Raw genomic sequence first — 72,089 nt, forward strand, 5'->3', positions numbered from 1 at the left:
TGTGAATGTGTGGTGTGACAAAGACAACCAGCATCTATTTCTTTAAATATATCTTATTTAATTGTTTTAAAAATAATATATTCAGGTTATTATAGGGAGATAGGTAAAGACGTTTGGAGATTTTATATGTTAAAGAAAAAATATACCTCAAAAATGAATATTTTATGGTTAGATTATTCCAATGCTGCCCACTGATAGAAGACTTTTTCTCCAAGGTATATAATGTAAATAGTATCATAGTCAGCCTCATGATAGCATAACTCTTATTATTAAACACTAATTTGCCAGCCTTAAAGGTCAGAGCCTTAGAAAAAGTAGTCATTGATCTCTCAGTGAGACTCAAACATTTCTGTTTGTCCTATTTGTGCTTTTTCTCAGAAACAAAGTTAGACAAGAGTGATATAAGTATAGTTTGCTTGTGGGTCAATATTTTTCCATTGTTTAGAGTAAATATTATGAAGTCTGTTGCTTGGCTTGTAGTCTTTATCATGTGAACAACATGTGGATTACTGTTAAGGCATGGCATGAGTTTGTTTCCATCATACACTCCCACTATTTCCAATGATTTCTCCTAAAAGACACAATGGGAGTAATCTACTCACAGAAGCATCAGTGGAATTCCATTCTTTCTAGTTAGAAACAGGATTTGAACCTCTGCTGCAGCATCAGCATCTGTGTAGCCAAGGTTTAGAATTAGAGATACATACATCCACGGATGGTTTCAAGCACCACAATGGTAATTTTCAAACTTCCTTTGGCCTTAATATTTTAAAGCTAGAAATTTTTATTCTAAAATTTTATTATATCTAGATAACTACCAAAAAGTATTGGTCTTTGACTTCAGTGAACTTAAATTGCCAACTATATTATTTTAGATACTTTATATCCTCCTCAAGAATATGATAAAAATTGTTCATATGTCAACTTGAGATGTCTCTGAATTTCTCTTAATTAGTTACTAGAATTCTGTTGATGAAGGTCTTTCATTAAGCACCATATCTTATGGTGAGTTATAAAATGAGACCAAGTGTACTCTGAGAATAAGGGCAAATAAAATCAGGAGCATATAAGTAAAACTATCCTAAGAACTGCAGAGTCATATATGATTCTCCATATATGTTACATACTCTTTTCCCAGCACTGTAAAGATAAAGAGTAAACACTTGGTAGGAATGGAAGGAAGAACCAAGCAGCAGTACTAGATGCTTACCAAGTATGAATGGATCTGTTTTCCTGGAACATCACATGCCCCATCCAAGGGGAAGATTCACACACTAGGGAGGACAGGACCTAAGTAAACTATGGTAGATAAACAAAATGTTGGCATATTGTTAGCTTTTAGGTTCTTTTGGCTTTTTGCTTTCTATTTTGGATATCTTTCACTTCAGTGACATAAAAGACATCTCTCCTTCCACCTCTATATTCATTATTCCTTCAGAGAAGGTCTAAGTTATTTATTTGGGGATTCTAGAAAAATTTCAAGGCATGGTTGGCTGAGTTGTTAATACATGAGATAGTGCACCCCAGATTATCTCATTTGTACCTCAAATCTCAAACTATGACCTTAGCTGGAAATTATGTTGCTAAAACCATAGTTACCAAGATCTAAGCCCAGCAAATGATGTCTAAATTGCCTCTACCATGCCATGCAGTTATCACCCTGGGCCTGTGATAGTAAAACTAAAGACAATAATATTAGAAAGGACTTTCAATGTCAAATCTAATCTAATCTTCATCTGCATAATGCGCATTTATCTCTCAGGTAATTCCAAATTTCAGAAGGATGATGAAGTGAAGAGAATACTGTTTGTTGCTCCACCACCACCATCACAACATTCATCTACGTACAGTAAGTATACCTGATACACACAATAATCTACACTCTTCATTCCTCTATTCATTAAGGCACCTAACCTACCTGGGCTGCCAAAACTAGACACTTCAAGCAGAGTGGCCTTCACAATAGAGAACTGTCTTTTTAAAGAGCTGGAGGCTAGAATTATAGAGATGGGTTTTCTTTTTAAAAAATACTAGTTATTCCATTCTTTAATTTTCCTTCAGCTACCCTACCTGGGGTGAGTAGGGATTTTTTCACATCTTGCTAGGAAAATCCAGTCAAGATCTGTCTTCTGCCTGCATCTTCAAGGCTGTTCTTCTACATGATGAATAAAGAAAAGACAATCTTGCAGCAGTATCTGAGAGGGTTGGAATCTTTCATGTCCCAATTTGCTTGACACAAAGGTTTAGGATGTCAGATACTTGTGGCCACTAAAGACTGACTTTGGGCAGTGTCCCTTGGGTTCCTTGTCTAATACTTTTCAAGACTAAAGTTGTGAATATTTGGATGAGTGAGGCAAAAGCACATTTTAAAATCATAACTAAAGAAAAGTAATAAGTTAAGAAAAGATGAGGATTGCCAACATACAACAAATTAATATAGAGGGAAAGTAAAGGCTTCAGTACCAGTGACAGGTGGCCTATGTGGGTTGAGAAGGCATATATTATTTTTATGGAGTTATATGTGAAGAAAGAGTTAATGTTATTACTTGGGCAATTTAGAAGACCCCTTCAATGTAAGTTCTCCTGGTTCAACCAGAAAAAGGAATGTGCACTGTGTGTTGCCTATCAGGTTGGGAATGTTGGACCATTTCTGATTTCAGCTTGGTTAGTTATTGACTTTTTATATCTAATAGACATCAGTCTCTAGCCAGTGCTACTATATCTAAGCATCAACCCTATACATGCCTCAAATGCTGTTTCAACTGAACTCTTTGTACTCACAACTATTAAAAATAACTATAGTTATTTGTAATTTTAGTTAACTCTGCCTTCAAGATGGTCTGGGGCTTCTTTTCTGAAGTAAATGGAGGCTTCATAAAGGAACTACAAAGCTAGAAACAAGGCTTTGTAAAAGAGCAATAGTGTCTGGCTTGTTTCCCCAATTGCAGGGAGTTCTAATTGGAGGATGCTAAGAAGGCAGCTGGCAGTGGCCTTGCTTCTCAGAGCCTGCCTGTCTCTAATAAGGGGCACCTGGGTGCCGTGTACCCAGGTGGCTGCAAGCTTCTTCTCTTCTTGGCCCTTGTCTTACTACTTGAACTCTAACTTTCTTATAAGCCTGAACATCCATTCTCACTGTAGGACAGAGGAGCCACAGTATGACATTTGTCATAATCCTTTCTCCTTACTGCCTACAGTAAGCTAGCTCCCAGATCAGCCTGATGCTGCTTCCTCTTTGGAAAAGATACGAGATTTATTAGATAAGTTCTAATCTTGTGATGACACTTATCTCTGCTCCATTCTCAACACAGTCGTGTTTGGGGAAAGAACATCAAGGTAACAATGGGGGTCAGGCAAGGCAATGAAGTTCATGAAAACTCACTTGAGTTCTACTTTCTAAAATGCCCAAGTGTAGTAACCTCAAAGATACATTTTTTTTTTCAGTTTTCTTGACTCTCTCTCAAACCTCATAATGACTTTCTCTTCAGGCCTCCATGGACCTGGCTATTAGTAAATAACTCTATTCTCTCTCTCTCTCTCTCTCTCTCTCTCTCTCTCTCTCTCTCTCTCTCTCTCTCTCTCTCTCTTCCTCCCCTCTCTTGGTTTGGCACGACAGGGTTTCTTTGGGTAGCCTTGGATGTCCAGGCCTCACTTGGTAGACCAGGCTGGCCTCAAACTCACAGAAACACACCTGCATCTGCCTCCCCCAAATGCTGGGATTAATGGCATACATCACCACACCTGGCTCTGTTCTTTCTTTAAACGAATTAAAATCATTATTTCTGTTTCAACAATCTGGCATGACATTATAATTTTCCTCAATGATGTGTGAGTTTACCTGCCTGAGCAATACATTATGAAACATAAGACTTGTTCAAGAGACCATGTTTTGTTGTTTTTCTCTTGCATCTAGTCAGCTTCTCCGGTGCCCCTCCTCTCTCAAGTTACTTATTTACTTATTTTACATCCTGATTGCAGCTTTCCCTCCCTCTTCTTCTACCTATACCTCACTCTCAACTGCCAGTCTCTCCCTCTTACCTCCTCCATCCACCCTACTTCCCCTTCTCCTCAGAAAAGAGGAGGCCTCTCGTGATTATCAGCCAGTCTTAGCATATCAAGCTGCACTAAGATTGGGAGCATCTTCTTCTATTGAGGCTAGACAAAGTTAGGAGAAAGAGATGCAAAATCAGACAATGTAATCAGTATGTGCAGAGGGATTATGTAAGTCTCATTCGTGGTCTCTGCTTGGCAATTCAGCATCTTTCAGCCCCTGTGGGTCCAGGTTAATTGATTCTGCAGCTGTTCTTCTGGTGTCCTTGGCCCCTCTGGCTCCTTCATCCCCCTCATCTTCCACAGGACTCCTCAAACTCCACTGAACGTTTGGCTGTGAGTCTCTGCATCAGTTCCTGGGTGAAGGTTTCTGATGACAGTTATGCTAGGCTTCTGTCTGCAAGTACAGTAGGATATCATTAATAGTGTCATGGGTGGGCATTCTCTCATGGCACGTGTCTAAATCTGGACCAGTCATTGGTTGGCCCTTCTCTCAAATTCTGATCCATCTTTTACCCCTGCACATCTTGTAGCCAGGACAATTTGAGGGTCTAAGGTTTTGTGGCTGGGTTGGTGTCCCAGTCTCTCTGTTGGAAGTCTTGCCTGGTTACAGGAGATGTCCAGTTCAGACTCCATACCCCCCATTGCTAGGAGTCTTAGCTATGTTCACCCTCCTAGATTAATATGAGTTTCCTTTGTCCTACGTTTTCAGCTAGTCCCAGAGATGCACATGCAATCCAGTTGTCTTTCCCAGTGCTCCCCTCTTCTGACCTATCCCCACTCCATCCCTCCTGTTCCCATCCCCACACCTCCTCCACCCAGTTTACTCCTTCCATCCACCTCACAATGTCTAATATATTTCCCCTTCTCAATGAGATTCAAGGACTCTCCCCTTGGACTCTCCTTGTTATTTAGTTTCTTAGGGTCTGTGGATGTTATCCTGTACCTTATTATGACTAATATCTACTTATAAGTGAGTACAGCTTCTCTATCTCTCTCTCTTTTTTTTTTAGTTTAATATCCTTCCTTTCATTCCCCCATTTTGCTTTTCTCTGGCTGTGCATCACATCATCCACTTCAATTCACATTTAAGAAGAAAGTTTTATAGCTTAGTCCCCTTGCAAGACTTCATTAGCATTCACCCTAATTGCTTTAATTTACTGTAATAGGGATTTGATAATTTCCCAAAATATAATTAATGATGATTAGCATTTACTACATGAAAATACTTAAGAAGCAATATCAAGGGTTACAATACACACAAACCACATTCTAACTGCAATGGGCATGTTTTCACTGAAACTGAGCAGACAGGTCTTTCTGAAAAGCAAGGTTTGCTTGCTCTTTTCTTTCAATTCCTTTTTACAAGTGATGGGACTGGATAATAGTGCTCATGATGAATTGTAAAGGAATCCTGCATTTAAAAAAAAGAAAGAAAGAAAGAAAGAAGAGGGAGGGAGGGAGGGAGGGAGGGAGGACAGGAAGAAGGGAAGAACACCATAATGGGGAGGAATAAAGAGGCAGATGTGAGACAGGGCAAGGAAGAAAAGGTGTTGAAAACTTGAAGAATGTACAACTGCAGTTCTCAGGCCTCTCTGCAGAAATTCCTGTGTGCTGCCTTCTCCTCTCATAGTAAAAAGCATGGCAACAGCGGAACAAAGGAGCCATCAGCATGCCATAAGCTACAAACTGCTAGTATCTCAAGCTGACATTCTGAATACCATATGTCCTGTGTTCTTTCTTCTCTTCTTTTCTCTAGTTTTGTTAATGACAAAGACCATGTATTAATGCTAGAGCAAAAAGAAAAGGAGAGACAATCTTAAAGCATATATGATAGAATTACATAAGCCATAACATATACAAATATATATTTAATATGAGGTGTTTGGAAATGTACCACAAATATATTAGATAATAAACTCATGTTTTCAATATTCATTGTTAGATGAACCAAATGTCATTTTTCTTCTTCTTTTAAACATATCGGTGACAAGGAAAATTCCACTATTCTGCTGTGTGCAATTATGACTAAAAGGTGTATGATTTGAAACAGCCCAGAAATCATTTTGCCTCCAGCCTAGGACCTAGTGCCTTAAAATTATTTTTGCATCTGATTAGTCCTTCCAAAGATTAAAGAAAACATAATGTCTTGCCTTAAAACTTTACTCTTACTAGTATGTATTAAAGTAAATATTTTGTAAATCATATGGGGAAAAGAATAAATGTATGATATCAGTAATTCTATTTTTAAAGATGTTTATTGCTTCCAGACCTGCTGACATTAGATGGCTTTAAAGTTTTGGAATGGAATCCAATATCTCCCTCTACTAAATCTCCACAACTTAAACACCAGCTAGAGATAGATAAGGCATGGATTGCCTCAGCAATGCTGAGATGGAATAGCCATTTAAACAGCTTATAAACCTCACATGATTTCCACTGAGTGCATTGTAAAGCAAGTCATTCAATCCTACCTGACTATAGAGCAATGGAATTATAGAGGATTCCATCCCAGTTACACTATTTCTGTCCATTTGGTTTAACCTAAAACATACTTATTTATGAAGGACAAATGGGGAGGCTAAAATGAAAACAATTCTTAGACACACATTCTTTTTTCGAACCAAAGAAGTTGCTCTACAGACGCAGCCAAGGGAAAATAGTCTTAGAAAAATAAATCTATTTCCAGAAGGGATGGATATTTAAATAGGTGCATTTCCCACTAAAGGGAGTGCCACTATGAACCCACACAAGCTACTCTTACAATTGTTTCTAAAAAGTAGAGATTGACCATAGTCATCTGGTAGAATTTTAACAGAGATGGACTTCTGCCTCCTCAGTGCCAGTCCAGGTGTGTACTGAGACAGTGGCAGGCATCGTGGGATGGGAAAATTGTTTCGGGGTATGAAAGCAGGACACTCTTTTGGAGGCTGGGGTAGTTACACCAGATATCAACATGAAGAATAGAAACTTACCAGGAACAAATAGGATAGGGAAAACATGGAAACTGAGAATATCAAAATTCCTGATAAAAAGCCAGACAGGGCAAGGTTAGGAATATTTCTGTAAGACATCAATTGGAATAGTACACCATATTTGCTAATTGCTAAGTACTCAAAGTTTGCAGTCAAGCCTCAAAGCTATGGGACATTACTTGAGAGATTTAGGATTTGAAGCAAATCAAATACAAGTCAGTATTTTTACCTCTACACTTAAGGAGACAGTCATGGCTGGTCTCCTTGCCAGTTTGACTGGATTCAAAATCAAAATGAAAAAAACATGCGTCTGGCTGCATCTGACAGGGTGAATCCTGAAAGGGTTAACTGATGAGCAGAGATGCATTCTGAATGAGCAGGGAGTCATTCTATGTTCTGGGTTTTCAGATTGCATAAAAGAGCAGAAAGGGAAAGCCTTGTCTGTCTGCACAGCTCTCTACTTCTTCACTGTGGATTCAAAGTGACTAGTCCCAAGCTTCCATAGCCATCTCTTCCTTCCTTACCAATGTAGACGGTACATTCTCAAGCCCTGAGGAAAATAAACCATTCCTTCCATGACATGTTTTTGTCACTTATTTTGTCACAATGAAAGAAGCAAAAGATATAGGCAAGTAGTTATTTTTTTTCCAATATTGTATAAAATAGAATAATATATGTAAAGCATTACTACTGTATTTGGTACATGTGTATTGGTACATGTGTATGACTACTGTACTTGGTACATGTGTACTTGGTCCATGTGTACTTGGTACATTGAGTTTATAAGGCAATCTTCTATTTAACATTATGATTATTATTAGCATAAAGCTTTAAATCCAGTTGTTATTACTTTCATAGTAGTTTAATATATACAAATATGTGGATTGAAATAAAATATTTTCTATGATTTAGAGAGATATACAGTGTGATTCTCTGTAAAATCAAAAAAAAAAAGAAGCCCAAGAAATTAACAATCAGCAAATTCCAGGACAACTGTAAATTCCTTCCAATTACAATGAAATCTCTGTTCTTCACTTCTGTAGGACTCAGCCTTCTCCCTAGTGATTTCATCATGGCACATTGTGTGTCACTATATGACAGATAACATGTTAGGCATGGGGATGCAGAGGCACAATCCACATGCACTTTGGAATAAATCATGCAGAGATTCTCACAGATGTCATACCCATGTTATACAGTGCCAAAAAAAAGTGTGGCAACCACCAGGTTTTACCTCATTCTGTGACAAGTGAACCCCACAGGCAAGCCCTACAGAAAATGGCTCTTGGTTCTTTGCCATGGATCAGTTTTTACCCAAGGCCCTTGCAGTATCCTGGGTCTCTTTGAACTTTGAAATCTCTTCCTGACACTTGTGATGTGTGATCTGGTGACTCACCCTCCCTTTGAAGCAATTCGTTGTTCTCAGCTCTAATTTAAGCATCTTTGCTAATGGTACCCAACCTTGGACCTTACAACACCTCGACATGCCTTGAAGACAGATACACAAAATATGAAAGGAACTAGATCACACTAAAACTTTGTGTAGAGAAATTCTGGGTAGAACTTCCTGTTATAAACTCAATTCCTACATTTTTGTACAGATTAGACTATTGCAAAGACTCCTTTCTAATGTACTTCCTAAAAGATACCTGTTAAGAGTCTTACACTTCAGTTTCCCCAGAAAGCTCAAGGCCCTGAATCTTATCAGTATCAATAATGCCACAATCTATAGTTATAATCCATATCTGTAATCATTATAGTCCTTGCCTTGAACTTATGGAAAAGATGTTAATAAGTAAGTAAGCATGTAATGGGCTGGTTGTTTCTTTCTATATTGTAGGATAGAGTGCTATTTTACTATATAGTAATCTTTCTTACCAATTTGATTGTATTATTTTTCTTGTGGATGGAAGCTTCTTGACAAAAACAACTTAAGGAAGGATTTATTGTCTGAGGGACAATGACCATTCCTGGTGGAGGAAGCATAACATCTAGAGTACCTCTAGCTGAGGGGCAGGAGCATGTGGCAGATGATCAAATGGTACCCACAGCTGAAAAGCTCAAAGAGGCCAATGCTTGATTATACTTGTTTGCTCCTCTTCATTCATTCTGGGACCCTGTCCAATAAAAGGTGATGCTTGAATTCAGAGTGGATCTCCCCACCTCTTCCTGTTTTGAAATACCTTCACAGAGTGACAATAATATTTGAGTTCTAAGATTATAATCAATTCTAATAAGGTGAGAAGTGTCATTGATTTGGTATTAGATTAACACATGGAAACAAACTTACAGGACACATCTCCACGCACAAAAGTTTTGGATGCGGGTAATATCATAGAGTATATTCACTGTAATAATGCTTATAGATTATTATGTTTGAGTAGTTCGGGTATTTCAGTAGGTATAGCTGCATCTATTTATTTACTTATTAATTTTTATTTCAATAATTTATTCAGATTACAACTAAATTGTTATTCTATCATTTCTATCCTCCCATTCCTCCCCCTCCCACTTTCACTCTATTTCCCACACATAGGTCTATGACTGAGGGGGACCTCCTCCTCCACTATATCGTTATAGGCTATCAAGTCTCATCTTAGTAGCCTGTTTATTCTTTATTTGAGTGTCACCAGGCCTCCCCACCCACAGGAGGTAGTCAAATATGGGGCACCAGTGTTCATGTCAGAGTCAGTGCCCACTCTCCACATAACTGTGGATAATGTCCTGTTCATTGGCTAGGTCAGAGTAGGGGTTCTGTGTTTACTACCTGTATTGTCCTTGGTTAGCACAATAGTTTGAGCAGACACCCCTGAGCCCTGATCCATCCATCCTACAAGAAACCTTCTTGTAGGTTTCTAGGACCCTCTGGGTCCTTCTATTTCCCCATCTCCTATATTTCTCTTACCTAGAGTCCAAGTAGGATGTCCTCACATCTATCCCAATCTCCTGGTGAGTGAAGACTTTCATGGGACATGCTTTTTGGACTAGTGCCCAATTATAAGTGAGTATATACCATGTGAGTCTTTCTGCTTCTGAGTTAACTCACTCAGGATGATCATTTCTAGTTCCACCCATTTGTCCACAAAGTTTGGGATTTCCTTGTTGTGGAGAGCCACAGATAGCAGTGCCCCCTGCTGCTTCCCCGGTGCAATGCGCCCCTTTTTGCACATGCGCAGTGAGTAAACCTTATGCGCATGCGCAGTGAGCAAGCCCCTTATGCGCATGCCTGAAGGCATGGCGTGAGGTGGCGTGATTCGAACAAGGCATAGCGTGAGGTGGCGTGATCTGAACAAGGCATAGCGTGAGGTGGCATGATCCGAACGCACCAACCAGGAGCTACGATGTGGCAGTCTCTGATAGGACCAGGCACACTATAAAGGTTCTGTGGGAGCTTTTCCCGGGGTCACTCCGGTAGTCCAGGATCCTGAATAAAACTGCGGCAAGAAGAGTTCCCGGTGTTGGTGTCTTTCCTGCTGGTCGGGGGTGGCATCGACACCTTGTTTTTAATAGCTGAGTAGTATTCCACAGTGTAAATGCACCACAGCTTCTTTATCTATTCTTTCACTGAGGGGGCATTTAGGCTGTTTCCTAGGTTCTAGCTATTATGAATAAGGCTGCTATTAACATGATTGAGCATATGCTCTCGTGGTGTGGTGGAGCATTTTCTGGGTATATTCCAAGGAGTGGAATAGCTGGGTCTTGAGGAAGCCCTATTCCTAGTTTTCTGAGAAAGCACCAGATAGATTTCCAAAGTGGTTGTACAAGTTTGCATTCCCACCAGCAATGAAGGAGTGTTCCTCTTTCTCCACATCCTCACTAGCATATGGTGTCACTTGAATTTTTGATCTTAGCCATTCTGATGAATGTAAGATGGAATCTCAGAGTTGTTTTGATTTGCATTTCCCTGATCACTAAGGATGTTGAACACTTTTTTAAGTGTTTCTCAGCCATCCAATATTCTTCTGTTGAGAATTCAGTTTAGTTCTGAGCCCAATTTCTCAGTTGGGTTATTTCATTTGGTGGTGTTTAATTTCTTGAGTTCTTTATATATTTTGGATATTAGTCCTTTGTCAGATGCAGGGTTTGTGAAGATCTTTTCCCAGTCTGTAGGCTGTTGCTTTGTTCTGTTGACAGTGTCTCCTGCCTTACAGAAGCTTCTCAGCCTCATGAGATCTCATTTATTGATTGTTGACCTTAAGGCCTGGGCTGTTGGTGTTCTGCTCATGAAGTTGTCTCCTGTGCCAATGGGTTTCAGGCTCTTTCCCAATTTTTCTTCTAACCAATTTAGTGTCTTGGCTATATGTTGAGGTCTTTAATCCATTTGGACTTGAGTTTTGTGCATGGTGACAAATATGGGTCTAATTGCATTTTTCTACATGTAGACATCCAGTTAGACCAGCACCATTTGTTGAAGATGCTATCCTTTTTCCTTTGAATAGATTTTGCTTTTTTGTCAAAAATCAAATATTCATATATGTTTTGATTCATTTCTGGATCTTCAGTTAGATTCCATTGATCAATCAGCTATTGCTTTGCCAGTACCATGCTGTTTTAATTACTGTTACTCTAGAGGGCAGCTTGAGATCAGGTATGAGGATTCCTCTGGAAGATCTTTAATTGTATAGAATTGTTTTAGCTATTCTGGGTTTTTGTTTTTCCATATGAAGTTGAGAATTGATCTTTCAATGTCTTTAAAAATTATGTAGGTATTTTGATAGGGATTACATTGAATCTGTAAATTGCTTTTGGTAAGATGGCCATTTTTACTGTTAATTCTCCCAATCCACGAACAAGGGCAATCTTTCCATCTTCTGATGTTATTTTCAGCCTCTTTCTTCAGAGATTTGAAGTTTTATTCAAACAAGTCCTTCACTTGCTTCATTAGAGTTACTCCTAGATATTTTGTATTGCTTGTGGCTAATGTGAAGGGTGTAGCTTTCCTAATTTCTTCCTCTGCATGATTGTCATTTGTATATAGGAAGGCTAATGACTTTTTTGAGTTAATTTTGTATCCAGCCATTTTGTTGAATGTGTTTGTCAGTGATAGGAGTGCTCTGGTGGAATTTTGGGGGTCACTTATGTACACTATCATATCATCTGCAAATATGGATGATTTGAATTCCTCCTTTCCCATTTGGATCCCCTTGATGTATTTTTGTTGTCTTATTGCTCTGGCTAGAACTTCAAGAACTATATTGTAGATATATGGTGAAAGTGGGCAGCCTTGTCTGGTCCCTGATTTTAGAGGAATTTCCTTGAGTATCTCTTCATTTAATTTGATTTTGGCTATTGGCTTGATATATATAGCCTTTATTATGTTTAGGTATGTGCCTTGTATTCCCAATCTCTCCAGACCTTTACACATGAATGGGTGTTGGATTTTGTCAAATGCTTTTTCTGCATATAAGGAGATGATCATGTGCTTTTTTTTCTTTCAGTATGTTTATATGGTGGATTTCTGTACACTAAACCATCCCTGCATGCCTGGAATGAAGCCTACCTGATCACGGTGAATGATATCTTTGATATGTTCTTTTATTAGTTTTGTGAGTATTTTATTGAGTAATTTTGTGTCAATACCCATAAAGTAAATTGGTCTAAAATTCTCTTATTTTGTTGGGTCTTTGTGGGGTTTAGGTATCAATGTGACTGTGGCCTAATAGAATGAATTTGGTAAGGTTTCATCTATTTTTATCTTTTCAAGTAACTTGAAGAGTATCCATTTTAGTTCTTCTTTGAAGGTCTGGTAGAATTCTTCACTGAAACCATCTGGCCTTTTTTTTTTTTTTTTTTTTTTTTTTTGGCTGGGATACTATCAGTGATTGCTTCTATTTCTATAGCAGAAATAGGACTATTTAATTTGTTTATCTGATCTTGATTCAATTTTGGCAAGTGGAATTGATCAAGAAAATTGTCCATTTCCCTTAGGTTTTCAAATTTTCTGGCATATAGGCCTTTAAAGTAGGATCTTATGATTCTTTATATTTCTTCAGTATCTATTGTTATGTCTCCTGTTTCATTTCTGATTTTGTTGAATTGGATAGTGTCTCTCTGTCTTTTACTTAGTTTGGCTAACAGTTTGTCTATTTTGTTGATATTCTCAAAGTACCAGTTCCTGGTTTTATTGGTTATTTGAAGTGTTCTCTTTGTTTCTAATTTATTGATTTGAGCCCTGAGTTTGATTATTTTCAGATGTCTACTCCTCTTGGGTATTTCGGCTTTTTTTCCCTAGTGCTTCCAGATGTGTCATTTAATTGCTTCTTGTGATCATTTGCTTGGAACATTTTCTCTAGCCATTTACCTTTTGGTAATGTCTTTCCTTGTGGTTGAGATGTGTTTCTTGAATGCAAAAGAATGTTGGATCTTGTTTATGCATCAATTCAGTTAGTCTGTTTCTTTTTATTGGAGAACTGAGCCCATTGATGTTGAGAGATATTAATGTCAAGTGACTGTTAAATCCCTTAATTTTTGATGTTGGTTACAGTAGAGACTTTCTGTGGTTGTGATTTTGTGATGGTGTAGCTATCTATTTCCTGTGTAGTTTTGGTTGTGGCTTGTCTCTTTGGGGTGGAGTTTTCCTTCTAGTAACTTCTGTAAAGCAGGTTTTGTGGAAAGGAACTGTTTCAATTTGTTTTTGTCATGGAATATTTTGTTTTCTCCATTAAAGGTTATTGATAGTTTCACTGGGTATAATAGTCTGGCCTGCCATCTGTGGTATCGTAGGGTTTGCAGAACCTCTGTCCAGGCCCTCCTGGCTTTTATGGTCTCTGCTGAGAAGTTGGGTATAATTCTAATAGGTTTGCCCTTTTATGCTACTTTGCCTTTTTCTCTTGATGTTATTAATGTTCTTTCTTTGTTCTGTATATTTTGTATTTTTATTATTATGTGGTAGAAAGATTTTCATTTCTGGTCTATTCTATTTGGTGTTCTGTGGGCCTCTTGTATGTTAATATACATCTTCTTCTTTAAATTGTGGAAATTTTCTCCTATGATTCTGTTGAAGGTATTTTCTGAGCCTTAAAGTTAGGTGTCTTCTCTTTCCTTGATGCCTATTATTCTTAGGTCTTGTCTTTTCATAGTGTCCTTGATTTCTTGGATATTTTGTGTCAGGAATTTTTCAGATTAGGGAGTTCTTCCCAGGAAGCAGCAGGAGATATGGTTTCTGCTCCAGGAGACTTTGCTCTACACATTAAGCTCCTGACTGGGTCAGCAGAGGTAGGCTTATGCCTGATCCATTCATACTACTGAAGGGATTCAGACCAGCTGTGTTGGGGGCCACTGTTTAAATTTTCTGTCATGACCCCTCGGGGCAATCCAGCCTCTCCCAAGCAAGAGAGAGACCCCACTGGGCAAGGGGGACTGGCCAAGCCAGGTTTTAACTGCCCAACTGTGCAGGCACAGACTGCTGTGGCCTGCAGTCAGGTTCCTGCCCAGACCAGTCTTGATAGTGGACCAGTCTAGATTGTGTACCTTTGGCAGGTCAGTCCTACTGAGCTGTGGCCACAATTCAGACCCTCTTCGATGCTCATCAGCACAGTCCAGCTTCTTTCACGAGCACGGGAGTCCCTGCCGGGCCATGAGGACTGTCCGGGCCTGGTTCTATCAGCCCAATTTTACAGGCTTAGTCCGCTGAAGCCGGCTGGCTGGCTCTGGTGTGGACCCATTCAAACCTTACTCGCTGTGGCTGGGCACCACGGACTTCCTTGCGGCCTCTGGGGCTCTATGTGGACTGAAGAAAGGAGGGTGGGTATGTCCAAAAACAGATTAACCTGATTCCCAGAGACTTCCCCAGGCCAGGAGCTCTGGTGTTCCACAGTCCCACACCCTGGACCTGGCCTACAGAGGCTGGCTGCAGTGCACAGGTGGGTTCCATTCCAAACTCTGGAGAGTTCCATTCCAAAGGACCTCCATGGGCTGTTGGTTGACTTGGGGTCAGACGCCCCTGTGGTCAGCACTGTGTGGGGCCCCACTCACCTAGTGCTCTCCAGTTCCTGCAGTCTGTGACTCTCAGTCCAGTCCCTGGTCTCCGTGCAATAGATTAGATACAGTGCATGATAGGTATTTATTTATTTATTTATTTATTTATTTATTTATTTATTTATTTATTTATTTATCATTTTAGCAAAATAACCTATTGCCTGAAAACTGTATGATCATTTAGGTTGGAGGATAAAACTAAATTATAAGAAATATATTAACCCTAATAGTCTATGTCACATTAAATTTTACCCATTGTTCAACGGAGGAAGGTTCCGATACTTAATAAATTTTCTCAAGTTGCAGAGGTATTATGTGGATGAAAAAAAAAAAAAGACCTATATTTAAACTCTTCTGCCAGATACATTATCCTTTCTGGTGATGAAGTTATTAGCAACTTCAAGACACATGTGTGGGACATGAGCTTAGACGGCCTCTAGTCCAGCCATGTTCTCCAACAGCCTGTCAGTAACTCGATCTCAGTGTTCTCCATCACTCTCGGTGGAGTCATTTATCCTAACATTTTACCTCTAAGTTTCTCTCAACGTTAGTGCTCTACCATTTCTTTTTCAATTTCCTTTTTAAAAGACTTATATATTTGTCTTTATTTGGTGTGTATGTGTTTGTGTGAATGCCTGTAGACATGTATGTGCATCCCCTGTATGGCTAGTACACATGGAAACCGGAAGATAGTATCATCTCCCCTGGAATTGAAGTTACAGAAGGATTTACACTTTTTTTTCTAGTTACTCCCCTCCCCCAACTCATGGTGGCTCCTCTAAGGTCCCAGCACTCATCCAGTATCACACTTTGAGTTTTACACTTAAAGACAGCGAATCAGCTCTTCATCGTTTTACTTTCCTGAAAAGCTAGATGGTTTAAGTCCCTAGTTTCAAAACCCATTGTGTTTTCCTTGTGTGTGCCTGTTTTTTTCCCTAGATCACCTGTGGGATTCATTTCATGAAAAGATGCAAGACACATCCTTTAGTTTGTTCTCAATTTCAAACGCTGTATTTAATTTAAAAATAAATTTTGTTGACTGTGCCCTTCTGATTGCTTTCTGTTACTTCCAAGAATACTCTCATTTAAAACATGATCTATAATTTATTGTCCATGCTCATTACTACTGTGTATTTTCCACCAAGTGGGATGTAAATGCCATCAAGAACGTTGTCTATTTTTTACACTAGTGCCTTATAAGCCATTAACCAGTTTCCGCCTCCATGAAGTACCTATAAATATTTGTTAAATGCATATATGAATACACACAAGTGTTTAAGCACTTTTTTTCTGCTCCTCTCTTCACTCCTAAGAGACTATTGTGATGATATGATTTCCTTGTTTACATCTATTTTGTGACTTTTCAAAACAATGTTAAGCTTGTATATTTGATGCCCAGTGTAAGAGATCTATTTTTGCCACTCCTCCCTCAACAGTTCAAAAATCAGGAAATGCAGTGTGTTGACCTGTTCACCCAGGCGATTTCTCAATAAATCTGCACAGAACACATATAGCTCCAGCATTCTATCTTTATCATTATATACACATTCCAAACAACTGCCCTCCAGGTTGAGCCAAGGAGGTTGACTTCTGCTCTCTTTCATTTTCTTCGATAGCCATGGCCAAGATTTCATTTTTGTCACCCAGGCTGTATTTTGTGTGGATTAGAGTCTACCAGAGACTTCACTGAATGCAGAATGTGTATTTTACTTCAGAACGCTGGGTGAACTTGAGTTGCAGTCTCGCCCTGAGTAAGAATTGGTGAGTGTTGAGAAACAGCAGGGTCAACTAAACCATTGGATACGAAGTTCTTGCTTAGAATCCATGCCTGCCTCATGAAAAGCTGCATTGCAAACCACCTGCCAGTTACTAATTTGCTGGGCTACAGCACGGATAATAAGAAACCCTATCAAAGGCAATAATAGCTCTAAACGTGGAATGGGGGAGATATATCAAAGAAGCCCATCTGAGAAGATCCACTGATGATGCCTTAGTGCCTAACTCCCATGGGGCAAATACCTGTTTTCTTAATGTTCACTCTGCCTTCCTTCATGTTCTCCTTTTGATGGAGAATAATGACTTCTTTAAAAGAATCACAATAGTATTTTGCAATGGACGCCCGTGGTTATCGTCACTTCTTGCTGTGATTGCTACCCACACCTGGGATTGCTTCTTGCTTGTCTGTGTGAAAATAGCACTGAGAGTTTCTTTTAAAGGGAAGATATTACATGTAATGGGAACTTGATTATGCCTTACTCTACTTTTAAAAGTAAGTTTTGGCTTAAATCTTGCATCATTTGTGCATTGTTTGAAGTCCACTGTCTGCTTGGAATAGAGTCAGCTTGTTTTTTCGTGGTTTCCGTTGGGGAGCGCGGCTTTCTTCTTTAAATAAGCTATTTTTATTAGTGATAGCCCTTTCTTCACAAAGGCTCTGATGATGCTGAACTAATCATTAATCTTCAAATTATAAATGGATTGTGTCAGAAAAATGTATTTATACTCTACTTTTGGGTTTTTGAGACCCTAGTAATTTGTGTTTTACAAATAATATTTCTGTGTTGATTAATTTTTCATGGATGAAAATAAGAGTGGATAATATTTTAGATACTTGATTTCTTATCCATCACGTTTATGTCACATCTTTTAGATCTATCTATCTATCTATCTATCTATCTATCTATCTATAAATAGATAGTAACAAGAAAAGTAACGTGTGTGTGTGTGTGTGTGTGTGTGTGTGTGTGTTACTTTTTTTGTGTATGTAACCAAGTTGTAGACAAAAAGCAACTTACTGAAGAAGGTTTGTTTGGATTAAGCTTGAGAGAATAAGTCTTGGAGGGCAACTTTGAAGCTGTAGGAGCGTGAAGTAGCTGCTTGCTCACTAAGAAGATGAGAAGAGAGACAGACAGAAACAGACAGACAGATAGGCAAATCGATTGATCTCAGTAACAGGATCAAGCTATAGACCTTAAGTCCACTTCCCTGTGACACAGGCCTTCTAGCCAGGGCCTACTTCTCAGAGGTTCTATAGCCCCATAAAGAGCTGCTAAATGTATGAACCTGTGTTGGAGAGTTCACATGCCAATTATTATAACTGCGTTCTATTCTGATTTGTTGTTGTTGTTCTTTGAGATCTGTTGTTTCTTTGGGTTCTCTTGCATGACCTCACTACCTTCTACCAACTTCTCCCTCATTAACCATGTCAGCTTCCTTACCTTTTGGTTGCCAGCATCTATCAGGCCCCAACTCCTATATCATCAACACTGACAGATTGTCTATTAAAAATACTGTATCATTAAATTCTTCTGTATATTCATTTCTATTGGACCTTTGGTCTATGTAATTGAGAGTATTTGGATTAAAATGAAAGAGCATGAAAAATAAAATAAATTTAAAATATTCACCAGTTTTCTAGTTCTCTTTATATCACCTCTTTTCTATGCATCTCAGCCAAGCTTCTGAGAAATCAGTCCAGTAATGAGACAGTTTACAAAGAAGGAGGTAGGATGTGGTACATGATCATGAGACATGGAAGAGAGATCTGAGGGAAATGAGAATAACAGGGGAAGAGTTACAGGAATCAAGAGGCCATCACTTTGCTTGGGTAACCAAAGTGAAGTTTGAAGACATCCAAAATAAAGGTCCTGTTTAAGTCACGAAAAAAAAAAAAAAAAGACTATGGTTTTGTTAGTAAATTTTCTGGCCCTGTGACAAAATATTGAGGCAGAAGAAAGTCAACTCAAAACCAGAAAGGTTCATTTTACTTATAATTTGGGAAATTTCTGTATGTGTTTTGCTAGCTTTGATGGCTGAGGCAAGGTAAAAGAACATGAAGGAAGGAAGATATTCATATCATAGTAGCCAAGAAAGAGAAGGACAGAGAGAGGAAAGAAGGAAAGAAAGTTGATAAGACACACTTTTCAGTATTGTACTCCCAATGAACAACTTACTTCAACTAGGAGCCACTGTCTACAAGCCCATCCATCTGAGAACTAAGCAATGGCTCAATCTACATTTGAAAGTAGCTCTCTCAGGAACCCATGATCCATTTATTTAAATATCACCACCAGCTAAGAAAGGAAACTGACTTCATATTCATTAGTATGGACCAATGATCATGACTAAAACATCAGTGAATGAGTAACACTGGCAAGTAAAACCACAGATAATTATAAGGTGAGTGCATAAGCCTCTATGAAGCAGCATTTCTTTTTCTAATCAAGGATAATAGTAGGAAATTCAGAACAGGGATTAGAAGAATGTTATGTAGCTTTCATGGATGTAGCAGCAAACAATGTTGGCAAAAATCCCAAATCCCAAATAAAAAGGCTAGAACAGAGAAGGAAGCTTTAATAATGAAGAACAGAGAAGGTGGATTTAGTAAAGAGATCACACAAGGAGAATATAGTCACTGTTGTGGTTTGAGCGTCACATATCCTTCATGGGTTCATGTGTGTGAAGACATGGTCCTCAGCTGATGGAGCTTGAAGGTATTTTGAAGGTTGTAGAGCCTTTAGGTGGCACCTCACAGGTGGAAGTGGGCTCTCGGGATGGGTTTTGGTTTTGATAGACAGTCCTAGCTCCTGTCTACTCTCTGCCTCCTAACTGCAGATGCAACATGACCAACTGTCTCCTACACCTCATACACGTGATGCTACGCCTTCCTCACCTTGATGAACTGTACCCCTTCTTAAACTACGAGCCAAAATAAACCCTTCCTTCCTTTATATTTCACCTATCAAATATTTTGTCGCCCTAACAAGAAATGTAGCTAATACAGTAAATATTGATCAGAACATTCCAAGGGGAACTGGAAATGTGTACTGGGGGTGGGGGTAGTTATTGAGGCAATGGTGTTAAGTCAAGAGGAAAAAAAAAAAAGAATTTCGTCACCATGTAAAGGAATCTAGAATAGAGTAGAAAAGTTTAAATACAGACAGTGAAGAAAACAACAAATTTAGGCAGGAGAGATGGGTCAGCAGTTAGGAGCACTTTTTTTCTGGCAGAGGAACAGGGTGTAGTGCCCAACATCCATATGGCTCCCAGCTTTCTGTAACTCCAGTTCCAGAGAATTTGGCCCATCTCCTGGTCCCTAAAACACTATATGTTCTCTTACCTCTCTCCCTCTTCTACCTGCTCTACCCTCTCACACTTTTTTTTCTCTCTCTCTGGGATACTCCTCCCTCCTTTCCTTCTCCCTCCATCCTCACTTAATAAACCTCACATAATATAAAAAACTGCTATACGCATGTGGTGTACATACATTCAAACGCATTCAAAAAACTAAAAAAAAAAAGTCTTTAAAAAGATAACTGAGTTGAGTAACAGAAAATTCAACTGTTCACAAACTTAGAAATTTTGTTGTAGTACTGTATATTTATTTGGGAAAAGCCATCTAGTTCTGAATCATAGAGTAGTCTGTAGGCTGATTTCACTGGCCTTAGTGACAGATTCTGGGTTTGAGTGCCCAACACACTGCCAGCTTCCTATACTTTTGTGTAAATGCCTGAGAGTGAACACGGAGGCCTGATGGCCCACCTGCTCACAGAATGTGAGGAAAATCATTGTCAATTTACTCCATATGTCTATGGACATTTCACAACCCATAGACACTATTAACCAAGGACACCTTTGGTGACAGTCCTCTGATGTTTTCCTAATCAACTCCTTCTGCATTAGGTTGTACTCCATGCCCTATCCATAACAACCAAAAATTAAGGCTGCTAGCCACATGACCACAGCATAATAGTCATCCTGTTTTTCCCCCTGCTATGCCTGGGAGATACCACGCTCTGTTTAGAAACAGCTCTCCATGACCTTATTTGATTCAGATCTTGATGCCCTTACTGATGGAAAATAGGATTATGCCAATTTTGTTTCTGGGTTTAAAGTGCTTTGCAGATTTGTTAAATTTGGCTGTAAATAATCTCCCTCCCTTTGGTATGTCATATTTAAAAGTCCTTTGCTGCTGACACAGATCAAGCTTTCACCGTGGCTAATGTGAAACGAGCAAGGGGACAGATTTAAAGTTAAGAGGATACGGGATATAAACAAAAGAGCTTTGCTTTGCTAACCTCGATATAAAAATACACAAGGGGAATGAGGACCCAGGATTGTAGTCGCCAAGTTGATTCGATTTTCCATGCAAAAACCGTGCCTCAGATAGATCCAGCCAGAGTATCAGCTTTCTGTAGAGTATCTTACATTTCTTTTCATGTGAAAATTATGTTCATGCAAATGTAATGTATCTTATGATGGAGAGTCTTCCAAAGGGGAAAGTGATTTTCTTTGTGTCAGCTGTAATGAGCTCAAAGCAGGTGAGGCAGCCTTGCAGCTTGCAATCGTATTTGCTTGCATTAGGTTGACTTTCTCATATATCTTTCAACAGGAAAGGCAGACTGTATATCCATTCGGCGATGTAGAAATGGAACATTTTTTTCACTGTCTGATCACATGGGAACTCCCACCAGATCCTTTTAACGTGCTTTTCCTCTTAGTTTTTTCCTGCTGTGAGTTTGGAAGGCTATACTCTTCTCCTGTTAAAATGATTAGTGCTTTCAGTGAATGAGATCACTTACTGAAATAAAAAGCCAGCCAAACCATATTCTCATACTGTGATCTCATACGGGCTCAGCCTCATAAGAGGCCCCTTGAGAGAGTTTGCAAAACTGTCCATCCAATTGTATGCGTTCTCGGCACAGAAAGGAAACATGTCTGACAAAATCTAGCTTATTTTCTTAAGGTAAGAAAGCAAGATGCCAAAAACAATATAAACGCACATGTGCCTTAATGTAGGCTGCTATCATCCTCTGAAATAATCTCTCTCTGTCATCCATGGAAAACTCATGGTTCGTGAAACAAGCACCTGAAAATGTATGTAACCTTCACTTTCTTTATCAAGAGAGATGTAAGATGTTTAGACTGGGATCTGGCTCTGCGCCTGCCTACTCTTATGGGGCATTGGGGAAAATTCCTCTTGGCTTCGCATGGCCTTGGAGCCTTTGGATTGTTGCTCTGTTGACATACACACAGTTTGGTTTACCAATCACAAAGCACAACCAGGAGCGGTCACTACTGAGCATGACTTCAATTCAAACTAGCTCCAAAGTGATCTTGACAATGAGCAATAAAGGGACTGAGTTTGGCTATTCTGCAGTCAATGGAGAAACCCTGCTGACTTTTGGTTCTTTTCCATGGCCCTCCCTTCTTTCCTTGTCAGTTTCAATTTTCTTTCATTTCTCTCTCCACCGTTTTCCCATGTTATTACTTCCTCTCTCAAATCCTCCCCCAATAAAACAATATACTTTTAAAAAATCATTTTAAAGTCTTTGTTGTGCATGCCCGTCCATGTGTGTGCAGGTTTACATGTGCACATATTTGTGCGAAGATCACAGAGAAACCTCAGCTGTCATTCTCCTCATGATGCCCATATGTTCTCCGTGAGAAAAGATCTCTTTCTGTCCTCTGTCTCACCCAGTATCTGGGCTGGGTGGCCAGTGACCGCCTTGAATTTGTCTCTGACTCATTAACTGGGATACATGTGTACATCACCGTACTCATCTTTTGTGCTTTTAATGTGAGTTCTGGAATAGATCTTAAATCTTTCTGCTTGCAAATAAAAAATTTATATCTCCAGGCCTAAAACTCATTCCCAAACAATTGAGGTGACATTTGGGAAAAATAAAATGCTTGAATCTTAATTATGAAATTTCTTAAAGGATGAAAAAACACACCTTTGTTACTATCTTGAGACAGAATATCTCCAGCACCCCCAGAAAATTACTTAGTGCCCTTTTGTTATCAATTTTGCCTGCTGCAAGCAAGCCTTGTTTTTATTTTATTGGCAGAGGTTAGGTTTTTTTGTGGAGTTATTGAAGAATAATAGTAAATAAGACTGGGGACACAGCTCAGTGGTAGAACAATTGCACAGTATAGATACGGCCCTACATCAAGACCCCATCATGGCAACAAACAGTACTATATAAAATGCCCATATTTTTCCAGTTCTATTTAACTAATGCAATGTCTTTGAGATTCACCTGTTCTATAACACGCATCAGCTTTCAGCATTTAATCAATGCAGATAGTATTCCAAGGTGTGGCTGTCACCAAATGTATGAAGGTTTCTCTTGTTTTTGAATATATGAATTGATTTTTTTTTAAGAATAAAAGACCTATGAACAAGGTCTTGTATACTTCTTTTGGGATATATGTTTTTATTTCTCCTTGGAAAATAGGAACATGCATAATTGGTAAGTTTAACATTATTAAGAAATAAAAAAAAGACCTGCCAAAGTGCTTTCCAAAATTGTGCTATTTACACATTCACTGGAAGTGTGTGTCCGTCTGATTTTTCTAGATCTTAAACACTATTACCATTCTTAATCTATCTATTGCAGTGGCTGTCAAATTCCATAATATTCTGGTTGTAACTTCGGTAATAATTACTGATACTGACCACTTTTTTATATTCTTTTGTCTAGTTACAGGCCTCTTTTTTTGTATAAAGGAAATGTTCTGTTTATGTTTGTAAAAGAGAGCTGAAATTGTCTTTTTAATTGACTTGTTGGTGTTCATATATGATCTGGTTACAAATATTCTTTTAAAGACATGAACTTCACATATTCGCTCTTATTTTGGGGCAGCATTTTTACTTTTCATGATATCATTTAATAAAGAAATATTTTAAATTCCACGAAGACTAATTTTTCTTTTTTGCTGATTTTTAAAAATTAACTTATTCATATTACATGTCAATTGTTATCCCATCCCTTGCATCCTCCCATTCCTCCCTCCCTCCTACTTTTACCCTATTCCCCTCCCCTATGTCTGTGACTGAGGGGGACCTCGTCCCCCTCTATATGATCATAAGGTATAAAGTCTCATCTTGTTAGCCTGCTATGCATCCTCTAAGTGTCACCAGGCCTCCCCATTCAGGGGACGTGGTCAAATAGGGGGCAACAGAGTTATTGTGAAAGTCAGTCACCACTCTCCACTCAACTGTGGAGAATGTCCTGTCCATTGGCTAGATCTGGGATGGGGTTAATGTTTATAATTTTGTGAGTGCCTTAAGAAAATTTTGCCTGCTTGAAGGTTATGCTTGTCTAGTAAATAAAATTGTACTATTACTAAGAATATTGATATACAAAAACATCATAGTGATGTGAAATACATAGTGTTGCAGATGCATTCTACTACAGAGAGTGCTACCTAGTTTGGTGTAGTCTGTATCATAGGGAAAAAGGATGGATTATGGAAAGAAATCTGCTTCCCACAGGAGCACTGAAAGCAAATTCAAACCAGGCTGACCCTTCATTCTCACCGCTCATGAAGTGCATTGTTGTCTAACACAAAGCAATAGATACACTGTGACTATTGATGAGCTGACTAAATTTTCCCCTCACTTTGGGCCCTGTATTAGGGTTTAGTGAGGCACTTCACTACATCAAACCTACCTACCTGTCTTCTTTCTTACAGGCCATGGAAACTCCTTCCTCAGGCTGCAGTAGTGAGAGAATTATAGTGTGAGAGTCACTGTAACTGGCTCTCTGAGATGTCTGATACAGATTTTTTAAGTAGTTAAATATTAAAATAAATTTATAATTTGATTTTTTTAGCTTAGGGCAAATATAACTGTCAGAAAGCATTGCTATTATTATAATCCTTTTCTACTTTGATGCCTTCAACATGAGAGCTGTGAACAGTCAACTTCCTAAGGAAAAGACAGGACTATGAATTCAAGCATATTATGCACTGCACAGACATAACTAAAATCCTTGCAAATTTAATCTAGACACTGATAGGTTCTGAGTCAGGGTCAAGATGTAAGGAAATTGCTACTAGGCAGTTACCTTCTCATATGCACTATACCCATGCCCTACCATTTCCAGAATTGAGCAATTAAAATCGCCAGCTCACTACCAAATTGTGATAGGTTCAGAGGAATCTTACACACATACACTAGTGTGAAGATACTACAGTCGTTGAGGGGCAATAGCTTATGAATTACTACGGGTATTTCTTGGGCACACTTTCAGATTATTTTCCAATTTTCCATGTTATTACACAAATATATTTATTACAAATGAAGACGGAAAAAAAGGCTTTAGCATCTCTATATGAGAAATTTCTGATAATGGTGCCAAAAGGGATGCCATAGCTGACCTCGAGGCTCGTCAAGACCTCTTTCTGTTCATGTGGACCTAGTGCCCTCATTTTAACTTTTCCAATAGTCCCTTCATACTGATCGTATGATTTAAGTCAGGACAAATCTTTATTATCTCAACCACATTAGCTTTTTTTTTTTTTGCTTCCCTATGAAATTTATTTTTTCTTTTTGTACTAAAGCTTCACATTCTGGTAAACAGGAGGTGCTCAAAGTGTATTTGTTGAATGCCTGAGCAGTACACTGATAGACAGGGCTAGCAGATGCACGGGGCGCAGGTTAAGATACACAGATACATTTTTGCTTATTTATGTATGTTTTCTCCCTCAGAAATAGAAAACATGAAAGTATTATTAATCATTCCATCATGAGCACTTGACATGTATCACATTCTGTATAGTACAGAAAGAATGTTTAGGAAAGTAATTTATTTTCAAATAAGATTTCAATTCTCGCACACTTGCCAGAGTTTAACAGTGAGAGAAAAGACTATGGAACTGATCTTCCTGGAGTGGATTCCTTTCTAAAGAGATGAATGAAAGTGAGATCCTGAAATCTGATATCCCTAGAGGCAAACTTATTTTCTTTTTTTAAAAATATTTTATTAATTTATTCACATTACATCTCAATTGTTATCCCATCCTTTGCATCCTCCCATCCTCCCTCCCTCCCTCCTGCTTTCCCCCTATTCCCCTCCTCTATGACTGTGACTGAGGGGGACCTCTTCCCCCTATGTATGCTCATAGGGTATCAAGTCTCTTCTTGGTAGCCTGCTATGCTTCCTCTGAGTGCCACCAGGCATCCCCATTAAGGGGATGTGGTCAAATATGGGGCACCAGAGTTCGTGAGAAAGTCAGGCCCCACTCTCCACTCAACTGTGGAGAATATCTTGTCCATTGGCTAGATCTGGGTAGGGTCTTGAAGTTCACTGCACATATTGTCCTTGGCTGGTGCCATAGTTTGAGCAGGACCCCTGGGCCCAGATCTGCTCATCATAATGTTCTTCTTGTAGGTTTCTAGGACCCTCTGGATCCTTCTATTTCCCCATTCTCCCATGCGTCTCTCACCTAAAGTCCCAATAGGATGTCCTCCCCTCTGTTCCACTTTCCTGGTAAAGTGAAGACTTGCATGGGACATACCCCTTGGGTTAGTGTTCAATTATAAGTGAGTATATACCATTTGACTCTTTCTGCTTCTGGGTTAACTCACTCATTATGATCATTTCTAGTTCAATCCATAACTCCAACTTATAGTAATTAAGTTCATTGCAGCCAGAGACTTTGATCTTGGTGGAAGTACTTTAAAAGCATACTGTCTCAAAATCCAGTTCAATCTGCTTCTCATTCTTCTTCCAAGCTACTCGTCCCTATGTTATAGTCATAAGGAAATTAAACTATTGTCCAGTTAGAAAAAAAATGGATCTAGTTAAACAAAATGGTCATCTAGTGTTGTTATTATCACATGTTGAAAGCAAGCATTGGATGACTTAAATGGAACTAATGATTTCAGAAAAAGAAAATCAAGCCATTCAACCAACCAACCAACAAACAAACAAACCAAAAATCGCATACCATCAAAGCTCTTACCCAAGGATAAACACATGTTTGCCTAGTCTGACAAATCAATGGAGGTTCCCTTTTTATTCTCAAAACAATTTTAGTTTGAACAGAAACAGGACCATCCTACTAAAGATGTGTAAATACTTGTTGCCTTGGAAATTCAGCCACTTCAAAATATACATAATGACAAAAATATATTCCTTCGTGTTGATTATGTTGGCTTTGTTTATTACTTTTCAGTATTTACTGGGGAAAAACTTGTCCTGAAACCTCAAGTAACAACCCAAGCTCTTCCCTATGTATTTTATTGTGACTGTCATAATTAGCTTCATCTATCAAGGTGACACAAACTTAAGAGTCACATGGGCAGACTGAACCTCACCTGAAGAATTGCTGAAATCAGATTTGCCAAGTCTGTGGGTGATATCATACCCTGGCAGGTAGGCAGCTGAAAGTTATCCTGGGAGCAAACCACTAAATAGTGTTACCCATGCCTCTTTCACTGTCTTTTGTTTCAAATTCCCGCACTACTAGAGTCCTGGCCTTCACTTCTCTCCAGGGCAGATTGTGATTTAGGAGCTCTGAGAAAAATATGCTCTTTCCTCCTAAGTTGTCTTTAATTATAGTGTTTATCACAGCAACAGAAAGGAAAAATAGAATTAAAAAAAAAGTTTCTCTATAGGCAGACCAAGCTGGCCTCAAATTCATTTTTCAGATCAGAAAAGTGAGCCTTACAGGGCAAACTTTCAGTCAACTACTGAACTGACATTCTAGCTATGGTTGACCTTTGAGATTGAACCACATCAGATGCCTGTCTGCAATGCTGCCTGATTCTAACACCAAATTTTATATTTACTATCCTACAGTTTAGAGATCAGAAATCAGACATGAATTTTCTTTGGGCTAAGAATAAGATGGTGGCAGTGCTGGTTCCTCTTAGAATCCTAGACCAAGAGAAGTGGGTGTTACTGAGATGGCTCTGACCATGTCTTTGAGGGAAGCTTGTATAAGTGTTTGAAATCTTGGGATAGAAAACCCACTGAATTCTCCTGCCTGAAAGGGCTGTTTTGGGAGAGCTAGTTTACAAAGTGAGTCCAGGACAGCCAAGACTATACAGAGAAACTCTGTCTCAAAAACAAACAAACAAACCTAACAAAATAAAAAAAAAAAAAAAGAAAGAAACAAAAAAGAAAATAGAGTAACGCATACAAAATTCTGAGAAGTGCAAACAATGCAAGTCTGGTTTTTAAAGGTTCAAAGGAAGCTTTGAGATTCCCTCAAAGACTCTATTGTGCCATTGGTATAATATATTTGAATTAACAATCTGTAGAAGTGAAGCCATTTTTGAGTCACTGGATGTTGATCAGGTAAGGCTGGAAAATCAGCTGTCCTTAATAAGATATCAGTGTCATCCAGGCAAAATCTTTTGGGAAATGTTTTCTTGGGATCAGCATACAGATGCTGAGTCAGAGGAGCCAAGTCTGTATTTCTAGCTGCAGCCAAACTTGGCAATAATTAAGTCTTCTTCATGGTGATTTGATTTGTTTGGTTTTTGTTATTGTTATTGTTGTTGTTTAGGGTTTTTGTTGTTGTGTTTTGTTTTGTTTGGTTTGGTTTTTGAGACAGGATCTCTCTGTGTAGCCTTGGCTATTCTGGGCTCTCATTGTAGACCAGGCTGTCCTTGATCTCACAGAGATTGGCCTGCCTCTCTGTCTACTGAATACTGGCATGAAAGGTGTGTGCCAGAACAACTAGCTAGTGTTGCATCTTTAAAGCATGAATGATGCAGGCTTGTGAGATTCTTAGAGAACAGCTAATGTCTGGCTCTCTATGGCAGACTTAGAGAAAAAGAGAAACCCAAAGAAAGGCCATTGGTGATCCTATGGAAGTAGAGACCCCAAGATATTAGAGATGCTAGGGCTGTTGACATCAGCATATGAAGTAGAGCTGGCCTGAACCCCCAAGACAAGCTGTGTCTTGTTACAGATGGCAGAATCAGAGAAGCTGGTCTGCCCAAACCTTTGTAGTCCAGATCATGACTAAGTTTTACATGTCAGATACTTAAACACATGATTTTAGAACAACACTACTTGACTTTGGTTTTGCTTAAGTATGATCATTTTTATGCCTTGGTTTTTTTCTTTTTTAAAATAAGAAAACATATAACTTATTTCTTATTTTACAGGAGTCCACAGTTAAGAGTCTGAAGTTCTTGAGCCAAGTGTGATGGTGCACGCCTTTAATCCCAGCTCTTGGGAGGCAGAGGCAGGTGGATCACTGCGTTTAAGGCCAGCCTGGTCCACGAAGTGAGTCTAGGACAGCCAAGGCTACACAGAGATACCATGTCTCAAGAAACAAAATAAAAAAAAAGAGTCTGAAGTTCTTAAGAAGTTGTGTTTTTTTTTAAATGGGGGACAATCAAATCATGTGTTTACTGAGTGTCTGTTTTGTGCTAAATATTGTTCAGGGAACTTGGGACACATCAGAGAATGAAACAGGGAGCCATGCCCTTGTATTATACACAGCATATCATGTCTTACAAATTCACTTGCGTACTGCTTGTGACAGTGGACAAGTCACTTTACCACTCTGTCCTGTGGACACTGAGCCCAAGGTACTATAGTTGCTGACAGGGCCAGAACTCTGACTTACCACCCAGACAACAGAGCAGGATGGTATTTGATTTTCAATAATTAAGTCCACTGGAGAGAAGGGAGAAACAAGCTATACAGGCTGTTGCTGTTGCTGCTGTTGGTACTGGCCCTGTCAGCCAGTTTCTTGGCCTTCTCGGAAGCTGCCAGTGCCATCTCAGTTGCTTTCACTTTAACCTCTTGGACTGTCTCAACAAGTGTTTCAGAAGAGGTCTTACTTTGTAGCTTGGCTAAGATATATTCTTTCATTATCTTGCTCATGTTGCTTTTGAACTAGGCAAGAGCAAATTCCTGAACAACTCTGTAGCACAAAATAACCTAAAGAGATCCAGGCTTCCTGATGGATTTGTTGTTGGAGTTCACACATAAACATATTGTTCCTCCACCCCCATCAGCCAGGCGTGATCGATAGCTCCAAGTGAGGGTTGTCTGTGGGTCCACAATAGACCTCCAGGATAAATGTCAAGTAAGCAATGTTGGCAGCAAACAGCCACTTTGCCCAAAATGGCATCCTGGTGGCCTTGGTCAGGAATCTCAGGGACAGAAGTTTATGGTCAGACATCGCCCCCTGATGCACTATGTCTTCATATAAGATGATTGCCATAAAGACCATGGAACTTCTAAAGCTTTGATGTATTTCTTATTATGGTATTAATATGAGCTCTTTGAACAAGCTAGGAAGTAATAATTATAGTTTCAAGTGCTGTGCTCATGTGTCAATGTTAATAAAGGGTAGAATGTCACAACTTCAATGACCAACTTGACACACAATAGAGTCACTTGAGAAGAGGGACTTGCTCAGATCAGATCAGTGGAAGTCTGCCTATAAGGAATCATTTTGATTGCTAATTGATTAGGAAGACCCAACCTATAGCCCTAGCTGATTGGGAAACCAGTAAGCAGTGTTCTTTGCTCTTCTTCCATTAGTTTCCGCTTCAAGCTCTAGCTCTGAGTTCCCGCCTTGGCTTCACATACTGATAGAGTGTAAAGTGTAAATTAATATAATCCTTTTCCTCTTTATGGTGTTTTTCATAGCAATAGGAAAAAACAGTAGGTCAATGGTGATTATAAATGAAACATTAAAAATCATTTGTCCATGACATGAGGAATAAACTGATAATGGCACATTTCCAGAAAGACACGGAAAAGCAAATATAAAACCTTGGCAAAAACCATAAATCAAATGGCGTTCTCAAAACATAATTGATCACAAAACAGCAGGGAGACACTTTCCTTTTGCTTTCTATATTATTTACTATTTTAATGGCTTTTCTTGGTAGTCTCATGTATCCCAGGCTACTAAATAGCTGAGTATAACCTTGAATCTTTTTCCTTTAGGCAGGAATTATAAGCCTAAACTACCATACCCAGCATAGTTCTCTGTATTTTAAATCCTCAATCAAGGCACAAGCCTGCAGTCCAGTTTTTGAAGGATTTATTTTTCATTATGAAATGTTTTAGAATAGGTCTCTCCAATGTGAGTGGTGCTTTGTGTTAAGATAGTTGAATAAAAATAAAATAAATACCTTGTCCCAGAAATATTTAAGCAAATTCTTTCTGAAGAAAAATATTTCATGCCTGTAACAAACATATCAGGGTGAACTTTAGAGAAATTAGTAGGAGTTAAGTCTACTATTTTCCCTCATTATTCTCCTATTAAATTGAAAGACCAAATAAATAGTCAGAAAGGGTAGGTTTTTGTTGCTTTCTTGGGAAAAAAAAAGAAGAAAGTCATAAGTAATGAACATGTTATGAACATATGTGTGCTTTACAGTTGCAAGGAGCTTTTAGGTATAATTTGCATACAGAATGCCTTTATGCATGTCTTTAAATTCTCAGTTTGTCATTTGGGAAAATAGGTGAATAGGCTACTTAAGATTGCTATGATGACGTGCATCAAATCCAATGCAGAGCAGGAAACAAAGGACTCTCAGTACTATACTTAGTATTTCCACTCAGCATTTCTTCTCAGGTGGCATCCTATATTCCTGTCTCAGCACTACCATAAACTTCCTTCAAGGTGCTGGTTATTGCTTAGTTTCTCCAAGTTAACTGTTTACATTTGCCTTTATGTAAATAGTGACTATATATATTAACCCAACGCTATTTCACAGAACTAGCATAATAACTTAAGAAAAGAGGTGCATGCTATTATCATGTCCACTTGAAGTTCACACAGATGATGCTTTATCTAAAGAAACAAGAAGTTGAAAATGACAAGATTCCCGGATTCCTATTTATTTTATTTTTAGCAAATTATTGCACCTTCTTAATGCTTAGCTTTGTGCAAATTTAAATTTACTTGGGGGATAATGCAAAATATCCCACAAAAAATATTAGCTTTAGTATTTCAGAGCAATATGCCTATTTAAAAAAAGACATTTTTAATTGTTAGATAACAAGTGAAGTTTTCAGACACCTTTAATCTCGCCGCTTGGGAGGCAGAGATAGGCGGATTGCTGTGAGTTTGAGGTCAGCCTGGTCTACAGTGTGAGTCCAAGACAGCCAAGACTACACAGAGAAACCCTGTCTAGAAAAACAAATAAACAAAAAGAAGTTTTAAATGCTTCTGTGCCTGATTTATAAATCTGTACACAACTGAACAAGATGTTACAGAAGACAAGCCAAGGTTTTAAATAAACAATGGAAGCAAAAACAAAAAATAAGAACCAGTGAGCATTTCATGCACTTTGACTGAAACATTCTCCATAAATGGCCACCTAGGTGTCAGGAGAGAGACAACAGCTATGTAAGAGATGAAGAACAGCACATAGAAGGAAATATGTATCAGTCAAGAAGAAATCCATTACATGAATGCTTATCTAAAAACTAATTTTTAAAAACAAGAAAGTAGATTGTTAATGATTATGGAAATCTGCTGGGTAGATTGAAGTAGATTAAGGGACTCTGAGATAAAACCTTCAGCTGTGCCATGTAATTCAGCAGAAATATCAAAGAGCAGTTTGTCTTTAGCCACGTTCTTTAAAATCTGGCCCTACAGAAGTCGTTAACAAGCGGGGTTGTTGAAAAACCCATACTGAATTATCAGTGTTGGTTCTTTGTGACTTAGATACCACATGTGTCAAAACATTTCCTATAGGCAAGAAGTGACCTCAGATTTGTAAACACTTCAGAATAAGGCTAGTTGGGGAAATTGACATGAATGAAGTGGACACAATACTCAAAGCTGTTGCTCCATCAGATTTTATTTTCAAAAAATAATTTATTTTTGCATCTTCTTATATTTTCAAAATTTTGCAAATTTTTTCTCTTCGTTAAAACACATCCAAAAGGAATTTTACATTGCATGTTAAGTGTGGGTCCTAGATAAATTTAGGACTTAGAAATGGAAAGTAGAATATTTTTATTGATGGAGTAAGTGATTCAGGTTTTACTGGCCTGGATTGAGGAAGCATCCGCTCCTATATGAGTTTGTTAATCAACTTTGACTATTTCTTTTTTGAAATAAGGTCTCACTATATAACCCAGACTGCCTAAGTTTTCAAGTGAATACTGCTTCCTGTCTTAGAGACTTTCCCTTTCAGGATGCAATATATGCTACCTCTAAGGCTTTCTCAGTATTTTACATTTTCAAATATTAGCTATTACAACCATGCGTCCTAAATTACGCATTAAAATAAAAGAATACTCATCTATCAGGAACAAGGTAAGTCCTCGAGTGTAAAACAGTATAAACTGTGAAAGAATAATTAGTAATCAAAGTTTCTGGCTTTCTCTTTATGCAAATATTATTGAAAATCATGCATATGCAAATAAAGATTATTCTTTATGACACAGAGCAAAGACACACAGTATAGTGATTAATATTCTTTGTATATATTCAGCTATAACAAGACTAGTGTGCAAGAAAAATGAGTCGCAATCAGGAATAGTACTCTAATATTCACAACATAAGCAGGCAAGCAACACCCATGGGCATTTGGGAATACAGAAGGCCATGCATGAGAGCCAGGGAGATGTCTGTCTAGGAGAGTGCTTATATATAACACAATGTTGAAGTCTATAGGCAATGAGCAAAATAAAACTCCCAGGAGATTATATGCTAGCATTATTTAAGAGACCAAAACTGTCCTGTGTACATATGCAGGCCGTGAGAAAGGTGGACTAATCTAGGATTCGTTCCTGAAGTGATTTGATAAGCTCTTGTGAAAGACTTTTGTTACAAAGAAAATTCTGACTAAATCTGTCTTTAATATTTTGTTTTCTTTTCCTTTTTTGTTCGTTTTGGTTTTTTGATGTCCACTTGCCTCTGCCTCCCCGAGTGCTGAGATTACAGGCATGCACCACCATGCCTGGCAGTTTTTAATATGTTCAAGAAGCCACTACACCCAAACACATTTGGAAGCGGGTAGGGAACAGCACTAAAAACCATTTACTCAAAAATATCAGAGTCACAAATATACCAAAAAAAAAAAAAAGTCATGTGTTGTCTATAAAAACTAAACCATAACAACAATTAAGATAATAATAAACTAAAATAATAATATAAATCAGATTTACTGTAGAAATTAGGAGAAATTTCCATTGATGTTTGGCATTTATATGGTCTCCTAACTGTAGGATATGTCTCCACTGCCTTGTGCTTTGGAGGTTTAAATGGAAGCTTTCCACTACAGGCTCTGCTGCTTGGGCATTTGGTCCCCCATTGCTAGTGCTGTTGAAAAGCCTCATATCACTTCCAGTTTTCTCTCTGTACTTCTTTTTTCCCAAGATATATATTATTTTATTAATTTGTTCTTGTTACATCTCAATGGTTATCCCATCCCTTGTCTCCTCCCATTCTTCCCTCCTTCCCATTTGCCCCTTACTCCCCTCCCCTATGACAGTTCCTGAGGGGGATTTCCTCCCCCTGTATATGCTCATAGGGTATCAAGTCTCTTCTTGGTAACTTAAAGAAATGCTCAATCTCTGTACTTCTTGAATGCATTTGGAAACCCAAGTTCCTCGCTTCCTTTTCATGCTGCCGTGCTGTCTGCTAGCTGCTACCTGCTGTGATAAACTCACTCTGGAACCCTAAACCAACATAGCCTCTTCCTTGAGTCTCTTTTGGTTAAAGCATTTTGTCACACCAAAAATAACTAATACAGATTTTCCTACCAAGAATGTGATGCCGCTGTGAATAAATTGACCATATTCTTTTTTGGAGGAATGTCGAACCTTTGGACTGGAAAAGTGGTTGAATCATACGATCAGAGAGCTTAAGGCACATTCTAGCTGGATCCTTGATGACTGCAATATGGCAGGTCATGCGCACTGTGGAGCCTGGCCTAAGGGGCTTTTAGAGGAAAACAATATTAAGAACTGACCAAAAGTCTATTTCTGTGATATTTTGTCAAAAGATTATGTTTGCTTTCTTCTCATGTCCGCAGAAACTGACCTAGGCAAAATTAAAATGCAATGGAATGATTTCCTCTGACAGCAGAGGAATTTCAATAATTTTGACTCAGGTAACTAGAGTTACCTTTATAACTCTAAAGATATGTGAATGTTCACTTTATTTATCATTGTTGTTTATACTAGTAGTATCATCACTATTTACAGAAATCATGATTGATGAAAGGGTAGAATAAAATGGACCACAAAGCCAGGTCCAATTTGCTTAACATCTTAAATTTTTATTTTAATAAATATTGGTGCAAGGTAAGAATAATTTAAATTTTTTCTAATGTGACATTATATCACAAATTCGTTGTATATCTAAGAGTTTTCCAATGACTCCCAAAAATTTAAATAACAACCCATAAATGCATGAGAAAAATAGACAAACTGGCAATTTTTCCTCATGCTTTACTTAGGAATCCTCAGACAGAATAGCAGGGTGGCTTGGAGTTTTTTGATAATACTTTTATGTGACGTAAAAATTAACATGAAGTCCAGCAGGGGTGTGGACCAGGCAGGGAATGGACCTAGGCCCCCTACATGTATGTAGCTGATGAGCAGTTTGGTCTTCACGTGGGTCCCCTAGTAAGAGGAGCAGGGCCTGGGTGATGTAGAGATTGTAATCCTAGACAATAAAATATGGTTACTGAAGAGAATAGGATGTAAAAATAACAAACCTGTCTGTGGGTACTGAGGCGTTTGTTATCTGCTGGCTCAGATGTGTGCGTTAAGAACTGGTCCCATGACAAAACGTGAGTGAGAGCTATGCAAATCTTTAACCAAAGCAGTCCTGCATTAAGAAGTATTTTTTGGTTACTTGATTGTACATTGTTTCATGAGTTTCACACCTTAGCTCACCTTGATGTTGGCTAGGTTACTAACACACTTAATATATTTCTTGATTTGACATGTTTCATTCCAGAATTTTCCAATACTTAAAATTGCCTCAGATATTTGAATGTCGTATCTTCATGCAAATAATCACTGTTAACAACCAATATTATATGGAGGCAAGAAAAGGCATTGGGAAGAACTAACGAATGACCTTCCCCCTGACCTAACGATTTTACTTCTTTATTGTAAAACATTTGGCTGGAGAAAGGCCATAAAGTAGTGCAGAGTGATGCCAAAGAGTGCGTGCTTGACCTTAGACCCTGAGTATGTGTGCATTATAGCACATTATAAAATCTGGTCTCAAAACAGCCTGGTAATGCATAAAAATTTAACCATTTCTATAGCTCTTCAAAGGATTAATGTGTTTTTAAAAAACTCATAAAAACCTGAAGGAATTTTATGGGTCCTAAAAGAATAAATATAACTGAGTTGAGACCTATGAAGGGCCATTTGGCAATGAGGGCAACACTCTTGTGATTATCAGGTATATCACTTTTACAAGTGTGTTTTCACTTACTTGTATTTTGGAGCTTTATCTCTAAAATTTATTGGAGTAAATTATTATTTTAATAGCTCTGCAAAGAAAGAAATCAAGTAGAGTTTTATGATTTGGAAGTAATTTTTCCTTAACAGTTTTATATCTGTAAGAAAATAACTTTTCTGTAATTCCAGGATAAAAATTGGGCTTGCTTATGACACCCTTGGGTTAACATAAAGACACTCTGTATGTACACATACAAAATTAAATTAACCATTGTCCGTGCTTTTCTCAGCCTAAATAAGAAACTCTCCTCACACCCACATTCTACACAGAATGTGCTAAAGATTAATTGGATGCTTTAAATCAGAACAGATAAAATACTTAAATACTTGGATTGCAAGAGAAATGCACACAGTGTTACCAATGGAAAATGCTTTACTCAGCCGCTTATAGTAGGACATCAGCTAGGCACCGTCTTTTCTGATAATTGCTACAGTATTCTGCTTGTAAACAACAGCTTCAGTACCTTAAAAAGAAACCCAAACTTTGTGCTGAATTAATTCTCCTTCAACCAGTGCTCCTTAATATTAATAAACAACTGCCTAGAGTACATTACATGAATTTATTAGTTGATTAATAGAAACTTGGAAAGTTCTCATTTCTGTCTTTAAATTTGGGTACTGAACACAATATTAGTCTTCCATATATGTATTTATGAAAAATTAATTTCTATGATAGGCTGATCCAAAGTCACTTTCTGTGCACAGCTACACAAATTAATAAAACATGTGGGCTACATTAGTTTCCATTATGTAAGCTTGCCACATAGCAAGCAAATAGCCCCAAGCTACTTAAAATCCTGATTTGTTTCTATTAAATTCTGGTCATTCATCTTGTACATATTAGTATTAGTATTATGTCTTTTCAGATTGGCTTCTCTGTGAAGTCACAAACTGATCTTGAGGGAGAGGAATCAGTGGCCAATGACTGATTCTTAGACTTTGTTTGGAAATTGTGCTTTTGTCATTTTGTAAGCCAAGGTAGCGTATCATAGACAGAGCTACTCACTAAGATAGCTTTCCTTCTTTCTGTAATGCCATATTGTTTCAGTAAAGATCATGAAATGAAGCAAGTAGGTAAATATGTTGCTATATGACAGAGAAAAGAAAGAGCCAAAGAGTAATAGAAAACAAATAAAAATAATTTAAAAGACTCTATTAAAAATAGGAGGTAAGCTGAATATTGAAAATAACAGAAGACTATAGAAAATGAATCATATTTTAGTTTTTGTGAGATCACTATGATAAATTTGATTTTTTTTAAAAAAATGTTTAATTTGCTCACTTTGCATGCCACATGTAGACCCCCACCCTCATCTCCTCCTGGTCCACACACTCTCCCTGGTCTCCTCTTCCCTAGTCCTCAGAAAGGAGGAGCCCTCCTCCCCTATCGTCTGGCCCCAGCCTATCAAGTCTCATCTGAACTATCTTCATCCTCTTCCTCTGTGGCCTGAGTAAGTACAATCCCCAACTAAAACAGGAAAAAGAACAAAGTTCAGCAAGTGGCTTGAAAATTAAAGTAAGATGAGGTTTAGAATGGTGCAAGTTACAAATAAGGAGGTGATATATAAACAGAAAATGAAAATAATTTAAGCTAAAAAATAACCTTAATTTAATGAGAGACATTATATGCAATGGAGATTGTTTGTATTACCTGGAAAACCTAAGTGTATTAATTTATATCATCAAAATTTTGTATACTGAATGGTTTAGGTATACAAACTTTCATTCATTTGAGTAAATTGTATGCGAGGAACATGTTGATGCTTAATTTATGTCTCTTTAATGGGGACTAGACTGCAGACTCATGACAAGTCTACAATCCAATCTTCAGTTGTAAGCCTCTTGTTGTCAATGACGCTCGGTGATTTGTTCCTTAGCTACAGTCTTGTATGGCATTCAGAAAGAATGTCTGTGTGTAATTTTCTCTCATAATTTCTTGAGGCTAGAGAACACAGCAAAGTGGCTACTGAAGCCCCTTAGAAACCATTCACGCACTGATTATTTCTCGGTGCCTATTACCTCCCCAAATCCTGGAGGAGCAGTTATCATGCAAGAACAAAAACACTGGAAAAGACTGCGTTAAATAGTAATAACAAACATCATGATGAAGAAACATATTATTCCTATCTTGAGGTATAATAAAAACATATAGTTTTTGTTTCTCATCACTGTGATGAAATGCTTGAAAGACAACTTACTAAAAAGAAAGATTGCTTTGGGCTCATGATTTCAGAGGACTAGGTCTACCCTGTATAGGAGGAAACCACGATCCATTGTGGGAGTCATGATGCTGTCTTTGTTGTGCTGACAGCAATGTACCTGGTGTAGAAAAGGAAACAAAATACTTCCACCAAAAAGGTCCTGTGATGACCATGGTAGATCGGAGAGAATTATTAAAAGTAGATATTCTTAGAACATTAAGAAACAAGTCTTCCCATGGCAAATAGCTAGGAAAGGGCCACTAATAGGCCGCCAAAGCTTACAAAGTATAAATCTCTATGCTTCACACCAGCTGCTGCAAGCTTTGTCCACTAACATTCTCTTTATAACCAATTCTGCCCCCTAGACTTCTTGGCCAGCCCCTCAGCCTGCTTGTGGTGCCTGTCCATGTCCAGTCCACCAATGGTGGGGCTGGTTCCACTGATGTCAAGAAGGACCAGTATTCATTTTTCATGGGATGTGTGCTGTCATCTTGCAGAATTTCAGGCTAAAGATTAGCTGCTTGATACGTTTCCTATACTCCTTACAAACAGCATTTGTCATTATTATATCAGTTACCTTCAGGTTCCGTTCCTTGCTTAGCTCATAGAGGTAATGGCATATCACCAAACTAGGTTGCTCATCTTAGGAAAATTTTAGCAGCCCAATGACAATGATTTGAATTAGCAATGAATAACTGATGAGAAAGCCTGAAAAGCCTGAGTGCTGGTGACTAACATCTAATCTCTGAGTTGTATTCAATTTTGTATACACTTTCCTCAAGTTGTTTGTTGACTATTTACACAGTATAACTTACCTTTCAAAAAGTGATACCCATTAACATTTAGTAAATTAGTAGATATGGATCAAAATAGTTTTCAATGATATTAATATCATTAGTTCACTTGCTGAATGAAAGAATATCAGACATGGAAATCTATTCCTCAAATGTCAGTAGGATCTATGAGGCTACAGGTAGGAGAATATATAAATTTAGGTAAATAGACTTCAAATGTAACATACATTGTAACAACCTTTAAAAGGATGTAAGCATGTTATCTCAAAGAGGACTGCATGCAGGTGATAGGCTTGTATCAGAAAGCCAACATCATCCTGAGCATCACAGGCTACCTGAGACCTTGCCTCTATAAAACCCAAAGCAGGGCCAGAGAGATGGCACAGTGAGTAAAAGTGACAGTTGTTCCAGCCTAAGCATCCGAATTGGTTCCTGAAACTCAGACAAAACTGGGTGCATACATAAGTAATTCCAGCACTCCTAAGGCACTGCATGAGGCAGACACAGGAGAAGCTTCTGGAAGCTCCTGCTTTTTTAGTTAGCCTGGTAGATGAAGTAAACAGCAACAGAAACCCTGCCTCACCATGGCGGAAGGCAAGAAAGGACTCCTAAAAGTTGTCTTCTGACTTTCCCACAAGCTCAGTAACAACCACGTCCCTACGTTCTCACACACACTCACTCATGCATGCAAATAAGATAAACTGAATAGCAAGCCAAGAGAGAATACTCAGAAAATCAGGAAAATGAGACGTAAAAATGTGTATCCCAAATAGTCATAGCATCTACTGGAGGTGTAAACTGGTGATTGCTTAAAATGTCTCTGCGTGTGCCACTCCAGTTGTGTCACAGTTTCAAAGCTTTGCGTATGGGTACTGAGGTGGTCTCTTATTATTTCTGTCCCTGAGACCATGTGCTTTGGGGAGAGTTTATTCCACCAAAATGTCCCAATGAAATATTGGACCAAACTGTTACTTCCAACAAATAAAAGCACATGAGTAACTGAAGATAATTTTATCATTCACATGAACTAGTGTGTCTTCCATAAAATCTGAAAATCTAGCCAAGAGTGTAAAATCTAAACAAGTAACTAGCTCTATAAAGCCTCAGTGCCTCCTTCCAGCCTATGATAAGATTATTTATGTACACCCTTTGATTTTCCTTCTCCTCCCTGTCTCCTCTCCACATTGCTGACTGGGGCCCTGTATTTGAATCTTATTAATTCTCTGCTTCTTTGTTATCTTTAATTATAGAGCCATCAATCTCAGAACCCACAAAAGAGGGAAATTTGAAAACATTCTGGATTTGTATTGTACTATTGAATGCACTGTAGATTTTTTTCATGTAGCCAAAGGGAGACAGCTTTAAATGAACTTCTCACAGGGAAAAATAGGTAAGTGTTTAACAGGGGGAAAGGAATTGACAGATATGTAATTATTTCAGTGTCTCCAATTTGCTTCTTTCTTCCTCTTTGTAGTCTGCCTACTCACTTGCGTCTCCAGCACATCCCCTTGCATCCCATAAAATGACTCCATGTAGTGTTCCTTTATCTTGTGATAAAGGCACCTGGCCAGGTTTTCGTCTCCAGGTGAAACCTGCAGGCTTGAGCTTCAGAAGATGGAGAATTCAAACCTTCAGAAAACCAGGGGATTTGTTCCATGGCAAAAGAATCCAGGAGGATTTATTAAAATCGTCATCCCAGGAGAGACAAATTGAAGGATCCAGTTAAGTGTATAGATGTGGAATTCTAGAAATGAGTGACACTGTTCTTGTGAGCCCTCTGGCACCTGTAATGACCATCATTCAACAAAGGTAAAGACAGGAGGGCAGAGGAAATACACCAAAACTATTTTTACAAAAGGAAAGGGAGAAGGTAGGTGCAGGATTCCCATAGAGAATAACTCTAATGGAATGAGCAGCAACCTTTTATCTCCATGTACAGCAGCTGTGTCTAGAGCTGGAGGTTATGCAGAAAGTGCAGTGAAAACCCGGGGCATCATACGCTACTATGCGTTTTAAGACTATGACCTAAATATATAATGATTTCTCATTTTAAAAAGTGCGTTCATCTTCTTAAATTTTTGAAACAGAAGGAACAAAAGAATCTTGAGCTTGTGAGAAACTAAAAGGTTTATATCTGAAAATGTAAATGAATTTATATAAAATCAATTCTATGCAGTATTAAAATGTGATTGATTTCACATACATGTATTATCATAATATTATACATTATATATTTGAATACATATATAAATAGCATTATACAGCACCATTATTATATATTATAAAGTATATTTTGGGCCCATTTCATAATAATGGAGGGATGGTAGAACAGGATGTATACTAGGGATGATACTAACTCTACATAAAAAATAACATCTAGTATTCCTCTAGTAGTAGGCCAGGTGAAATTTAATAAAAGTAATCAACCTGGCCTACTACTGGATGGTCCTTAGTGATGCAGTGGTTGGATTAGGGGGAAAATACTTCATTAGTAGGTCATATAAAGTAGCACAGCTTGACACATTATCTAATTTCCTATAATCACTGGAACTATGACAATTTTATCCAGCATAAAAAAGAGATGACCTGATTCTCTAAGAATAAGAATTGCAGCTGATCACTTATTATTGGATTTTACATAATTTTCTTCATAGAAATTATGATCATCAATTTTTGTCTCATCCCATTTTGAAAGGCTGCTAAGGTATCGTCTTTTGTTATATCCTTAATTGTGCTTTTTAAATGTTTATTTTATTCATTTGTCGGTTATGTGTATACATGTGCGTGTGTGCATGTGTGCGTGTGTGCATGTGTGAGTGTGACTTCACCTGCCTGTGATGCCTAGAACAGGTCTTTGTATGTTCTAGACAGAGTTGGAGGTACAGGTAGTTGTAAGCCTCCTGGTCTGGACTGAGAGCCAAATTCTCGTCATTTGCAAAATTATTACATACTTCTGACTCTGTGGCTTCCTTAGTTGTTTTTAAAGTATGCAAACTAGACATCAGAACTAAGAATAGCCTGATTCTTATGCAATCTCATTGTGCAGGCTGATGTTTCTCTTATAGAATAGACAGAAACATCATTTTACATGAAATAAGTTTTTATTCTAGACAAAATGTAGATGAATATAAAAAGTATCAAAACGTGTTAGTGTAGTGGAGGAGGGGCTGCCCATCCTGAGGGCTAGGGAAGGGAGGGAGAAGGGATGAGGGATGATGGGAGAGGGTATGAGGGAGGGAGGTTAGGACCAAGAGGTGATAAGGGAGTGGGCTACAATCAGAATGCAAATAAAAACAATTAAAACTGCAGAACAAGCGGGTAATTTATATTCCTAATCCCACTACATGGGAATAGGTCTGAGACAGGCTGAGACATCAATGTTTATTCATAGTCAATGCTTCTTATTGGTTACAGAATACATGTGATGTAGGACTAGATGCCATTCTCTGTATGACATGAATCATGACTTACAGATGTGTCTCTCTTCTGCTCAGGCAAAGAGCAGAGAAGTAGCCTTAATTGCTATGTGCACCTTGCACACCTCATACACTTACAACTGGACTTTGAAGTTGTATCAGACCTAACAAGATTCATTTCTCTCAGCATACTGCATGGTGACATCCCACATCCTTCATGTTCCAGCACCAAGTGCTTCAGTTGCTGTTTGTTCTACATCAGAACAGAACAGCTCCCAAGACAGCTTCGAAGAAAGCTTCTGGTCCCAATTAGTACAGCATTTCAGACTGTCACACACAGGACTGTTATTAAGCCTGGAAGTTCTCAACATTTGGAAACTAGACCACCAATGATATTCCTATCGTGTTTAAACATTTTCCCTGGTTTTATTGGGCCCCTACAAGGGTATTATTCATCTCAAATCAGCCACAAGAAGCCCTAATGAAATGACATCCTGTTTCCCCCTTGAGGTGGTGGGTAGGTTTTTTTTAGTTGCTTTCCTGGGCCTTAGATGTTTATTTTGATTGGGAGTTGATTATTAGTTATTATTGGTCTTGTCTAGATAGAACACAAGATTGGGCTCAGGGATGTCTCTCTTTTCCCTAATCTTTCTTTCATAAGTTTGGAGATAGGAGCTGAAAAGAAAGAAGGGGGAATATAGAAATATATAGGGATGATAGAACAAAAAGTAGATAATTGAGTTGACTCCTCAACTGAAGGCCTTAACTGTGCTCACAAGGTTCTCTTTAAGTCATTGGTATAGAAATTTGTATATTAATGCAAGCTAAGTTTAATTTTGAGACATTGTTATAGAATTCAAATTTAATATTATTCTTCACATATATCATATATATTTCTACTCTAAAATGTGGTATTATAGAATACAAGGTTTATCTTCAATTCTTTGAAAATCCTACTGCAGGCTGTTTAGGATAAGTAAGTTAGACAAGTTAATTGTCAACTGATCAAATTGTGGTCATTACAATTACTAGTTTATTTGTATCACAAGAATATACATGCTAGATGTAACAGATAGGTATGACGCTATCAATATATAAGGTAAAATACTTAGAGAAGGTCTTTAAAAGCCTCAGAGTCATCCACAATATGGCATGTAAAGATGTTTTTATTATTTTAATGATTCTTTGACAGCAAGATAAGTTAAGTCCTGGCAGTACCCAGCTTACCTCAAAGATGATGATGAGCATCAATGAACCTCCTTATGGAGTTGGCTTCAAATGCGGCAAACCAGCCACTGGCAAAATGGTCTCATTTTGACCATGGACAGAATTCTGCCCTAAAACTTGGCAAGCTTGTAAGGATGCAGGCAGAGTCAACGGCCAAACTCTGCGAAGACAGGGTAAGCAAGTCCTCAATAGTTCCTGCCTCACAAATATATCTGTCAGAGATACTGGGCCAGAAGGCTGAAGATGATGCTCCAGTGTTTTAGAGAGTTATGGGTGACTCTTCAGGTAGTAAACAGTTTCTGTCATTTTTTTTTATTTGGAAGGTGCTAACCAGCACTTCCTTTTTATTGGGGTAATTAATTTTACTCCTTCTCAAGTCTCTGATCAGATTGAAGACCAAATACTTTAGTTTCACAATTAAGCTTAGTTGTTTAGGGTTACTATGTGTCTAAGTGTACATAGATGTTTTAATTTGATAGAGACCAGATATGATAGATATTGAGTTACATTCAGAATTTTAGACTCACTGAGATAGGAAATATTTTCTTCAAGATTGACAAATATAAATGTAACATGAATAAAATTCCAGATTGTTCTGTGGTTCTTCTTGCTATATGTAGTTTATTTTATATATGTGTAATAATATGAAAGTATATGTTAAAAAAGAAGTAAATAATAAAAGTAATTAATAAAACATACTAGTGGAAATTATATAAAGTATACAAATGTCTTGCCCTCAAAAGACAAATTCGGGTTGGACAACACTCCCTCAATGTGAGTGACACATGGGTCTAAGAACCCGGAGAAAGAAAAACCCACATTAGACACACAGAAGTCTCTGCAACTGTGGCTGTTGCTATTACCTGTGAACATCAGACTCCAACATTCTTCATACTAAATGTGAATATGAGCTTGTGCCAGTGGCTCTCCTTGAGACTTGCAGGCTTTCAGCCTCAGGCTAAGGTTAAATAGCTCTCCTTATTCTGAGGCTTCAGCCTCTGGAACTGGAAACCACCAGTTAGTTTCCCCAGTTCTTGTTCCTGCACTGTCTGTGATGGGAGTGTCCAGTCTGATCATATTTAGTGTAAAAACTATACATCATTGATTGTATTGCTGTATTAACCTCGATAAACATGCCACTGGATAACTCCTATTTTGTTTCTTTCCAGGTTTTATTTATCTTGAATGTTTAGAGTTTGTAAAATTCTTTATCATCTGTCATTTTTTTAAAAGAAGCTTTTGGTTTCTGTAACAAATACTTGGAATAGCCAACTGATAAAAAAAAAAACAAGGGTTTGTTTAGACTCACATCTCTGGAAGTTCTGAATTATGACCAGCTGGTCTCCTTGCTTTTGAGTTGGTGGTGGGGAAGGTGTAGTGGAGTGAAGACGCTCATTTCATGACTTGAAGGGGAAAGAGAAACAGGGAAAGACAGAGGTCCTGTAGCCCCATTCATAGGCATGCCCCAGTGACCCTGGAACAATAGCTAAGCCCCACCTTCTCAAGGTGCCATCTCTTCCTGAGTGTGCCAACACATGGACCTTCGAGGAGCACTTTAGAATCAAAGAATTGCTACATCCAATCCCACTTTACTTCTTTTGTTGTTGTTGTTTTGTTTTAAAAATGTTTTAATCCTGTATCGTTGATTTTGATTATATGTAAACTTCTTGCAAACCCTAAGTATCTCTTTATGCTGCTCACTAATCAATCCTTTTATGCTGCCGCCACATTTTCCCTGCATGGCATCTGGGTGTATTCCCCATCTTACCGTGCTGCTTCTCCACTGGCTGAGCTTCACTGGCAGAGTACCCAGCACACTTCATGCTCCTGATTTTACACTGTCAAAATTGAGGTGTATGTGACCTCTTGGGAAACCAGAATTGACCACTTCCATGAGAAGTACCCCTCATCCAGCACTGGGTCTGGTATTAATAAATCCTCAATGCAAGTTCTTGTGAAAAACAAAAGTGAAGGATGTTATTGAATACACAGACGACAGTGGTTTAAATAGGATGTTCTCTATAGTGCTGGGAATTTGAATACTTGGTCCTCAGTTGTTGGTGCTGTTTGAATAGGTTTAGAAGGTGCACTTGGCCTTGTACAAAGAAGTGTATCACTGGACATATATTTGAGGTTTCAAAGTTATGAATCATTCCCAGTTGGTGTTCTCTGATTTGTGCTTTCTGTATAAGGTGTGAGTTCTAAACTTGCTGGTCTAGTATTCTGGCTTGCCTGCTGCTGCACTTTCCTACAGGTTAGTGATGGATTATAATTCTTCTGGAACTGTAATCCTACATAAGCCTTTCCTTCTATAAAATTTCTAGCATATATTTCTAGGCAGATATAGATGTAAATATATTGCTTTTTGATTCTTTGTGAATTTCACATCATGCAACCCTAATATCACTCATCTTCCAGTCCCTCCATCTCTGTCCATCATTGCTGCAACCTCCCCCTCAAAAAGAAGAAATGATAAAATAAAAAGAAATAACTTCCTCTTCCAAGTGAGTAACATCATTGTCATTTACTAATGATAGGCATGCTTTAGTTTGGATGTAGAGTGTTCCCCAAAATTCTGTGTGTAGTAAAGCTTTGCTTCCCAGGGCCTTGGGCCAAAGAGAGCTGTGCTCTTGAAGTGGAAGTTAGAGCTTTAGCTGCTTCCTTTCCTGCCTGTGATCTATAATGTTGAGGCTCCAGCACATGCTTCTACTTGCTTTTGTGGTGCTTCATTCATACAGGCCTAAAATAACAGGACCAACTGTCTGTTAGAGCAACAGAAAACTAATTGGTCATATATACATACACTCATATATGTGTCTGTGTATGTATGTATGTATGTATGTATGTATGTATGTATGTATGTGATATGGACAACTATAGTTCTCTTCATATTTTGCTGCTGTGGATATTTCTGTAATGAATAACCATGAGACGTAAACTTCACCCTTCAATTCATTGAAATATATGCGATATCTGTTTCTGAAAACTGTTAGCAATTTAGGACTTTCTAATACCATCATTATAAGTGAATTACAAAAGATTTATTAAGCACAACAGACAAACATGAGAGATGCAGAGGTCACAAGTTTGGAACATATTGCAAAAGCAATTTGCAAAATGCACCTTGAAAGAGATCTATGCATTCCCCAGCACATTCCTCAGAGGCCTGAACATCGTTACTAAACATAGACAAGGTTATGAGCAATGTCATATAAATTCACTCTAAGCTACAGATAGTACAGGCCTTTTTTATACAAATTAATATTTAAGTTCATACATTAAGTATCTGGAAATTCAATGCATTGCCTTCCATCCTTCTAACTGTGCACATTCATTTGTACACTACTGGCTTCAGACTTATGGACCCTCTTACAGTAAACAGGGTGTAAGAATATCACCAACTCACTGTTTTTCATTCTTTTGAAATGTTCCCTTATTATTCCTTGCTTTGAGAGAATTCAAGTATTTCATGTCTGACTAAATATTTAAATTTGTAATTTCATCTTCTTGTGTTGATTTTAGCATATTAAATTTCCTGCGCTTTATGGTCATAGCATTGTTTTTCCATGGAGTTTCCTATCTGTTCCCTATTTTCTGACATCCATCTGTTATTTTACATACCAGTAATCCATCTGTAAATAATCTATTCTCAATCATCTAGTATCTATCAACTTTTTTTTATCATATCATTTCTACCACATACCATCTATTGTCTGTATATCACTGTCTGCCACTCACCTGTATATGCACATTCTGCCATCAGTCCATCCATTTCCATCTCTACCCTTCACACCAATTTACTACCAGAGCAATTTCATCCTTGTGCTTTCAGATTCCAAACAGCATCAAATATAGAAATAATCAGGGTAAGTGATAGAATGACAAAAAGAATTTAAACATGACCCCTTAATAAAAATTGTATTTAAAAATATAACATGGCTTCCACCTGACAATCTTACATGTTAATTTACAGCCTAGTTTTTTTTCATTAATTAATTTATTTAATCACGCTACAGCCTGATCACATTCTCCTTAGAGAAGGGTAGGCCACTTATGGGTACCAACCCACCCTGACACATCTAGTCGCAGCAGGACTAAATGAATCATGTCCCACTGGGGCCAGACAAGGCAGCCAAACTATGGGAAAGGGATCCAAAATCAGACAACAGAGTCAGAGACAGCCTCTGCTCCAACTGTTAGATGACACACATGAAGAACAATCTGCATGTCTCCTACATATGTGGAAGGGACCTAAGTCTAGCCCATGCATGCTTTTTTAGTTGGTGGTTCAGTCTCTGTGAGCCCCCATGGACCCAGGTTAGTTTACTCTGTAGGTCTTCTTGTGGTGTCTTTGACCTCTCCAGCTCACATAGTCCTTCCCCCTGCTCTTTCACAATACTCCCTGAGCTCAGCCTACTGTTTGCCTGTGAGTCTCTGCATCTGTTTCTATCAGCTGCTGAATGAAGCCTCTCATAAGACAGTTATGCTATGCTCCTAACTGCAAGCACAGCAGAGTATCATTAATGGTGTCAGGGGTTGACTCCCTACCAAGGGTCTCGAGTTCAGGCAGTCATTTGTTGGCCATTCCATCAACCACTGCTCCATTTTTATCCCTGAACTTCTTGTAGGCAGGACAAATCTTGGGTCAGAGCGTTTGTGGAAGACTCCATGCCCCCCTCTACCACTACAGGAGATGGCCACTTCAGGCTGCATATCTCGCTGCTGCTAGGACTCTCAGCTAGGGTCATCCCCATAAACTCCCAGGAGCCCCCCTATGCCAGAGATGCCCCCCACTGATTTATATTCTCTCTCCCAGCCCTCTTCCTCTCCCCTCAACTGAAGAATAGATGAAGAAACTATGGTACATTTTCACAATGGATACCACTCAGCTATTAAGAACAAGGACATCATGAATTTTGCAAGCAAATGGATGGAACTAGAAAATATCATCACGAATGAGGTTACCTAGACCAGGAAAGATGCACATGGTATGTACTCACTTAAGTGGATATTAACCACAAAGTACAGGATAATCATACTGCAACTGACAGACCCAAAGAAGCTAAGTAATAAGGCAGACCTAAGGGAGAATGCTTGAATCTCACTCAGAATGGTAAATAAAATAGACATCTGAAGTAGCTCTGGATGATCTTGTAATTGTAACAAAAAATTTAGCTTAAAGCTATGAAGAACAGCTATAACATTGTGTTAGATGACGCAATTAAAAACAAATCTGGGCAGCAGAATGTGACTTTACCAAGGATTGTAACCATACTTGAGGTCACTCATGAGTCCCTGTGTGTTGTATATGTACAAAAGTAAAGTGGAAAGAAGAGTCCTAAACATGGTTTCACTCATGAGACAATTGTGACATTTAAGACATGTTATCCAATCAACTGCCATAAATACAACACCCCACTTCTTAGCAAGCAGTTAGTTACAAGTTATAGTTTTCATTAGTGTCTGCCTGTTCTCCTTTGAAAGTCCTTATTTTAAATAACATTATTGATAATTACTCCCATTATATCACACGTATACACACATACATGCAGAGAGAGAGAGAGAGAGAGAGAGAGAGAGAGAGAGAGAGAGAGGAGAGACAGAGAGAGAGAGAGAGAGAGAGAGAGAGAGAGAGAGAGAGAGAGAGAATAGGCCAGGCAGGAGATTGTGCCTGACTACACACCTGATGATTGTCTGGCTCTGCAGGAGATTAGACAGTGTGTCTTTTGTGAAGTACTTTATTTGTAAGTTGATTCTGGTCTTCGGTTGGGTTTCACTAGAGCTCTGGCTCTCAACATTTATTTTATTCCTTATAAGTATCAAGTGTTCTGTGCACACATTAAAAAAAAAGAGCCATTGTCTTTTAAATTTTTTTATTATTTTATTTTTTACATATGCATTTATATTATTAAATATATATACAATAGATTACCTACAGCAAGAAGAACCATGACACAATCAGCAATTATATAAATTTTACATTCTTAGTGTTTTGGCTATTTGTATTTGACAGCCTTGGTGCATCTAAATTTCTGAATGTAAATCAATCTCCATCACATATTGTCATTATCAACTTACAACTCTTATCTAGACCTAAAAACACCTTAACAGCGAAACAACTAAGCTTTAAGAGCCACTGTCTTGCAGTAAGTTACCTTTAAGATCGACATGAGTTGCATGACTCCTTGGTCTCTGTTGACGATGCTTTAGGTTTGTCCATGATGACAAGAGCTGCAGTTGTTAGAACCAGGAAGAACTGGGGATCCTCCTCTCTTTAGCTCCACCTTTCTTTCCTTTGTGTGATGGGGAAACAACTCCAGAAACAGGAAATGGCTTGATCGTGACCTGTTGCTTAAGTCACTGAACCAACCCTCACGAGACTTCCTTGCAAAGTGAAAATCAGAATTCCTTCCCAACCTGCCTTTGGGGACTGCTGTGACAGTCAAGTCAGTTGACAAATGACACTTAAGAGAATGGTGAAAATTGGTAAGAGGGAGCCGTAGTGATCTAAAGCTAGCATCAATGTACGAGATTTACACAGCCAACCTCACAGTGCATACACACTCGCAGAGAGATGCATTTATGTTTACAAATAAGTTTACAAATAATGAGCCGAGCAGGAGCCTGATGTGCTCTGTAATACTGAGGGATGGAGCAGGGGCTTCACCCAGCAAATTTGACAGGGACGTGTCAACACAAGGGTGCTATTTGAGATCAATCTTGCTGGATTCCGATTTTCTTATTCACAGTACAGTGTTGCTCCAGTTATGAATTCATTGCAAACGGCTCTTTCTGAAAGAGGGAAAACAGAAACTGCCTATCCCTTCCCAGTTTTAATTTTGAAGCTCTCTTTCCCGTAATGGGACTTTGGCTAAGGACAGGAAGAGGCATATGTTCAAAGAGCTTGCAGATGCCTTCAGCCAGCCTCTCCGTTTCCCACTGGTACCATGATCCACTGGCAGAGCCTTAGCATATCCCATGGTGTGCTATCAGAGTAAATCTCTCAACACCTCGTGTTATCCTTCCTTACTTCCAAAAGCACGAAGCTGAAAACTATCAAGAATGTAGACAATACCACCCAAGGAGCCTGGCCATGCCATTCCTGTGTGTGCTGCGATGTTATGCTGCTGCCACCTTCTGCTTCACCCACACACTGCGAATGCAATCCACTCCTGTTGGTGCCCTGCATCCCCTGATGATTTACTCTCATCCTGACCCTGCGCTACTCAATACATAATACGGCAAGTCAAAGTTGAACCCTGCCAAAAATTCTCCACAGGCTCCCCATTTGTAAGACAGTATTTGAAGAAGCAGCTGTCTCCGCCCCCCCCCTATTCCCTCTCCCCCCGCCCCACCCCATGTCACTAATGTGTGCTCAGTGGTTTGGGTAGCAAATTATCTAAGCAGCAGTTTCAGTATTCATGGGATCTGAAGGTATTAAGTGCAGACTTAAGAAAGGGAAAATAAGCAGGCTGGAGATAAGAATAGCTTTCTATTATTCAGGTAGTGGAGGGCTCCTCTGTGTTTTTTCTCTGGTGTTCCAGGGGTTCTGGCTTATTTTCAGGAGCATTTTTTGAGGGATTATTCTTATTATTTAAAGTTATGTGTGTCTGTGGGGGATATACATGTATAATGCAGGTTTCCATGAGAGACAAAGGAATCCCATATGCTGGAGCTGGAATCACAGGTGATCATGAGACACCTGATATTGGTGATGGGAACTCAACTTGGATCCTCTGGAAGAGCAGTCCATGCTCTCTTCATCACTGAGCCTTCTGACTGACCCTCCAGGTGTGTTTCAACAGAGACATTCACAGGACAAAAGACAGTCTAAACAAGATCTATACTCATACCTGAGAAAGAGTTGAGCCCTTGCCTTGTTCTCTAGCTCTGGAAATGTTCTAAACAGTTAGCTTGGGCCTCACTGGGGAGCTGAAACAATCACTTCCAAGACAGGAGCCCTATAACTGTCTCTGGCACGTTGGGTGGATTCTATAATTTTCGAGCTTGCCAACGTGAAATCTCACTTCCTGCATTTCTGTACATAGCAAGGCAGGTCTTCATTTTTAATGCAGCCTCCAGCTCCCCAGAATGAAGTTTGCCTGGGAACTTTTTAATGTCCAGCATATGCCCACCTCACCCACATGGAGGCCCACTGGTCTTAGTGAGCTGGACGTTGCCTCCGGCCAGCACGAGACCAAAATTGTGCAGCAAATCACTGAAGTTGGCATGTGAAATAATCCAAGACAAAAAAGTTCTTGTTTATCAAATTTTATTCCTTGATAATATTGTGCCTTGTGTACCTGTGATAGCCCTCGGGTCTTTTGAGTCTCAAGTTGCAAAGAAAGCTGATTTTTATGACTTATTAAAAGACACAAGAAACTAACAGATATATAAATATTTTCGTCCTAATTTGAAATCTATGGGAAGAAGCCCACCTACTCTTGCAGCTGTCCTTGCTAGTAAAATAGTAGCACCCTGTGTATCCTTGCTCACTCTGCTTCCTTTATACACCCTTGCTCTAGCCCTACTTCTCCATCTTCTAAGGGCGACGCACACAATAGATGTCTAATATTATGTGGAATTCGTCTTACTGACTTTGGGCAGTCTACATTCCTCAATTAATTACTTATTAGTAGCTAATTTCCAATACAAATGAAAATGTCGGACTTTCATGAATTCGGGGGAGAACCGTGCTCAGGGTCAGGGAGTGTCTGAGTATTATGACACTGGGTATGACTTTCCTGGACAGAGTGGAAGCCTTTCCCCAGCTCTGGTCAAAATAATGGATCAGTCAGTGGTCCCTTTGGAGTGCCTTTGAAAGATCCAGTACAAAGTTCAGCTTCTTAGTGTCTCTCACACATACAAAGGTATGAGCACTGAACTTTAGCCAGACTGGAAAGTTCTAGGAATGAGCTTGACAGAGTTGTTTTAAAAGTTTTCCCCTTAGGATGCTATGCCAACGTACAGGTGCGTCGATATGCCGTCTGTCTATAAGGTACCACAAGCCGTGCCTTACACTCTCTTACTCCTTAGGCATGACCACAAGTTCTTTCACTAGAATGATCTCCCCCATATCAGCCAGCCGCCCGCTCTGTGGTCTAACTACAAAGTTCCTTTCACCTCAGTAAGCTGCAGGCATCAGACAAGAAGAGTAAAAGTAAAACGGAAGTGTTTCTTCTTCCATCTACTGTAGCGGAAGATCTGGAGCTGCCTCTCCTGAACAGTGGAAGAAAATGTGGACTCAACTTGCTGCATGCGCAGCCTCCCACCACCATCTTTGCAGCTAGTCCTCCTCGCCAGCCTGATCCAGGCCTGGGATGCTTTACAGAAGAGAGAAAGGGAGCCCTATTGAGGCCTATTGAGCTGGAGCGTGGCATCTGCCGCACACTGAGGGGAGAGGTCATAGGTCATCGCTTGATTTTGATAAAGCAGGCCAGATTAATTGTCTCTGGTAATCCTGTTTGTCACGGTAGATATGCAAGGGCGTCTTTGTGGCAGAGGCTGACATATGGGCCGGCCTGCTGCTTGCCTATTCAGGGGCCCAGCACATGTTCTCCCCAGTTGGACAAGTTCCCAGAATCTTGTTTGCCGAAGGGGTGGGGCCTCCTGCTCCTATTCAGCCATCCCTCCCCTCCACCAACAGGCTTTCTGCTAATCTTCAAGCCTGCCTGGGCTACTGAGAAGAGCTGCATTATCCAGGGAGGCCTAGAGAGAGAAAGGGAGAGAGGGGGGTTGGTGAGGAGAGAAAAAGGGCTGAAAGGGAAAGAGCCAGACAGCCATCAGACACAGGAGTGAAAGACTCTTAGAGATGGCGGTGTGGGATGGGGCAGAGAAATATAATTACAAAAAATAGCAGCCGTGTCCTTCAGGCAGAACCCTTCAGGGCTGATTATAGCTCCTCTCCAAATCTGAATCTATCACCAAATTATACCCTGCCTCTTTTGTAAAATAAATGTTAATAAGAGGTAATTTTGGCCTTGCTGATTGTTAAGCTCAATAGAGATAGACTTTTTTTTTTCCTTCCTCTCTGTGTGTTTATTGTAATATCTGGAGGGTTTTTCCTTGCCATTTTTTTTTTGTTCCAACCTGGATTTATGTTCAAACACACACACACACACACACACACACACACACACACACACACACACACACCACGTTCAGTGGTCCAACACAAGAGTCAGAAAAACCAAGAGCAAATGGCTTCAGCATAACAATAATGGAGGATACAGATGGGTATTTGGACACTAAGGGTCTTCTGTAGAATATTCTAGAAGTACATACCTAGGATTTAGAAAAGAGGAGAAAGAGAGAGAGAGATGAAGGGGAGAGGGGATGTAGTTCTTTCTTAGTGGAAGAGGAGGGGTCCTTGCTCTAAATAGCTTTGCCTTTCTTTGGTTTAAAAGCAAGACCCCCTTTCATTTACATAATCATTATTTTGAGTTGCTGCCAATTCTTTTGGGGGCTTTTACATTTAAAAGCACAAAAACTAGATACAATCCGGTGACAGATCTTTTGAAAATGTTCCTCTGATGTGTATTTATGAACAGATCCAGAAATGGAGCAATTAGAAACAATGAATAATAATCTTTGGAGCAGACAAAGCACTGAGAGATTCAGATATGAATGTCTGATTGGAAAAGCCCTGAGGCAGAACTCCCTGAGTCTTCACAGTAGATGCTGTGTGGACACAGAACAGGGACTGCACTGGATGAATCCAGGCCTGGACTGTCTAGGCCAGTGGTGTCTGGTCATGGAGGCTGCTTGTGGATGTCTGAATAAACACTCTGGCTGCTATTGTGATACTTTTCTAACAAGAGACAGCACAATGCTCATTGATTTTCGAAGGAATTCACTTTCAAGACATTGAACTAAGATAGCCTTAAAGCATTACCTTAGTTTAGGTAATAGAAAGATAGGTAGTAGGAAAATATATTGGCTTCACTTAATCCAAATTACTGACAACAATACACATATTGTTGTTTTCCCCATTACAAAAAATTATAATGCCACTACTCATACATTTAGTCATTGCAGAAAACAAATTAAAATAGAAATCTATGAAGATCTATAAATTATTTACATCATATTGTGACCCAGAGCTTTAAGAATGGCCTGAGGGAATTCAAATGGGGCCAGGGGTTTGGAGAGAAGACAAATATATTATATTTAAATCAGGACCCAGTGAAACAAGATGCATCATACTGTGCCCAGAGCACTGAAATGTGCATAAAACGGATTCAGAAACAACTAAGCAATCTTTCTTGCTTTCTGTTCATGCAAGATTCCTACTGAGATTATTTCAGGGTCTTCCAGACCTTTAAGACAATGGCACCAGGAAAGGCCGGCTGAAGAGAGCAGCACATGGCCAGCCTGTATCTACCTCTCCTCTGTCACATCAGGATATACTGAGGCAAATGGCTTACAACGCTGCAATCAGACTGAGCAGGAGCCAAGTAGTCTCTGTTCCCAAGAAGACAAAGACAAGACCTGCTAGCCTTCTGCTCATCCGTTATACAATGATCACAACATTATCCTCACTTTATTTTACCGTGCTGCTTTTTTGTTCCTGTGTGCATCCACATGTATGTGCATGTGGGTATGGAGGTCAGATGTTGACATCAGGCATCTTCCCTGGTTTTTCTTCATCTTATTTCGGAGTCAAAGTCTCTCACTAAACCTGGAGTTCACGTACTCAGCTAGGCTAGCTGTCCAGTGAGATCCTAGGGTTCATCTATCTCTGCCTTCAGAGATGAAATGACAGGTGGGTCCTGGGAGTCCAAACTCTGGTCCTCACATATGCATGCATTTTATCAACTGGACAAGTCCCCAGACCCTATTTAATTTTTATTGATTACATTTATTTGTCTTGTGTCTCAATTTCTTTTCCAAAGTATCCAAAATTCATCTTAATATGTTGTTGCTGGGAGTCAAGTCAGCTTCAGAAGCTCTCTTACACACATACTGTGAGAAGGTAGAAAGCAGTCTTTCATCTTGTGTGTGTTCTGCCAAGCTTATGGCCTCCTTTGCTCCTTTACAGCTATAATAAAAACACTGACCAAAAGCATCCTGGGGGGAGCAGGGAGGGGGGAAGGGTTTATTTGGTTTATAAATTTTATTTGAATGTCAGGAAAAATGGAGAGAGGGGTGGGTGGACTCCAGGCAGGAATGGAGGCAGGGACTTAAGCAGAGCCATAGGCAATGCTGGCTTACTTCTTCTGCCTGCTCAGACACTTTCCCTAATACATCCCAGGTCCAGTTGCTTAGGGATAGCACGGCACAGGGCAGTTTGTGCTCTCTATCATCAACTAGCAATTATGAAAACATCTCATAGGCAAGTCTCCAGGCCAGCCTGATGAAGGAAATTCCTCAGTTGAAGCTCTGACTTATACGATGACTCAGTTTGTGCCAACTTGACAGAAACTAAGCAGCATACTGACCCCTTAGCAACGTCACACACAAACACATCAATATTCAGTTACAACATCTTCTTTCTTGCTTGTACCCAGGATTTCATTTTAATGTCGTAATATAAAGCCTAATGGAACTTTAAAGTTCCACAATCCCTAAAAATCTGATGTCTCTTTAAAATCCAAACTTTCTCAACTGAGTGCTCTAATGAAAATAAAACTAAGTTATATGCTTCTCATTCGAAGAGCAAAAAAACCATGTCACTGTTACAACTGAATGGAAGGAAAGCAACATCCAGAGGTATAAATCAAACAATGTAGTTTAATATCAGGCATCTGAAACTCACTCATAGTCTTCACGCGTCCAAGGGGCGTGGACAGCTCCAATTCTTGGTTTGTACCATCTGCAGCATGCACCTTGCCTGGTAGGCCAAGGCCGGCTCCACTGCATACCTGCTACTGTCCTGTGTGGCCATCCCAGGGTCCTGACATCTCCAGCATGCCGGGGTATCCACAGATACCAAGGCTTCATCTTCACCAGTGGACTCTCCTGGCTTTCCAAAGTATCAAAGCTCAGATATTTCCATAACTCCATCAAGTCTGCATCTTCCTTGCCACCAAACCAGTACACGTTACCAGGTTCTTCTACCAGCCTGAGATGCAGTCTTGAAGCCTGTGGTTCACTTTCCTCTGAAACTGCACAAGCCAGACTTCCATATCTGTATTTCTCTCACCATTATCTTCAAAAGTCCATATCAGCACATTAAACTCTGAGCACTCAGCGCTTTTCCTACTCAAAGCACCAAATTCCTGAACATTCCTCACACAAAGCAGTGTAAGGCATAAAACCAACACAAGCAGGTCCATCACTGCAGCATCTTACTAGTACCCATTTCTATCCAATTTGTTTTTCTACAGATGTGATAAAACACTGGCCAAAAGCACCTTGGGGAAGAAAGGATTAATTTGGCTCCTGGCTATTGTCTATCATCAAAGGAACCCAGGGAAGGAGTTCAAGGCAGGAACCTGGAGGCAGAAACTGAAGCAGAGCCCATTAGGTATTGCTGCTTTGTTCGCTTCCTATGCTTAGGAATGACACTGCCCACAGTGGACTGGATCCTCCCACATAAATTAGCAATTAAGAAAGTGCTCAAGCCTGATGGAGGTTGTTCCCTATTTGAGGATCTGTAACCAGCACAAATTAGAAGCAAGGTCTCATAGTACTTTAGATCTGTTACAGAAATAGTCTGGCTTGCAACACGCTTGCCAAAAATTTACCACGTCAAAAGTTATGTGATGAGCGAGGCACTCACTCCCAGACAGCAGGCAAAGAAGGAAATGTATTATGTGAAGGTCTGCTTCCTCGGAGTTAAGAGTGATTCCTTTTAGGAATGCCTGTAATGCTGAAGCTGAGAGTGAAAACTTTGCTTGTCAATTTTAGCTCTCCCCAGTGGGCTAAGGACTCTTATGCTGGCTCTCAAGCTCCTGCCAATTTAACGACCCTCCAGCTACTAATGGCCACTCACGATTCGGGTCAGGATGGCAGAGAATTGTGTGCCCTGGCTGCTTATGTAAGATCCAGTGCAATGGGTTAACCAGAGATGATGCTGATGAGTAATCACTCCCCACACAGAAAATTAGCACAAATAGGCTGCTTTCATGCTTGCCTCCTGCACTCAGGACTAATGAACGATGAATGAAGGGCTTCTTTTGTCTGTACTCCTTATCTTTCTTCAGGAAAAAGCTAATCAATTCTTCTTAGCTCTCTTATAACCTCTTGGTGGTTAGCCTATGCACAAGCAGTTTCTTATGGAGCTTTGTCAAAAAACTGGCATTTTGGAAAAGCCTGGAAAGATAGGAAGTCATTGATTGCCTTTGCTTGGTGAACAATGATCTTTTTGTTTGTTTGTTTTTATATTCTCTGCCACTACTACCTCTCTCTGTCTCTGACTCTGTCTCTGTCTCTCTGTCTCTGTCTCTGTCTGTCTCTGTTTCTCTCTCTGTTTCTCTCTCTCTCTCTCTCTCTCTCTCTCTCTCTCTCTCTCTCTCTCTCTGTGTGTGTGTGTGTGTGTGTGTGTGTGTGTGTGTGTGTGTGTGTGTGAACCTGGAGACTAGAGATTTGCATCAGATGGCTTCCACTATTGCTTTCCATCATATCTTCTAGACAGGCACTATTACTGAACCCAGAGCACACTGATTAGCTCAACTGGATGACCAGTAAATGCCAGGAATTTGGTTTCTGTTCTATCACAGCTATAGGTATGTGCAACCTTACCGGGATTCCCTGTGGGTGCTGGTGATCTCACCACAAGTTCTCATACATTTATAGGAGGGAGGCCTTACCACTGGAATGACCAGAAACTATTTTTGAGTTATCAGAATTTCACATATCCTTGAGTTACATAATCTCCAAATCCATCTTTTATTGGCAGGCTATCCAGTGACCAATCAACCATGGGCAGTAACAGGCTGATAGGAGTGGATACTCCTGCTCACTAAGTCATCTACCTAACTCATATAAATTGTGGCCATCACAGGTAGCTATACCTCTTCCTCCATCGTACAGGAAGAGGCTGAATCTAGAGACTGTCTGTACTTGCTCAAGCTGCCACAAATTACCTTGTGACAGTCTGATTATAAATCTGCTTTTAACTGCTGTATAGCAGAAAGACATCAAATCAATTAAGGCATATTTATAGGGGACGAATGAAAGGATGTATGACAAGTTAACCATTTGTAAGTGTAAATCAAGCAATATCCCCTATTCCATCTGCTCCCTGTTAATCTCATGCAGAGAGGTCAGAACACAGCCAGAAAAGGAAAGAAAGAAAGAAAGAAAGAAAGAAAGAAAGAAAAAAGAAAAAGAAAGAAAGAAAGAGAATAATCAGACTTCAATCAAAAGCTCTGCACGGTGGTAGATGTCTATATCTCAAGTACTCAAGGACCTGAGTCAAGACGACTAGGAACTTGATGTTAACCTGGGAAGCAGAGCAAGACTATTTTTCCAAAAAAAAATTATTTTGAGAAAGGATTTTATTTTTAAAAAATAGATGAAAAAATTATCCCCCCAATTCTCAAGGGCATTTTGCTGAAATGCCAGTAGATGAGGAGTCTGTGGAGGTCAGTTGTTTAAATCAGATGGCCTAGGTTCTAACACCACAGCAAGAGGAACGGCAGAAGTCTTGTGCAGTCAGGCCAAAGGATCCACCTCACTATGGCTCACAGGAATCTCCGAATATGCTATGGCATCTTTAATTGCACCTGTGAGAACGCAGCTGCCTGAAACTCGAGGAGCTCAGTGCTAAGCTAGTGCTGTCCAATGTGACTTGCAGTGATGCTATCAACAATTTGTTCTCCTGAGTCCCAATCTGCCAGTGTGTCTATAGAAATCCAAGGGTTTAGAATTGCTTACAAGAGAGAGCACACAGTGTTTCCATTTCTGGACTTGGGGGCCTTCAGTCAAGATGATTGTGTTTATTGAGTGTATTATTATGATTTACTGTTTCTTTTTGTTTTTTATTTTGTTTTCTTCTTTGTATTTATTTGTGGTTTTGTGGGGTTTTTTTTTTTCATTTTGAGAGATAAAGGAAAAGCATTAAGCTGGATGGGATAAGGAGGTGGACAGGATCTGGAAGAACTTGGGAAAAGGGAAGGAATTTGATCAAAATTTCTTGTATGAAAAGTTTAAAAATAAAAAAAAAACATAAGAAAATTGTGAAAATGGCAGTCAAAAACTTGTTCACTATTTTTTTGGAGAAACAAATGAATCTGAAGCAAGCTGGCACTTGAGAGAAGGAAAAAGTAACAAATGTAAACATGCTCACTTGCAGTGCTTTTCAAGGATTTCCTTCCCATCCTGAGACATCCATGGATTTCACAGAAAACAAGAAATAATGTTTTATTTTGATAAGCCATTGAAACTTTGATTTCATCTCTTATGACACCAAGCTTACCTTAAGATATGCAGATTATATTGTTGTTTCCTATATGTAATAGATAAGTACCTGAGACTCAAAGATGACATGAATTATAAAAATCACAATAGCGATCTTGGTGATCTGACTCCATTGCCCAAATAAAAACTTACACTAAACAGGAAGTTAATTCACGACAGGACTTCCCTTTCAGATTTTACATCAGTTACAATTCTGGATAAAGTCAACAGTAATAATACCGTGTAACAATATTCACCACTGCACTTTTTCTTTTAAATAAAAACCAAATCACTAGAGGCAAGTGAGACGTGAAGCAGTAATTACAAGTTGCAGAGAGGACACTTTAATTTCCGTTGCTTCCTTGGCTTCTGTGGAGCGTGTCCTTATTGCTTTGTGTCAGCTTTGTCCTAATAGTCAATCTTAATGCAGATGCAAAGTTAGCATCCCCAAGACAGTCACAGAACCACTCATTAGGCCCTGTACACTGTGAGTCAGGACAGGAAAAGCTAATGAACCAATCACTTAGCAACCACTAAAGGAACAATACAGCAAAACTTCCTCAAGGTGCCATTGTTTCTTCTCTTTAAAAATATTTACACTATTTATTTATTTGTTGTGGTGGTGTGTTTGAGTGTGTGTGTGAGTGTATGTGCATATGCATGTCATGGATGTGGACATCTGAGGACAACTTGTAAAAGTTGGTTCTCTTTCCACCATGTATTGGACTCAGATCATTAAGTTTGGTAGAAGTGCCTTTATCCACTGATTCAGCTAAAGTGGGCAGCGTAGACTGTGTTGTAAGTTTATGTGGTAGAATTGACAGAGGTGGGATGATATGCCTAGGTTCGAGCGCCAGAGAGCACTTGAGTAGAGGTACTGTACTATGTGCATTGCCAAGCTTCTTGGATCTTAGTGGAGAAGATTATTGCAAGAAAAACTCTTCACAGCCAATCAATCAATCAATCAATAAATAAATAAAACTGGGCTCCCGCATGCCTCTTCATCAAGTCAACTTCCTAGTTCCCCGCTATTTACAATGTATTTTATTTATTTTTTTCAACAGACATATTTTCACTTCTCTGTTATACAAGGTTCTCAGTGAGTAGGGAACTATGCATATTTTGATCCTTCAGACTGGCTAGTGTGGATGGTACTTGCTCAAAATATACTGTTCAATAAACAGCTGCTAAGTCAAAGTATAAGTTAGTGTGCTTTCCTGCGGTCTTGGACTTAGCTCACTGTCCCAGTCCTTCCCTACAGAGAGCATAAAAGAGTTAGACTATTCTAGAAGTTGACTTTGTTAAGATGATTATTAGCCACTGATTTCCCAACAGCCAACTCTATACCTAGAAGCTCATTTCTACGTCTATATCACACACCAATTACTTATAAAAAGAAAAACTAACTTTTAATCTTTGCATTTAGGTCTGGTAAATGGGAAGTGTGGAGCACAAATCTATAAAAATAAAAATTTAGCCTAACGATATACAAAGATAAATTGACTCTAAAGCTTGGTGGAATCTAGAACTGCTGCAGACCAGTTAGCCGTGGTGGGCAGCTCTCACGCATGTCACTTTGAGAGGAAGCTGGATGCCACACATACTTCTCTGAAATATAGTTGCAACTTCATGCAAGTCATAACTATTTTAAAATCAAAAGTTAAATAAGCACTATTAATCTGTATTAGTGATCCAAGAAACCAAAGAATATGCATCTGTTTTTCAAATATGAAATAATTCATTCTGGGTTTAATGAAGGCATTGGGGCATTTTCTGTCTTGGTAACCACAAGTTTCAAATGATATGAGATATCAGAAATGCTAAAAAAATATATTTGGCAATACTTTCTATTTGGTTTTGACTACTGAGTGTATTTTATCTATAGGAGCAGTTCATCTCTCCGTTTAATGCAAACTCTGTTTCCTGTTCTGCATGAGAGTTTGAGCTATCTGATGTTTGCAGCTTCGTGTCTTAAATGAGCCCTGGCTGATTAGCACTGGGGCTCTCCATCATCCTTGTGCTCATGATTTCATTTCTGTGATCCGAGTCATTGAAAGCATGTCACACAAGGGGGCTGAATTAATCAAGATCAAGTCAAATCCATTACACCACACACACACACACACACACACACACACACACACACACACACACGGCATGCTCAGGCTATGCCTTGACCTCAGATGTATCCCATCAGGAAGTGTGGCACGCAAAACTTTTTACCACCATTTTAGATCATTGGCATCATTTCTTTGCTCTCTTGTGCCATCAGCTGAGCTGAATTTGAACTTAATCTCTTGATACTGGAGCCATCTTGATCCCTTGACATCAGCTATTTGCCCTACAATCTGTCTAGCTATTGTCTGAAGGAAAAATGCTCAGGTTGTGTGTGTGTGTGTGTATGTGTGTGTGTGTGTGTGTGTGTGTGTGTGTGTGTTGATTTATGGCTTTGGGTTGTTGTTGGTGATGGTGGTGGGTTTTGTTTTTGTTTTTGCTTGTTTTTTGTCAGTTTGACCCAAGATGGTTTCATCTTGCAAGAGGAGACTTAATTGAGGAAGTAACTTTATTAGATTAGCCTGTGGCCAAGTCTGAGGGGAATTTTCTTGAACAATGATTGACATGGGAGGGCCCAGCCCACTGAGGGAAGTGCTGCCCAAGGGCAGGTAGTCCTAGCCTGTATAAAAACATGAGCTTGGAAAGCCACAGAGTATAAAACAGTAAGCAAAATCCCTCAGGCACTGTTCCTGCCTCTAGGAGCGCCTACCTTAGTTGTCATCCATGATGTACTGTGATTTCTAAGCTAAATATACCTTCCCCGCCCCCACATTGGGGTTTTTTTTTTTTTTTTTTGGTCAGTGATTATCATAGGAACAGAAACTTAGCTGAAATAATGGGTTCCTTAGAAAATTTCTTTGCTAAAAGTTGAAATTATTTCAAACAGGTTGTCTTGAATCTTTCTGAGCCTGTTTAGTCTACTTCCCAACAAGTTATATAGATCCGAGTGTGGTTGGGATTGCTCTGTGGTCCTATGCTTTTCCTTCCAAAGACACAGTGACATTTTTCCTTAATTCTGTCCATGGCAACTTCTTCTTTATCCTTCTGTTTATATCAACACTGAAAAAGGCAGCATAGAATTTTGTTCATTCTCTCAAGTATTTTGTCATGTTGCCTGGCTAGTTCAGTCAGTAGGCTATGAGACTCTTCAATGCTTTGTTGGTTTCTAGAAATCAGTTCTTTTAGGTAGATCCAGACCCTCTTTTCTATGATGAATTTTACACCTGTGCTGATATAACCCATGCAGTTTGTCTTCACTGTAAGAGTGAGATCTTGGGATATCATTAGCTAGATGAAGTCTTGAGGTGATTTGGAAGTCTTTGTTGCAATCTCCAGCAACTTATATGTAGTGTGCTAAAATGGGGGGGGGGCAATTGATATTTGCTGAGTAAATATGGGGGAAGAAACAAGTTCAGTCTCCTCTGCACGAGCACACAACAGAACAAGGAGTAAGGGATAGAGTTCTAGACAAGTAAACTCGGGTCAGTAGGCAAGATAACTATGTAAAAAAATACAGTTCTCTAAAAGATAAGAAGTTAGATAAGGTCTGCAAAAAGCTCAGAGACCCACAGAATATGGCATTTAAAGAAGTTTTTATTATTTTAAAGATTCATTGACAATAAGACAGGCTAACTCCTGGCAACACCCAGTCTATCTCAAAAAAGATGATGAGCATCAAAGAACCTCCTTATCAAGATGGCTTCAAATGTGGCAAACCAGCCACTGTACAAAATGTTGTTTAGGGGTTATGATGTTTTTAGGTGCAGATGTATGTTTTAAGTTGATAGAGATGAGATATGATAGATATTTTCATTCAGAATTTTAGACTCACCAAGATAGGAAAGATATTCTCTTCACGGTTGCCAAATACAAATAGGCAAAACACTGTGAATGCAACATTTATATAATTCTTGATTTTGTCATGGTTCTTCTTGCTGCAGGTATATATATGTGTGTGTGTGTGTGTTATAATACAAATATATATGTAAAATAAAAAAAAATGAAGACTCTCTTGAGAAGCAATGCATTCAAGTTTAATTCAAGAGTCTAAAAAATGCCAGTGAGCAATTACACATGTATGAAGCACTGGAACACTCCTTGGAAGATGGATCTCAGATCTCTATAACTTGATGATTGTTACTACTGTAGAAAAAGTAAGATTATATTAAGAAGCCATGAGAAAAGCCATTCACTGTCACATATGTAAAGAAAATGGAGGCTCTGCTTGTGCCTATTCAGTGACCATATGTAACACTAGCTTTCTCACCACTGTGTAGCTAGAAAAAACACAAACAATAATATGTTGAACCTTCCCATTCAAGAGTACTATAATCAGTAATAACATAGTTTCATAGCTTCTGGATAAATGTCTCTTCTGTGAAAGTTTCTAGCTTCTAATTCATCACCTGCCTGATAGGCACCTCCACCTATGCCTCTGGTTCTCTCTGTCTCTGTCTGTCTGTCTCTCTCCCTCAGAGATAAAACCACTACTATTTGCAGCATATGTGACACAAACTAGAAAGCAAGATTTTACAGTAATTCTGTAGAAAGTGAGTAGACTGACCTGTTTAAAGCTACAGCTTTCTTCTGCTAGTACCAGCTTACATCTTTCTCCTACATAGACCCTAGGAAGTAAGAGAAACAAATATCAGGCCACGCTTGTCTAGTTCACTCAGCATTTTTAATTATCTGAGACAGGACCAGCCCGAGACGTAGCCTAAGACAAGACTTGTCAGACTTCATCTGCTTCCGTCTACTGAGTGCTGGGAGTATAGCGTGTGCCATCACACCTGGTGATGAATTTGACTTTCATGTTGCTTCTGGCAGAAGCTGATCAGCAGCCTTGTCCCCTTATTCTGTTGTTATTGATCCTTCTCTTAAATGATAAGGGCTAGTGCTGCACATCTGATTCCACAGCCCTCAAGCTCCAGGCCCTATTTCCTCTTCCACTACCTTGGTGAAAGAACTGTTGTTGCTGTATGGAAAGCTACTTTGATACATCTAATTCACCATTAGGCAAGCGATCCTACAATCATGGTTCACAGAGGAAACTGGAAAAAGTGACTCACACAATCTATACCATGTAGTATGTACCAGGAATGTGAGAATCACCAGGAAGACATGCATAAGAAAACTCAGACTTCCTGAATTCAGGGTCATACACTGTGCCCATAATTTCTCCCTCTTTTCCTCTATGACATAAGCCTTCTACAAGGTTGATGCAGAGATGATGACCAGGACTGAGCTTTCTCAAGGCAGTCCAATAAAAGACATGCACCTGGCATAGTACACACAGACATCCATTCCACCAGCAAACTCAGGAGCAGGTAGATCTTTTGACTTCCCACATGGTGAGAGCTTCCCACCCAAATATCTGCATGGATGACGAGAACCTACATCACCAATGTGCATCTAGTTTTAGGCTCTCTTGTCCACATCTTAAGTTGATAACAGTCTCAGCTACAGGAGACCATGTTTCAAACACACAAACAAAAACCACAATCTCAAATACACAGGAAGTGACTCATTGTAGCATCTAAAGTACAATATCCATATTCACGTGATTATGATTTAAAACGAATAGATAATTGAGCCTCACCCTATCTGATGCTGTAATACTCTAAATAAAGTGAAACTGTGGGTTAGGCCAGTTACCAACTTTTGTTTGTTGACCTTTAAAGCCTACTGGGGCTTACATAGCTGCTCTACACTAATCCATAGTTTTCAGAGTTGAACTGTGACCACACACTGATAAATGTTCAGGTTTGCTTTTAATGGCCTATCCAACATAGTTTAGTTCTCAGGGGAATTGTAACCTGAAAATCTTAAAAAACAAAACCGAAGAACACAATCAGGTGTATATTCACACTATTTTTTAAAGCCCTGTGTGAATCCCAAATGAATTCTGAGGTTCATACAATTGGAAGGATTTATATCATGGATTACAGTATTAAAAAAATAACATTCTCTAGATTTAAAAAATAAGAGAGGTCAAATATTTTGATATCAAAAATACATCAAAGAAAACAAACTTTGAACTAATGAATATTTTTTTCTGTAATGTACATTCCAAATATTTTATTTTAATTATATACTTACATATGTGTGTACAGTTGTGTGTGTGTATGTGTGTATGTGTGTGTGTGTAATATGTATATGTGTGGGTATGTGCACATGAGTGCAAGTGACTGATGAGGACAGAAAAAGACACTGAATCTCCTGCAGATGAATTGTTTGATGTGTGCTCTAGAAACTGAAGAATTTTTATTTAAATAATTTACTCAGATTCCATCTCAGTTGTTATCCCCTCACTTGTATCTCCCCATTCCCCCTCCCTCTCTCCTCTTGTACCCTATTCTCCGCCCCTAGGCCTGTGACGGAAGAGGACCTCTTCCCCCACTATGTGATCACAGCCTATAAGGTATCCATGTAGCCTGCTTACAAGCTCTGAGTCATCTCTCCAGCCCCCACTATGTATAATTGTGGGAAAGAAAGCATTACTAAGAAGTTATTTTGTCTGAAAACAAAAAGAGAAGCAGAGAAAAGCCACTCAAAAACAAAGCAGCAGAAAGGGACTGGAAGAAGGAAGCAAGGAAGAAAGGAAAAGTAGAAGGAAGAGAGTTCGGTAGGTAACACAGGATACTCAAATGCGTGGGCTACTAGTAATGGCCATAATGCAAGTGGGAAGCTTTGGCGTCTGGGTGATTACCTGCTGGTATTCCCAACTGGGTGAATATGGAATCATTTTTTAGGCCAGCACATTGACTTGTCCTGTTGATTTTGCCTGGTAGCTACCATCTTTTAAGCTAAACATGTCAGAGCAGATCAGGATTTTCCATTTGTAGCTGATTCTCATGAAAGCCAAATCCTCTTAAAATATGATGTGATCTTTTCATGAACATGGGTTCCAACTGCAATCCATTCCTGTGCTGGGAGTCCCAGCATTGGTGATACATCTTCATCCTGTGAAAGCTGAGTGACCAGGTGCCTTCTATTCTCTGTGCTGCAGGCTCTACACTGTTTCTGATGTGTCATTCTTCTAGTTCTATGAAATTTCTGTTAGATCCTAATGTCATTGTATTTATGGAAAACATAGTTCATGTTTGACTCTATGCTTGTATGGACCATCTGCTCCTATAAAGTCACAGCGTCCCTTCCACTAGTTCTGAATCTAGCTGTGTCTGCATTGCTAGAGCATTACCAACATTTGTCAGATATTCTGTGGTCACACAGACCATTATTTCAACTAAAACTTAAAATTCAACATGTATTACCATGTGCTCTAGTAAGGCAAACATGGTAATTGTTTGACTAATAGATAAAATTTAGTTTTGAGTGACAGTAGTTCCTTTAGGTAAATTAAAATGGAACAATAGTAACCAAACATTGAGAGTTTAAACACACACGTAAACATATCATCTTACTTCTACAATGAAAGTGTATACTTTTATTTTTAGCTATTAATAGAAGTTGGGCAGTTTATTTTTCTTATTTTGGAAGCAGAGTCTCGTGTTTCCTGGGCCGTCTACCTGGGTAAAGATGACATTGTACTTCTGATCCCTCCTGCCAACACATTGTTGCTGGGGACTGAACTCAGGGCTCCATCTTTAGGTCACCATTCTGTCAATTAAACAATATCCATAGCTCAAGGAATAATTTTGAAGCCATGTAATGTCATAAGTGACTTTGTTTTCAGGACAGACCTGTCTTTCCTGAAATGATGCATAGAGAGTGAAGTGTTACTGTAGTGGATGTAAACATGTTTTCTACACATTCCCTGTTCCCACTTGCCTTTGATGGACAGTGTCTAATCACCTTCAGTCATACAGTGATCCTGAAACACAGTGAAACTAGAAAGTGGGAGACCTGATCTCCACCTACCTAAATCCTGTCTAAGTCAAGTATCCTGGACTTATTTAAATAGGCCTGTAAAATCTCCACAAGGAGATAGAGCAAGCTCCTGGACGCTATGAAATGCAAATCCTCTCTTAAGAAAACAAGCAAGCTGAAGTGCTTTTGTAGCTGTGGATCATGCTGTCAGGATTTTAATGTTCTAATAACCCAATTCTAATGAGTTCTTATGATTTATTCAGTAAGGGCTAAATGCTTTTTTAATCATGACTTTGATAGCTAATACAGCAAGATATGTGTCCCAGTAATTATAGAAGTCTACAGAGAGATGCCATTTAGCTCTCATCGTTAGATAACCAAAAAAATCATTTCTGAATGCAATTCTTTCTTTTAAGAATTCACCATTATAAAAATTATTTTATTTATTTAAACTGAGCTCTCTTTTCATAATTTGCCAGAATAATCTGTAATGCACTATTTCTCATCTGGCAAATGAAAATCGTTTTAGTTATAAAAATGATTGTGACGATGATGTCATGGCTGTAGATTCCACTTGTGGGTATGGAATAATGTGAATGGATGAAGATGGAGAACTTAACACTAAATCCTTCACTCTCGGTCTCAAGCTTCCATATTTTCTAGGGATATCTATGTCTGTCTAATCTTATTTTCCTTCTCTGACAGTGTGATTTTACGACTGCCCAAAGCATTTACGTAGCTGGTGTCCTTTTAACGCTAATTTCAAACATATCCAGTGTAATAAATAAAGTTTGTAATTAATCTAATTGACACATCAGCGTGGCATGAGATAGTTGTACAGAAGTATGGTTAATGTGAGATGGACTATTTATTGAGCCAATGATATATAGGGGCTACCTTTTATATAAAAGAGCATCAATACCTCCAGGAAAGGTTAAATTCCTTGTGGAACTTTTGGAGGTGGGTTGATGGAGACGTTAGCTTTCTTTCTTTATTTTTTAAAAGTTTTATTTATTTATTATTATTACATATATAGTTCTCTGCCTGCCTGCAGACCTTCACGCCAGAAGAGGGCCATAAGATCACATTATAGATGGTTGTGAGCCACCATGTGGTTGCTGGGAATTGAACTCATGACGCCTGGAAGAGCAGTCAGTGCTCTTAAACTCTGAGCCATCTCTCCAGCCCCAAGTGTTAGCTTTCTTGATTTCTTCTTTTGTTCATAAACAATGATCTAGATCACTTTTTTTCCATGTCTTCATCCAAAGATTGTAATAGGCACCTGATATGTTTGATGTATAAGCTCTTCAAAGATATTTTAAAATGAATTTATGATTGAAAAAAATCCTCAGGAACTGCTCAGATTATGGATGCATCTAAGTTTAGCAACTTAGAAGCAGATTTGCATCTTCTTCTGATGTCTATTCTAGAAGGAGATGGGAGAAAAGCATGCATCTGTCACAGCATTCTGTCCCACTTTAATGTCTGTATTGTCCTCACAGCTTTTAATATAGTTTGGATATTTGATGCATTATATATATATATATATATATATATATATATATATATATATATATATATATAAAATATGATTTCCATCTCATAAAGTAATATAATATTTGATATACATTTACAAACCTGAAGCACCTTCATAATCAGAGCAGCATTTGTCTATAAAGCTGTTCCTAATGTTATCCATCTAATACGAAGGGTTTGTTCAGAGGCTCACAGATAAGTACCTTACACCCTGTGTTATGTCACTCTGTATGACATAGTCCATGTATTTACAATTCTCTTCATGATAGGGCTCTGAAGTTAAGATCAGTCACTGCTCTCATCTAGAAGAGTCAGGTTCAGTGTGAGGTATCCATATGGTATCACACAACAATCTGTGAGACCACCTCAAGGGAATCCCTTCTAAGAATATCTGCATGCACATGAGGCACATAAATACATTCAGATACACACAACACACACACAACACAAACATACACAACACACACACACACACACACACACACACACACAAATAAAAAACAATTTAAAAACTATTGCACTAACCAAGGACAATACAAGTAGTAAACATCAAACCCGTACTCTGATCTAGCCAGTGGACAGGACATTCTCCACAGTTATGTGGAGAGTGGGGACCGAATCTGACATGAACGCTGGTGCCCCATATTTGACCACCTCCCCTTGGTGGGGAGGCCTAGTGGCACTCAAAGAAAGACTAAGCAGGATACCAAGATGAGACTTGATAGCCTATGACCATATAGTGGGGGAGGAGGTCCTCCTTGGTCATAGACCTAGGGGAAGGGAATAGGATGAAAGAGGGAGGGAGGGAGGAATAGGAGGATACAAGTGATAGGATAACAACTGAGTTGTAATCTGAATAAATTAATTAAATAAAAAAATTTAAAACATTTTAATTTTAATTTATTATAATTTATTCATCTTGCACACTGATTTTTATCCCCTCACGTGTATCTTCTTGTCCCCTCCCTCCTCGATCCCTCTTCCAACTTATTCCCCTAGATCTCTGACAGGAGAGGATCTCCTTCCCCACCATAAGACCACAGCCTATCAGGACTCATCCAGATAGCCTGAATCCCCTTTAACTATGTGAGGGCCTCCCAACCAAAAGGAAGTAATCAAATGAGGGGCACCAGGGTTCTTGTCAGAGGCAGCCCCCTGCTCCCCTTCCCCTCATGTAGAGAATGATCTGTCCATTGGCTACATCTGAACAGGGGGTCTAGGTCCTCTCCTTCCAATGTCCTTGGTTGGTGCATCAGTTTGTGCAGGCCCCTCTTGGTCCATACCCACCAGCCTTGATAGTCTTTCTGTGGAGCTCCTGACAACTCCCCCACCCCCGTCTTTCCATCCCCCAACTATTGAATACAATTCGCAGCTCTTCCACCAAAGTCAGCCTGCATGTCCCCATCTGTCCCCATTCCTCACTGGGTAGAATCTCTCAGAGCACATCTATGTTGGGCTAGTATCCCTTTATAAGTGGATATATACCATGCCTGTCTCTCTGTGTCAGAGTTAATTCACTCAGGATGATGATTTCCAGTTCCATCCATTTGCCTACAAATTTCGAGATTCCCTTGTTTTTAATACCTGAGTAGTATTCCATTGTGTAGATGTACCAGAGTTTCTTTATCTGTATTTCAGTTGAGAGACATCTAGGTTGTTTCCAGATTCTGGCTATTATGAATAAAGCTGCTATGAACATAGTTGAGCAAATGCCTGTTGTATGGTGGAACATTTTTTTTTTTTTTTTTGGTTTTTCGGGACAGGGTTTCTCTATGTAGCCTTGGCTGTCCTGGACTCGCTTTGTAGACCAGGCTGGCCTCGAACTCACAGCTATCCGCCTGCCTCTGCCTCCCGAGTGAGTGCTGGGATTAAAGGTGTGCACCACCACGCTGGGAACATCTTATAGGTATATGCCCAGGAGTTGTATAGCTGGGTCTTGAGGTAATAAATAAATATTTTTTACATTTCAAGTGTAATGTGACAAAAATATAATCTCAAATTTCACATTCGTGTTATTCTTAATAAATACTCTCAACTACAAAAAAATTAGAAATGTTCTCTTACAGTATATATCCTAATTATAGTTTCGATTTTCTTTACACTTCCCAGGTTCTCCCTACCTCTCGTCCGTCATGATCCACTCCCCCTCTGTCTCTTATTATAAAACAGAATTCTAAGAGGTGATAATGAGATATAAAACAAAATCTAACACACCAGAATATTACAAACAAACAAACAAACAAACAAGGAAAAAAACTACAGAAAAAGTATAAGAAACAGATATTGAGACAGAGATCCATTTGTTTGCACTCTCAGGATTCTGGTAAAGCAAAAACAAAAACAAAAACCCTAAACTAGTAACATAATATATACAGAAAGGACCTGTAGGCTAAAAAGAGACAAAAATATAAGTAGGAAAATTTTTAATGAGATTTTTAAAAATGATGATGTTGTAAGACAGGAAATTCCAAGGAAT

Source organism: Acomys minous (assembly GCF_964271855.1).
Source record: "Acomys minous genome assembly, chromosome: 9".
Classification (NCBI taxonomy): Eukaryota; Metazoa; Chordata; class Mammalia; order Rodentia; family Muridae; genus Acomys; species Acomys minous.